General features: G+C 44.6%; 4 protein-coding genes across 9 annotated transcripts in view; all 4 read left to right on the top strand.

Annotated features, from left to right (window-relative positions):
• The window catches only part of ZNF628 (zinc finger protein 628), a 6,697-nt gene extending 1,124 nt beyond the window's left edge, over positions 1–5,573 (top strand). For 2 of the 3 annotated variants that reach the window (XM_066631026.1, XM_066631028.1), the window contains one exon: positions 1,132–5,573. In XM_066631026.1, coding sequence (XP_066487123.1) covers positions 1,150–4,737 — 3,588 coding nt within the window. In that variant the 5' untranslated portion in view covers positions 1,132–1,149 and the 3' untranslated portion in view covers positions 4,738–5,573. The remainder of the gene's footprint in view (positions 1–1,131) is intronic. The other variant, XM_066631029.1, reaches the window with a different exon arrangement.
• Positions 5,574–13,354: 7,781 nt separating this feature from the next.
• Positions 13,355–20,794, top strand: NAT14 (N-acetyltransferase 14 (putative)). 2 transcript variants are annotated; one of them, XM_066631038.1, is made up of 3 exons: positions 13,355–13,491; positions 15,529–15,633; positions 16,494–20,794. In XM_066631038.1, the coding sequence occupies exons 2-3, from the start codon at positions 15,553–15,555 to the stop codon at positions 17,034–17,036; spliced, it is 624 nt and encodes a 207-aa protein (XP_066487135.1). In that variant the 5' UTR covers positions 13,355–13,491; positions 15,529–15,552; the 3' UTR covers positions 17,037–20,794. The 2 variants fall into 2 exon arrangements, with proteins under 2 accessions (XP_066487135.1, XP_066487136.1); XM_066631039.1 differs by lacking the exon at positions 13,355–13,491 and adding an exon at positions 13,512–13,586.
• Positions 20,269–41,255, top strand: LOC136653179 (soluble scavenger receptor cysteine-rich domain-containing protein SSC5D-like). The gene is made up of 10 exons (XM_066630088.1): positions 20,269–20,326; positions 26,345–26,659; positions 27,178–27,288; positions 27,974–28,288; positions 28,849–29,052; positions 29,791–30,105; positions 30,592–31,599; positions 32,172–32,327; positions 32,842–32,904; positions 40,985–41,255. The coding sequence occupies exons 1-10, from the start codon at positions 20,269–20,271 to the stop codon at positions 41,005–41,007; spliced, it is 2,568 nt and encodes an 855-aa protein (XP_066486185.1). The 3' UTR covers positions 41,008–41,255.
• A 26,642-nt stretch (positions 41,256–67,897) lies between these two features.
• LOC136654431 (uncharacterized serine/threonine-protein kinase SBK3-like) overlaps positions 67,898–71,042 on the top strand; it is a 17,189-nt gene continuing 14,044 nt past the window's right edge. The window contains exon 1 of one of the 3 annotated variants that reach the window (XM_066631449.1): positions 67,898–68,200. In XM_066631449.1, the coding sequence (XP_066487546.1) occupies positions 68,077–68,200 (124 nt within the window). In that variant the 5' untranslated portion in view covers positions 67,898–68,076. Of the gene's footprint in view, positions 68,201–69,672; positions 69,820–71,042 lie in introns of those variants that run through there. The other 2 variants (XM_066631450.1, XM_066631451.1) reach the window with 2 other exon arrangements.

The following is a 71,042-nucleotide window of genomic DNA, read 5'->3' as shown; positions in this document are numbered from 1 at the left end:
GAGTGAGCATCAGTCCGTTTATAGTGGGTGGCCTCAAAGTATTGACTGACAGCCCACATCTCAGCAGTCCCACTCACTTCTCCTGCTCCGTGAAGTGCTGCCCTTGCCCTCTCTGTGTGTTCTAAAGTGAGAATAAGAAAAGAAAAACCTAAACTGGCAAAAGTGATTCTGGGTGAAGTTTGGTTTGTTTATTGGAATCTGTTGCAAAGCCCGAGTGGAAGTGTGCTATTCTTGTTCCCCTGCCCGGCTTCTGAATAATTTTTGGTGGTGCTTCCCACCCCCTGCCTGGCTGCCCATTCCACACTGCCAGTAAAGGCTCTGGATTTGAAAGACAAGGAGCTTCCCAAGGTAGAAGGCTTGCACACTGGAGGCAGCTTTGTAAAAAAATACACAAACATTTCAACTTGGTAGCAGCAGAGAGGACTAGGTTTGGAGGGTCCAGTCAAGATGGTTTTGCTCACCTTCCTTCCCACTCATAGCACTGGCCATTGCAGGAGCACGGCATCCCCAGTCATCATACTTGTCTACAGCAGTGATTTTCAACCTTTTTTTTATCATATGGCACACTGACAAGGCACTGAAATGGTCAAGGCACACCCTCAGGTTTTTGACAATTGACAAGGCACACCATGCTGCCAGTGAGGAGCTCACATTCCATTGACCCTATTAATAAATGACCTTCCCCCAAATTCCTATGGCACATCTGTGGACCACTCGTGGCACACCAGTGTGCTACGGCATGGTGGTTGAAAATGGCTGGTCTACAGAGACAGTTCAGACATTCAGCTGCAAGTCTTCAAATAACCATTTGCCATTTATGTACATATAAGAATCAACAATTTATCACCTAAGTGCCTGAACCCTGATTTTTACCACCATATTTTCATATGTGGAGGCATCTGTGTGAAGTGGCCCTATGTTTGTTTGTTTGTTTGTTTTTTAAAACTTTCTGAATTTGTAGTGTGAGCCCTGGTTTTATCCATGTGAAAATGGGGGCTTGAAGACACTGAGCAGATTTTACCACCTGCAGAAACAAATGAGTGATGCCTCAAACCCTGCCTACTGGAGAAGCTATGTGAAGTCAAGGGCAGTGATGGTTATGATCAGTGTGCTGTCTTTCTCTGTCTCCAGTAGGTGAGGTCTGTTGCAATGGTGGGAGCCCAGCAGCTAGAGATGCAAGCGGCAGCAGTGCCAGCAGTGGCGCCGGCAGGCGGAGGCCCTGGTGGCAGCAGCAGTGATCACCAGTATGAGTGCCTGGAGTGTGGAAAAGTGTTCAAGTGGTCATCACGGCTCATCCACCACCAGCGGACTCACACAGGCGAGCGCCCTTATAAGTGCTCAGAGTGCCCAAAGGCCTTCAAGGGGTCATCAGCCTTGCTGTACCACCAGCGTGGACACACAGGAGAGCGACCTTACAAGTGTGGTGAATGTGGCAAGGCATTCAAACGGTCATCTCTTCTTCAGATCCACCAGAGTGTGCACACTGGACTGCGTGCTTTCAAATGCGCTCAGTGTGGCCTGGCCTTTAAGTGGTCCTCACATTACCAGTACCACTTACGTCAGCACACTGGTGAACGCCCCTATCCCTGCCCGGCATGTGATAAGGCCTTCAAGAACTCCTCCAGCCTGCGGCGGCACCGACACACACATACGGGTGAGCGTCCTTATGTCTGCCCCATCTGTGGCAAAGCCTTCACGCAATCCACTAACCTCCGGCAGCATCAGCGGGTGCACACTGGTGAGAGGCCGTACCGGTGCCAAGATTGTGGCAAGGCCTTCACTCACTCTTCTAACCTGGCACTACACAGCCGATCAGCACATGCTGCCCGCCCTGCCCACACATGTGTGATTTGTGGCAAGGCTTTTGCATCTGATGCTTACTTGCAGAGGCATCTAGAGACGCATGCTGATGCTGTGCCTCCAGCCCAGCTCTTTCTAGAAGAACCAACCACCACTGTGGAGATGCTCTTTCGGTGCAGCATCTGCCATCTCACATTCCCCTCACAGGAGCAGCTTTTGAGCCACCAGGAAACACATTTGGCCCCACCAGAGCCACCCCCCCTGCCGCCACCACTCCCACCCGTGCAGGAAGAGGTAGCCCCTGCAACATCCCCAACACCCTTGCTAGTTTGCTCAGTGTGCGGGAAGACATTCAAGAGCCTGGCAGGTTTGGCACGACATCAGCAGAGCCAGCACCCTTCAGACCGCACATACACCTGTGCAGTGTGTGAGCGCTCTTTCCCGGCACTGGCCAGTCTGTTGGGCCACCAGCGGTCACACCCCCCAGCTGAGCAGCGGCTGGAAGAGGCTGAGGTGACATGTCCAGCGCAGGCCGAGCCAATTCCTGCAGCCAACGTGACTCCCCCTCCACCCCCTGAACGCCCCTATGTGTGTGGGGAGTGTGGGAAGGCCTTCAAAGGCTCATCTGGGCTACGCTATCACCTCCGTGACCACACAGGTGAGCGTCCCTATGCTTGTGGGGAGTGTGGGAAGGCCTTCAAGCGCTCATCCCTGCTGCGCATCCACCAGCGGGTTCACACAGGGCTGCGTGCCTTCACCTGCCCCACCTGTGGTCTGGCATTCAAGTGGGCCTCTCATTACCAGTACCACCTACGCCAGCACACTGGTGAACGCCCCTATGCTTGCCAGGACTGTGGGAAAGCCTTTAAGAACACCTCATGCCTCAGGCGGCACCAACAGCTGCACACCGGCGAGCGTCCTTTTGCCTGCCAGACATGCGGCAAGGCCTTCACCCAGACGTCCAACCTTCGGCAGCACCAGCGAGTACACACTGGTGAAAGACCCTATCGTTGTCGAGACTGTGGCAAGGCCTTCACCCACTCTTCCAACCTGGCACTGCACCGACGTACCCATTCACGGGAGCGCCCCTTTCAATGTCCAGTTTGCACAAAGGCGTTTGTCATGGCCTCTTACCTGCAGCGCCACTTGCGTACCCACAACAGCAGCGAGGCCTCCAGTCGTTCAGCCACTGCCTCACCTGCTGCCACCCAGGAGGTGCAAATCATGCCCAACCTACAGGCTACTCTGAATGTGGAGTTAAGTGGCAGCCCAGCCCCAGCTGTTTCTTCCAACTCCCAGACTTTCTTGCTAGTACAGACAGCACAGGGCTTACAACTCATCCCCAGTGTGCAGCAGCTGCAACAACCTCCACCACCCCAAAATTCACCCCCCAAACTCATCCTGCTGCCCAGTCCCCAGGTGGTGCCCACTACACCCACTGCTCCATCCAGCTTTACCCTGGTGCCAAATACCCCCACTGTTCCAGGCAAACCTGTCCCGCTCCGTCAAGGGAAGGGTAAGAAGTCCAGACCACTGTTGCCTCCAGTGCTGCCACCAGTGTCTGGCAGCCAGAATATCATTTTGATGCCCAGTACCACTGGGCCAAGCATGCAGCCTCTGTCTAATGTGCAAGTGCAGAGGTCACCAGGATTGCAAACTGGTGGACAGAATGTTATTGTTCTCCAGAGCATGCCAGAACAGCAAGCCGGTACAGTCCAGATCCAAGCAGTGCCACCGGCAGGCACTATCCAGATTCAAACCCTGCCCCAGTCCCAGCAGCTCCAGAGCCTGCCTTCTGTCCAGCAAGGTGGCACTTTGCAAATCCAGGCCCTGCCTGCTTCCCAACAGACTGGTACTATCCAGATCCAGGCCCTCCCACCAGCTCAACAGACTGGCATTGTGCAGATCCAGAGTTTGCCTCTCCCCCAGAGCACTGTCCAGATCCAAAGTTTGCCTGCCTCTCAGCCAGCAGGCACTGTGCAGATCCAGAACCTGTCAAACTGCCCTTCAACTGGCACTATGCAGTTCCAAGCTCTACAGGCACCCCAGAAGGTGAACACTGTGCAATTCCAAGCTGTGCCATCCTCCCAGCAGCTGGGGACCCTGCAGCTCCAGACCCTCCAGCCTTCCCAGCAAGTGGGCCCCCTTCAGATCCAGACCTTGCCATCCCCCCAACAGGCCAGCCCCCTGCAGATTCAGAATCAGTCTGGTGCTGGTGTTGAAATCCAGGGGCTGTCACCTTCTCAGCAGCTGGATGGCACCATTCAGATCCAGAGCCTGGTGTCGTCCCAGGAGGGGCAGCAACTCCAGCCTTCTGAGGAGATGGCCAGCGTGCAGCTTCAGACTTTGGGCCAAACCCAGGAGATGAGTGACATGGGATCTGCACTGTCCAGCTCTCATGAGCTCTCTGGTGTGGATCTTCAACAGGGCCCCAGCTCAGAGGAGGAAAGCCAGAACCTGATTGTGGTGCAGGATTCTCCAGGGGAGGAGCTGCTGGGGCCTGGAGCTGAAGTAGAGAACCTGGAGGGTGTGCAGGACATGCACTTTGAGACTCTGCAGACTGATGAGGGTGTTCAGAATGTGTTGGTGTTGAGGAGCGCAGGAGGTGAGCAGACCCGTCTGTGTGTGCAAGAGGTAGAGAATATCCAGACTGTCCAAGAGCTGCCTGGCCTGCAACTGCAGGGTCCTGATGGCAGTTCTGGGACTGGGCAGAATCTCCTGATAATCCGCAGTGCCCAGGGAGAACAGACTCTCCAAGTGCTGGAGAGTGTGCCAACACTGCAGGTAAGCAGCCCAGACAGTACTCAGTCTGCTGGTGACAGTGACAGCACCCCCCAAATGGTGCAGCTTCTGCAAAGCCCAGTGGCTTCCCAAGGCCTGTCCTCCATCCAGATTGTACAGACAGTGCCCAACATGCAGCTTGTTCACACCTTCTGAAGTCAGCTCTTTCCACTACTGAGTGGGATGGTCAGCTGAGGGCTCTCGCAAGTGAATGATGGGGTGTGCCTTGCCATGTGGTTGATGTCATGGCAGATGGGCCACTTGCCACCTGGGCAACATCAAGACTCTTAAATGGGATTGCCAGTTCTCCATGTGGGCTCAGCTTGGGTTCCTTACAACAAAGCCTGCCCTGGTGCAACAGCAAAGACCCTGGCTGAACCCTTTACCTGCTGATCCAAAGCACTCTCCCTGCTCACATGTAGGCTGCTGCTGCTGCTGCCCCTGCAGCCACAGTGATTCTTCTGTCTCCTCCCCCATCCCAGCACCTGTATGCCCTTGCACAAGAAAAGATGCCAGTCCTTTGTTCTGTCTCAGATTCACTCCTGTTTTCCTACCATGTTTCTGGCAAGAACAAAAAGTATGTTCTGCTTGTTGGTTAAAAGGCTGTTACATCCTGGACTCCTGGATTTTCACCCCACATCAGGCAAGAAGGGTGATTAGTGGATAGAGATCAAGTATCTGACTTCCCTTATTTCCCTTCTGTGATGTGGTGTTGGAACAGGGTTCTGTGAAAGCAGCATAAGCTCCTTCTGCATAGTGGAAAATTAGGAAAGTTCAGGTGTTAGGGTCTTCCTGTGGATCTTAATGCCTTGGCGAGGGGATGTTGATGGTGACAGCTTAATGAATTGCCACAGACTGTCTCAGCCATGAAGTCATTTCTGGTCAAACCTCATATTCTGTTTCCCATTCATACCCCACCCTCACCACCTTTTTTCCAGCGTGTACCCCCATTCCTGGTGCTAACAAATGCAAGAGGGTCACAGACTCTTCTAGCTGAGAAAGAAAATAAAAGATTCCTTTCAAGCAACTTTGCCTTTTTTCTTCCTGTCCTGTTCTTCTTTGTATTCTGCAAGGGATTGGAGTCCCTATTGCCATATTACAAGGGGTGCCATCTATTCTCTAGAAACTTGGTCCAGGGCCGAGGCCTGTAAGACACCCAAGAACTTTAATTCTGTGAAGTGTTTTAGGGCCCAAACCTATCCAACTTTAAAGAGCTGATGAAGCCATGCCAATGGGGCATGCACAGCAAAAACAGATATGGGATTGCAGCCTTGGAGAGGCTTCATTTCTGATCTCAGAAGCTAAGCAGGGTCAGGCCTGGTTAGTACTTGGATGGGAGACCGCCTGGGAATACCTGGTGCTGTAGGCTTATACCATAGTCTTTTGAGACTGAAGGTTGCCAACCACAGTGGTGGGGAGGCTGTCTTGGAGGCCTTCTCAAGATAAGGGAGCCTGAGCCTTTGTTCCCTTGGGGGTTGCATTATGGCTGCATCAGCACTGGAATGATGGATAGGATTGGGCTGTGAGTCTTGCTGAAGTTCTGGAAACATAAGGTGCCAGATTCACCAGAGGGTTACAAAGAGATTGGAAGACGCAAGAAAAAAAAATTCCACTTATAGGAAGTTGTGGCTCTGCATTTTTGGAAGCATCTAATATCACTGAAGTTTTTAATACATAATATATCTCTCTCTAGTACATGCATATATTGCCTTTCTGCTAGTGCAGTGGTTCTCAAACTTTTTAGCCAAGGACCCACTTTTTAAAATGATAATCTGTCAGGACCCACCAAGCACAAGAAATTTTTAACAATCCTAGGCTGCAATCCTATCCACACTTACTCAGGAGTAAGCCCCATTGACTGTCATACTTAAAAGCATATACATTATAGCCTGTTAAAAGCAGAAACCTCCCCAAATGCAGTCACATACCATGGTAGCATCAAGTCTAATAAACTAAAAATAAAATATTGAAATGAATGGGAACCCATCTGAAATTGGTTCACGACCCACCTATTGGGTCTGGACCCACAGATTGAGAAACAATGTGCTAGTGCATTCAAGGTAGTTTGCAATTTAAAATAACAGTGTATCATAGACATAATACAAAACGGAAAAGGGATGGGAAGAGGAAAATAAGCAAATTCACACCAATTCTTATGTAATGATGCATAATTGTTAAAAACAGAAGATGCAATGGTCTCCTTCTGGGAAGAGGAGGAGCCAAATAGCAGTTCCAGCCAAGCTGCTGTTGAGATGTCCTCAAGAGGTCCTTATTGGTACTCTTGTTTTAAGCTGAGAGGTGCAGGGACTCCAGCTTCCATAGAAACATAAGCCTAGCCTCCTCAATGCCAGCAAGGATAAGAAGGTCTCAACATGAATTCTGGAAAATGCACCTGAAATTCTCCAGTTCAACAGCATGACTCAAATAGAGTTGAGAACAGAAGACATAGGAAGAGGAGCCCAAGTTGTTGGAAACTGCTGAAGAGGCAGTTGGGGGAGAAAAGTTAATAAAGAGCTGCTGGCTATTTTTTCCTTATGGAGTGATTCACACTTCTTGATAGCTTTTCACACTTCTGTTCATCAGAGAATTTCCATATCTCTTTGCTGCAGAACAGCAGTGTTCTATCTAGGACACCTAGTCATCTGGTATTAGTAGACATAGGGCAGACTGGGGGGCCTAATTCTATCCAACTTTCCAGGGCTGATGCAGCTGCAATGCAGTCCCAAGGTAAGGAAATGAACTTTCCCTTATATTGAGGAGGCCTCTGTGACTGCCCCTCTGCAGGATGCAGGTTTGCCCAATTGGCAGTGCTGCACTGGCGCTGGAAAGTTGGATAGGATTGGCACTCAGTAGTCCTGGGTGCCAGGGGACTATGGTACTTTGTTGGTTAGTGAACTGAAAGAGCACCCTGGACACATAGTCTCCCCCTCCCCTTTTTTGGTACTGGCCTTGCTCATAAACCTTTAACTGCAGCCTGACAAACAGAAATGTGGTAGGTGATGTTTTTGGCATAAGTAGAGATATTGATGGAGATTTAACTGCTTATTTTCAGCATGTCAGGCTGTAGCAAGTGCACAGAAAGTGAAAAAGGTGGCAGCTCTGCACCTCAGATTGTGTTGTGGCTGCATACTGGAGGAGAAAGTAGTATTTCAGGTAATGTTGGTATTTTTGATAAACTTTTATAGAGTAGTAGGATGTGACTAAAATATACAACTGCATTGACACTAAATGAAAATTGAAGCTGATATGCTCTGTGTGCTCTCTGCTTTCTAGCCTAGTCCACCAAAAGCAAACCTAACTCATTTGCAACGCTTCCCAAAGAAGCTTAACAGCCCAATCCTATCCATGCCCACTCAGAAGTAAGCCTTATTATAGTCAATGAGATTCCAGCCTGAGCCTCCAGGGGAAAGAAGTTTGTATTGTATTGGCAACCTTCAGTCTCGAAAGACTATGGTATCGCGCTCTGAAAGGTGGTTCTGGCACAGCGTCTAGTGTGGCTGAAAAGGCCAATCCGGGAGTGACAATCCCTTCCACACCGGGAGCAAGTGCAGTCTGTCCCTGGTCTGTCTCCCTGGCTATGGGCCTTCCTTCTTTGCCTCTTAGCCTCAGACTGTTGGCAAAGTGTCTCTTCAAACTGGGAAAGGCCATGCTGCACAGCCTGCCTCCAAGCGGGCCGCTCAGAGGCCAGGGTTTCCCACTTGTTGAGGTCCATCCCCAAGGCCTTCAGATCCCTCTTGCAGATGTCCTTGTATCGCAGCTGTGGTCTACCTGTAGGGCGCTTTCCTTGCACGAGTTCTCCATAGAGGAGATCCTTTGGGATCCGGCCATCATCCATTCTCACGACATGACCAAGCCAACGCAGGCGTCTCTGTTTCAGCAGTGAATACATGCTAGGGATTCCAGCACGTTCCAGGACTGTGTTGTTTGGAACTTTGTCCTGCCAGGTGATGCCGAGGATGCGTCGGAGGCAGCGCATGTGGAAAGCGCTCAGTTTCCTCTCCTGTTGTGAGCGAAGAGTCCATGACTCGCTGCAGTACAGAAGTGTACTCAGGACGCAAGCTCTGTAGACCTGGATCTTGGTATGTTCCGTCAGCTTCTTGTTGGACCAGACTCTCTTTGTGAGTCTGGAAATCGTGGTAGCTGCTTTACCGATGCGCTTGTTTAGCTCGGTATCGAGAGAATGAGTGTCGGAGATCGTTGAGCCAAGGTACACAAAGTCATGGACAACCTCCAGTTCATGCTCAGAGATTGTAATGCAGGGAGGTGAGTCCACATCCTGAACCATGACCTGTGTTTTCTTCAGGCTGATTGTCAGTCCAAAATCTTGGCAGGCCTTGCTAAAACGATCCATGAGCTGCTGGAGATCTTTGGCAGAGTGGGTAGTGACAGCTACATCGTCGGCAAAGAGGAAGTCACGCAGACATTTCAGCTGGACTTTGGATTTTGCTCTCAGTCTGGGGAGGTTGAAGAGCTTTCCGTCTGATCTGGTCCGGAGATAGATGCCTTCTGTTGCAGTTCCAAAGGCCTGCTTCAGCAGGACAGCGAAGAAAATCCCAAACAAGGTTGGTGCAAGAACACAGCCCTGCTTCACTCCGCTTCGGATGTCAAAAGGGTCTGATGTGGAGCCATCGAAGACAACAGTGCCTTTCATGTCCTTGTGGAAAGATCTGATGATGCTGAGGAGCCTGGGTGGACATCCAATCTTGGGGAGAATCTTGAGTATCCTCATATAGACTGGGTCAATTTGTGTTCTGGTCACGATAAGGAGACCGGATCTCTTGACGTGCTAAATGACTGTGGCTTAGAGCAGCTAGTCACAGAGCCCACCAGAGGGCAGGTGACTCTGGATTTAATATTGTGCGGTACACAGGACCTGGTTAGAGATGTAAATGTTACTGAGCCATTGGGGAACAGTGATCATGCTGCAATCCGTTTTGACATGCACGTTGGGGGAAGAATACCAGGCAAATCTCTAACAAAAACCCTTGACACATCCTGAACCATCCTGAACCATCCTGAACCATGACCTGTGTTTTCTTCAGGCTGATTGTCAGTCCAAAATCTTATTGGCTATAATACCATAAACCATGTCTCCATAGGATGATATGGAAGATGTATGGGTCAAACATTGACCAAGAACTTCTTGAAAACCCTCCTTGTAAATTTAAACTTCACTCAGTTCTCTGGACACAACCCTAATATGATAGGCTCAAGCAGGAAAAAAAGGGCATGGAAATAACACCCACAGCAGTGACATTTGAATTGAAAACCTTTTCTGTTTATGGAACACTGTCAAAGTTATCATGGCAGAGACATGTGCAGTGTTTCTTAAAAAGGAATGCCACATCTATGGATGCCACATAGGGCCCAATCCTACCCAACTTTCCAGCGCTAATGCAGTCATGCCAACAGGGCATGTGCTGCATCCTGCGGTTGGGGGCAGTCACTGAGGCCTTCTCAAGGTAAGGGAGTGTTTGTTCCCATGTGTCTGGGTTACATCAGTGCTGGAAAGCTGGATAGGATTGGGCCCCCAGTCTGCCCTATGTCTACTAATACCAGATGTGTGAGAGCCGCCTATAGTTGCTGAGTGAGACTGAGTATGGTCAGAGATATTCTCATCTTTATTAATGACTTCACATGTTCCAGCGCTGAGTCCAAGCATTGGAAACGGATTTTGGGAGTCCACCCTGGTGTTCCCAGGCTCAAATCAAATCCTGCGGACATCCCTTTGATTTACATTCTTTCCAGAATCAGAGCCCAGTAATTGAGACTCCCTGCTTGCTTTTGTTCTTGCTTATTCCCTTTTCAGAACTGGGAATAGAAACAAAAAGGTCAGGCTGCTCCTTCTACCCTCATCCTGGCAGACAGACCTTTGTAGTCTTGATTGTTTCTAAGGTTGCCAACTCTTAAAATTATTTTTTTTTTTAAAATTATAAATGTGAAAAATCTGGTACCTGGCCAGGATGAGAAGGGCAGAGCAAGTGTGGGGATTGAGTTAGAGGATCAGGGTCAGGGATTTGGGCAGGTATGAGCATAGAATTCAGAGATTTGTGGTAGACTCAGGGACAGAACCCAGTTCAAAGGTAACATCCCAAAGAGAAAAGCAGTGCAGGAATGGGCAACTAGTCCTGCAACTTTTCTGGCTAGTGCCAGAATGTTTGTCCTCCGCCATACCACTTCACATGCTCCACCTATTTGAGTACCGCCAGATATAACTGGCAATGACATCATCACCAGTTACTTCTGGGTTGGGAGGCCAGAGGTGATGCAACAAACACCAGAAAGAGGCTCGGGGTGGATGAGAGGGCTTTTTTGAGGGCAGAAAAGCATGCCTTAGAGCTCTGCCCACCAAGCCAAGCCTCCTCCTGCTGTTTGTTGTGTCATGTTCCTGGCCTCACTGTCAAGCAGCAGGTGTCCAGGGGTCCTGCAAGTACCACTAGGCACTACCTCAAGTACCACCGGTTGAGAAATACTGGGCTAGTGCCTTGTACAATAGCATCAAGTATCAAATCAGGAAACATTTGGATTATTGTAATAACAGTGGGTGGTGAGTTCACCACTGATGCACTTTGTCGCTAGAAATTAACATTTTGATATATGGTCTGCTCTAGCCAAAAGTTTGGAGGCAAATATTTAATCCCATACACACTTTCCTGGAAGTAGATTCCACTTGTTGCCCAAATTGTTCAGCCGCAGCAGCAATTTAGTCTGGCCCTTGGCAGCACCCAGAGAGACAACACATACTCAGATACCAGGTAAGTTTCAGAATTTTTACTTAAGTTTCAAAAGCAGCCTTAAGCACAACAGATCAACAAGCAAAACATATTGATAAGCAGGTAGGTAAAGACACTGACAGTAAAAGTATGACACTTCTTTCCAGCAAAATCTTCCTTTCCAGACCTACTTTCCACCCCACAGGGGCCAGGCAGATGCTATTTCCCAGTGTTAAAGAGAAGCTATTACCAAGGCAAGCAACTCTCTCTTTTAGCTGGAACAAGAGAGAGTGGACCCCTGGAATTCAGAGCTCTCCCTCCAACTACACTCAAGAATGCCGATGCTCCAAGCTCCCTGAAGGCTGACAGCAGCCTCTATTTCAGGGGTGCTCACACTTTTTTGGCTCGAGAGCTACTTTGAAACCCAGCAAGGCCTGGAGATCTACCAGAGGTTTTTTTACAATGTTCGCGCCATCATAACATATAACATTTATGTGTACAATGTATGTTGGTGTACCTTGAGCCCCACTGAGTATAACAGGACTTACTCCTGAGTAGACATGCCTAGGATTAGGCTGTGAGGCTGCAATCCTAGCCACACTTACCTGGGAGTAAGCCCCATTGAGTACAATGGACCTTACTCCCGGCGTTTCCTCCCAGAGGCACCTGAAGGGGAGGGGGGGTCGGCACTCCGCGATCTACTCATTTTGTCTCGCGATCTACCGGTAGATCGCAATTCACCTATTGAGCACCCCTGCTCTATTTATAGTCTGCCTCTGAGCACAGTCCTCAACAGGTTTTGGAGGCAGAGGAGGACCTCAGAGTTACAGTCTTCACTCAGGTCCAACTCTCTCTCCCTCCTCCCATCTGGGAATGTAACATCTTGGGCCCTGGGTTGGCTCTGGGTAAAGAAACAGTTGTAGCTGGGCAGGATCCTTGCTGGGAACTTGGTTGAAAACTTGGATCTTTTACAACTTTTACAAAACTTGGATCTTTTACAACAATCTTTTAATGGGACTTCAGAGTAGACATGCAAAAGAGTGCATTGCTGGTGCTATGTGCAAGAGGCTTTGTGTTTTTAACAGCTCCATGAGCAACAAGTGGCAACAGTGAAGCTGGTCTCCCAGCCCTGCATCCCCAACTATATATCTCCCTGTTGGATACAGCTTTACCTGTTGCACTCCAGCCTGGAACTCACAGAAACCCTGCTCTGAAAACACACCCCCTACCCACTCCAAAAAAATAATCTGGAGGCCATACCAAATTCCCAGACCCCCTTTGCTATGCAATGACAAGCTAACACCCCGTCTCTCCCACGCAGAGGCAAAGCATAGAGAGAAAATGATTTGCAACACTTCGTAAGCTATTTTGTAGGGTGCTTTGTAAGCTACTTTGTAAGCTACTATAGGGCACTTTGTCAGTTGCTTTATAAGCTACTATAGGGCGCGTTGTACGTTACTATAGGGCACTTTGCAAGCTACTACAGGGTGCTTTGTAAGTTGCTGTGTAAGCTACTACAGGGCACTTTGTAAGTTGCTTTGCAAGCTACTATAGGGCACTTTGTAAGCTACTATAGGGCGCTTTGTAAGTTGCTGTGTAAGCTACTACAGGGCACTTTGTAAGTTGCTTTGTAAGCTACTATAGGGCACTTTGTAAGCTACTATAGGGCGCTTTGTAAGTTGCTGTGTAAGCTACTACAGGGCACTTTGTAAGTTGCTTTGTAAGCTACTATAGGGCACTTTGTAAGCTACTATAGGGCGCTTTGTAAGTTGCTGTGTAAGCTACTACAGGGCACTTTGTAAGTTGCTTTGTAAGCTACTATAGGGCACTTTGTAAGCTACATAGGGCGCTTTGTAAGTTGCTGTGTAAGCTACTGTATGCTCTGTAAGCTACTATACGGCGCTTTGCAAGACACTTTGTAAGCTACTCTAGGGCAGGCTCCAGGCAGCCCTAGAGGCCTCGTTTTGCTCCCTTAGTAACGGTTGCTAGGGGCTACGTAAGGAGAGAAGGGGTAGCGAGAGAACAACGCATGCGCACTTGGGAGTAAAGCCGGGCGGTTGCGAAGCTTGAAGGGGTTGACTAACGGGCCCTCCTGGGGCAAGGGGGGAGGGGCGGACGGGCGAGGCGCGTGGGAGGCATTGGGAGAGACCACTCTCCTCCTGCGCGGCGGGGCAGGCCGCTTGATTCCGAAGGCTGGGTGAGTCCAATCCTCGTGGAGGGGGAGTGGCTGCACTTGGGGCGTTTCTAGGCTTGCAGGGGTGAGGCTGCCAGTCAGGACCCTTCTGGCCTCTGGTCAGTGCTGCTCAGGCCGGGCTTGGCTGTGCTGGGAGGCTGTGTTTCCTCTTGGAGGGGCAGGCTGGGAGGCTCGGGAGTGTGACAGGGCTTCAGATGCAGCTTTGCTGCTGGTGGGAGGGAGCCTGGTTTTGACAGCTGTAAATGGAGCTGAGGATACAGGAAGGGGGGGGGGGCTTGGCACTAGTGACAGTGGCTATTCTGACAACCTATGCTTGCCCAGTGTACAGGTGTCCACATTTGATCCCTGTTGCGCGGGTTGTGAGTGGTTGCATACCTCACACGTGGTGGCGCTTCTTGAAGGACTCTGCTGGGGAGGCTGCCTCACCTGCCTCCCCACCTACCACATGTCCCTGGTGTACATGCAGTATTGGGCAAAAATGGTTTAATGCGTACAATAAATAATCATATTTTGTGCTGTTGGTCTTTCAAAAATAACCCTCTAAAGCAGTGTTTCTCAAACTGTGGGTCGGGACCCACTAGGTGGGTCGTGAGCCAATTCCAGGTGGGTCCCCATTCCGTTCAATGTTTTATTTTTAATATATTAGACTTGATGCTACCATGGTACCTGACTGCATTTGGGGAAATGTTACAGGTCTGTACTTTGTAGGCAACTATATAGGCTACTATGTATATGCTTTTAACAATGATAGTCAGTGGGACTTACAAGTGGGTACGTGTGGGTAGGATTGCAGCCTAGGATTGTTAAAAAATTTTCCTGCTTGATTATGTCACTTCCAGTCATGGCATTACTTCTGGTGGGTCCCGGAGATTCTCATTCTAAAAAGTGGGTCCCAGTGCTAAAAGTCTGAGAACCACTGCTCTAAAGCAAATGCCCCCTCTTGGATGCATGGCAAAATGGGTCCCAAGAAATGGCAGCTTACCCTAAACCAGGGTGACCAGATATCCTAATTGCAAAAGAGGACAAGGCACCCCACAATGTAGGTCATCCCAGAAAAATGTAGGACACAACAAAATAAAAGCTAAAAACGCTTGTATATTGAGTTCAAGCAGTTAATTTGAGCACTATATTACTTTTTATTAACTTTAAAACTATATTACATATACATTATTACATATCATGCACTTTTTCAAGTGGGTGCTCCTCTTAGCAAGACAAGAGTAACTCTCCCTCCTCACCCCAGCAAGTCTTTTCTGCTGGTTTTCCTTTGAATCTTTTTAGATTGCGATCCTTGTTTGAACAGGGAGACATTAGTTATTTGATTTTCTCTGTAAACCGCTTTGTGAACACTTCATTGACAAGCAGTATATAAATATTCTTAATATATATAATTAAAAGATGGTTATGCACTGCCTGCATGGGCCCACTCACAGGGAAAAGGACGTTAAAGTTTTTTTCCAGGACACGAGACTAAAAAGGAGGATGTGTCCTGGAAAAAGAGGACATCTGGTCACCCTGCCCAAAACTATCTAGTGAGCCCTGGGCTGATTAAGAACACACACACTATCTCTCTTTAATACGCACAGAGTAGATGTCCTCATTGCTTTTAGGGTTGCCAACTTTTTCTCCTTTCAAGGCTCCTGTGCATTTAGCAGCTGAACAACTGGCAAACACTTTAGAATATGAAAATGCAGGAATGGAAAAAAGATGAGACTGCTGGGCTTTTTATACCAGTGAGGTAGTTGTTAAAGGAGCCTTAATTTGAACATAAACATTCTCAGTTCTTGTTGCTGCTGCATATCTGTTTGCTTTGGTTGTGTTTGGTATTTTTCCAAAACACCCTTTCTCTTGAAAGAGGGGATTTGAAGTTAATGGTTTGACCCTCCCGCCCCCCCCCCCCCGGTTGTTCTGCCTTTGAAAAGGTTTTTCTCTAAGAGCTGCCCTGAAGAGAGAGACTGCACCCTGAACTCTTTCTTCCTCCATCTCAGCTTTTCATCAGGGACCAGTTAGCCAAATATCTAAACTTTTCCTTCATTCCAGGTGCTATTTTCACTACCTGCCAGCATGCCTACCCTGGAACCTGAGCAGCTGGCCATCAGAGAAATGAAGGAGGAGGAGGCACCCATTGTCTTAGAGCTTTTGAAGGTGAGAAAAACTCTGGGAGGAAAACAGCCCCAGCAACCTACAATCCTACTGCACTTTTCCAGAGCTTTGTGGGGACTGGATCACAGCTCCTTATGGACATTCCTCTCAGGCTGCATTGTTAACTTTTTAACTGGCATCTGTAATTGAGAAAAGGCTCAAGGCTTTTGAGTAGGTTTGTTGACGATGTGTAGACATTAGTGGGTGATAATATTGGCCTTCATTGTTGAAAAATGCCATCTGCTGATCTCTGCTGATTGAGTTAATGTTAAACATTCAAGGACAAGACAGATGTTTTTTTTCCTTTCCTGATCAGCTGGCAGCCCCTAGTTCTGGATAACTGTGGTGTACTTTGAAAACTTATTTGGAATTCCTCAATGAGAGAATCAGAGATAGGGAAAAAATGTCACTGAAAAACATAGGTGAACAGGAAACAGCCTGATACAGAGTTAGACCATTGATCCATCTAACTCATGTTGCCAACACTGACTGTGCACCACTGAGATGTGGAGAACAGGAGAACTAGTAATTCTCTAAGGTGCCACAAAACCATTTTGTGTCTGTCACTCCAAGTTAAAATGGCTGTCCCTCTGGAGGTGTTCCCCCTTTCCCAGTCATGGCCCTGCCATCTAAATGATGGCTTTTGGATTGGTACCTCAGGTTCAGGACTGTTTGTCTCTAATCAATTCTTTTCCCTTTTGGAAACTACTGTGTATTCCTTGAAAGTTTTTGGAAAGACAGACCTGTGTTGGGATATACTTTAGACAGAGCATGATAGAGCACTTCAGAGTGTGATCATACATCAGGTTGCTCCTTGCTCTGTGCTCCTGTCCTCCTGTGACTTTCTGTTTCTTTCCCACCAGGATGGATTCAAGGATACAGAGAATCGTTTGATACTGTATGTGCTTACACGTCCCATGGCGTTGTTGCTGATGGCCATAGTGAGCAGTGGCCTGCGGTTCTTCCTGAACTCCTTTGTGGTGGCCCTTGTGCTACCAGTGCTTCTCACCGTTGTGGCTCTGAAGCTTCTGCTGTGGCGTTCACCAGACCTGAGGCACCTGCATGCCTATTACAGCACAGACCAGCGTGGGCTGTGGGTGGCTGTGTACGACGAGGATGATGTCTGTGGCTGTGTGGCTTTAGAGCCCCTTGGTGGGGACCCCCACACAGCTGAGCTGAAACGCCTGGCTGTTAACCGCTGGTATCGGCGCTCTGGTGTAGGTCGCTCTCTCCTCCGCTTTCTAGAGTCACAGGCTCGTGCTCAGGGCTTCAAGTTTCTAGTGGCCCAGGTCTCTGTGGTCACCAAAGCAGCTATTGGGCTCTTTGAGAGCAGTGGCTATGATGTCAGCAGTGGGCGCCAATGGCTAGGCTATACTGTTCAGCAGGAGTTCAGCAAGGAATTGTAGCACCTCTGTCTGCTGGTTAGCCATCATGCTGCTAGCCAGGGACTTAGGCAGGAAGAGCATGTGGCCTTGGGAAATTTAGCCCCTGAATGGGGAAAGCACAAGTCTCCAGAAACAGGCTGGGGTATGCAAGCTGTCTCAAGGCACCAAATATGGGACTCCTTTCAGTAGCATGGTTTTCTCTGCCTGGAAAAAAATGAAGATGCTGCAACGATAAATGAAAACCCTTGGTTGTTTGACCCTTCTTTTTCTCACTCTGGCATGTCAGCATACCCTTTTGCTTATATGATGATGCTCCATGTTTGGGATGGAGAAAGCAAGAGCTCTTTGGCAAGACCTGCCTCCATGCCAATGTGCTCCCAAAATTCCACCCTCCATACTTGAAGCATTTGTCCGCAGCGATAAACGCTGTACCCAAGGAGAAGTTTCCCTGTGATCTGAAAATGTCTGTTTTATTTAGGAATTCCAAGCAAACCCATCCTGCATTAGTTGCTCTGCATTTGAGGAACAGGAGCAAGCACCACCCCTTTCCCATGTCCTGCTTTTTCTGGACTCAACACATCTAAATTTTTCACTGAACAGCCTCAAATCCTGTGACTGGAAGATTAATTTGGGAAGATTGCCCAGCATACTTTATCCTCTACTAGCCATGCAAAAATGGAAAAACTGTTTGGAACACTCCCTTGCAAGTCCCTCTGGATGCATACACCATTTGTGAGATTTCAGTTGGATCTGTCCACATGTTATTTTCATAGCCTTAGGAAAAAACTGAAAGCCAGGATTCTCAGAAAGTTGAATTCTGGAGATGTGCAATACCCATTGTTGGGTTCTGGGGCTTTTTTGTTTTGCTTTTTTTGGTTTTTGGTATGATGAAACCCTCTTTGTCTCCTGCTGGAGCCACACATTGAGGTTCTGTCAGTTAATTTATTTGATGTACATCTACCCCATGGTTGATGGTTTCATGGGGGATTTTGCTGTGCATGTTTGTGGTCCTGGATAGACTGGGATAAAAGATAACAGCACTAAAGCACTCTGGTTTCACATTTGTTTTCTTGAGCTACACAAAAAACACATGTCTGTGCTAATCAAGGCACATGGTTATTCAGAGTGTTATTGTGTGAAAGAGAAGCTGAAAGCGCATTCCAACCAGCATAGGTTTTATAGTTGCTTTGTTAAAGAAGAAAGTAATTTAAGCTTCAGATGTGAAAATGCCCTTAATAGCTTAATCCTTACCAACATTCCAGGACTGATGTAGCAGTTCCAATAGTATGCATGCTGCATTCTGTGGTGGTGGTGGGGGCAGTCAAGGTAAGGGAACATTGCATTGTGTCTGCATCAGTGCTGGAAAGTTGGTGAGGATTGTGCTGCTAGTTTGAAGTGAGTTAATTCAAATGGCGCTTTAGGTTCCAGTTGGAGCATAGGGATATATATACCAGATCCATAAGGAGCAGGGTGCATGAGTCCTATACTCAGGATTGTTTATATTGTGTGCCAAAAACCATGCCAAGAAACCTGGATGCTGCTCTCAAAACTTAATTCTGTTCCTTAGCTGAGTACACACAGATGTACAGAACTTATTTTACATAAACTTTGTTCATAAAGCATGCTTCCTTAGTATACTTGAGTTCTTGCAAAATTTGAGCTCAAGTTTAGTAAAGAGAAGATGAGTCCTACAGCATTTTTTAAATTGGCATCCTATTTTGTTGTATAGCCCAGCTCATCCTAATGGCTTTTCAAAGATAGACCTGTGTCTGAAATCCTGCAAGTTGGGGCAAAGAGACTCTGTAGAAAAGCAGCATGCATGGAAAGGGTTAAGATCATGCATATACATACACATAATTTATGTGTTCCAAACTGCTCCCTCTCAATGCTGTCTCCCTTTGCACTGTTCTTCATCTTTTAATCTGCATATCCCTGCTCCCATTTCCAATATTGCATAACTTTGGGAACCTGCTTTGGTGTACTGTTAGTCCACAACTTGAGGACAGCCTTTTACAGAAAGCTGTGTCTATGCTTTTGGGTCAGCACACCCTGTCCAGCCTTGTGCTTTCACGCCTGTATGACAGTGCTGTTCCAACTTATGTTAGTTCCGACTTCTGGACTAACATCCAGAACAGAACCAGGGCGTAAGTCAGGGACTACCTGTTATTGATTCCATGAGTGAGCTCTGGCACCAAAAAGGGATTCCAGGAAAGGATCCTTAGCTTTCTTTATCACTGAAACTCTAGGCATGTTTACTTGGAAGTAATTTCCACTGTGTTCAGCAGGGCTTACTCCTTGGAAAGTATGCATAGGATTACTGCCTAATACTTGCCTGCAGGGTCTTTTGATGCAGTCTGACTAAATGGAATGGAACTTTTTGTGTTTCTCATGGGTGTAAATAAAGACAAAGGTGGTTGTTGCTCTTGGCCAAGTTATTATGGGAATGATAGTTGGATGGAAGACCTGGCAAAACAATAGCTTCCTAAGGAGGAAATAGGAATTGGGCTCAGATGGAGAATTGGTCCCAAGGTGTAAGCAGCAGCACAACTTGGTCTTTGCTTTCAGAAGAAAGGGGTGTGAGGAGTGGTGCCTCTTTGCTTTTAAAAAGGAGGATGTAGACTTTGGTTCAAAATTATCTCCCTTAGGAAAGATGAATCCTTGGATGAAGAAACAAACATTCACATCCTAATAGGGGTGGAGGGGGGGGAGGCTGCTTTTTCAAAGGGAGATTTATTTGGCGTATGGCATATAATACATGGACGTGTATAACAATTATACTAGATCAGTGGTTTTCATACTTTTAGCACTGAGACCCACTGTTTAGAATGAGAATCTGTCAGGGCCCGCAGGAAGTAATGTCATGACCGGAAGTGACACCATCAAGCAGGAAAATTAACAATCCTGGGCTGCAATCCTACCCACACTTTCCCAAGAGTAAGTCCCATTTACTATCATTGCTACTACATACAGGGTAGCCTGTTTAAAGCAAAGATCTGTAACATTTCCTCAATATAGTCACATGCCATGGTAGCATAAAGTCTATTAAAAATAAAATATTGAAATGAATGGGGACCCACCTGAAATTGGCTCACGAGCCACCTAGTGGGTCCAAACCCACAGTCTGAGAAACACTGAACTAGATCAAATATCAATGTCCAGTTCGTCCAGCCATTCAAGGATAAAGTTACCTTCATTGAAAATGTCAGACCATGGGCCATGTCAGACCATGGTCCAAAGGGAGAGAAAATGCGTGATGGCAGAGGACTTCCAAATGGTGGCCTCCAAACTTCCAAACTGTGGGCCTCCAAAAGGTAGGTATATGTATTTGTGGTAGTTCCTCCAAAAGCTAGTAGGAAGGGAGTTAATAGTCAGGAGCTTAGTTGTTGAAGGGGTTGTACTGTGTTAACAGTAACACAGTAACTGTGTTAACTTACTATGTAAACAGTAAGTTGGGAGAGCAGTTCCATTAAGGGGTATGTGTAGTGCAAGTATGAGTTTATAGGGGTCATGAGTGCAGAGGTCTTAAAGCACTGGAAGAGAATGATGACTTAATTGCATGGGGGAAAATATGAAGATGAGCTTAATTGCATTTTTAACTGTTTTAATGATTTGGTCAGCTTAATTCTATCTGTGTAAAATGCCTTGAGGATTGAAAGGAAGGTAGAAATACAATGGATGTATGAATGGGATGGAAATTAGCCATTCTCCTCTCATCTGTGATACATGCTGATGTTTGAAGAGTCATCAAGGACAGCCCATAATAAAACACATTACAGTAATCTAACCTCATGTGTTTTTGAAAAAATATAAGTGCTGGAACAAAACCTTATCTGGAAAAATAACACTCTTTAGCCCAGAAACATTCCAGTGATTTCTAAAGTGTATAACTCAGACACTTGGCAGCTGGGGAGGAAGGCACTCTACACATTCTCAGAAGCACTGATATGAAGCACATTGGCTATAGATGAGGTTGTTTAAAAATATGTTGCAAATGGCTAAAATGCATGTCTCTAAAATGTAGTACTGTAACAAAGATCCTAGCAACAGTGCAATTTTCTGTATTTTATTGGTCATGATGTCATACATTTTATATAAAAAAGACCAACTACTGCTCTAAATTAGATGTTATAAAAATGTTTAGATGCATAGCACTGGTTGTTATGGTTACTAGTTATGCCAAAAACCATGGAACTGACCCTGAAAGAGAAAAAAAGACCGCTTTTCCAGGTGTTTGGGCAAAGGAGCAGCCCCTTTCTTTGACAGGTTCTGGCTTATATTCCCAGGGGCCCCATTACATTGTCTCCCAAACTCTGGTCAGGCCTGCTCTCTCTTCTTGCTTTCCCAAATGCAGGCAGACCAGCTGTTTCTTAGTTCCCAGGCTGTCCTGGCCAAGATGGAGGGTGTGACTCACATTTCCTGTGACTTGCTTTCCCTGCGGAAGATTTTGGCTCCTGCTTCTTTCTGCTGCTGCTGCTGCTACCAGGCCAGCATCAGTCTACATTTTATCTCCACATGAGTGTGAAAATAGGCAAATGAACCTGAGGCTATTGTGAAACACAATATGAATTACAAGTATCTTGATTTGAGGGACACTGCATTATTTACATTTTTTAACTCTCCCATTTCTATTCCAATGCAGAGCAGCTTCTCTGGGGTTTATCCTATACTAATTCCACAGGTCAAAAATTATTCTGTATCTTTGATACATAATAAAAATATAACCTATAATACAATTGTGTAAGAGGTATTGCTGCAGTTGTCCTGGAACTATTGAAGTTAGGACACTGGCCTCTACCACTGCCACAGGCACAAGGGCTGCTGACTAGAGTTTTATTTTTTCATATCTTAGTGCAAACTGCCTTTAGGATTATTTGATCCAAAGACAGGGAATAAATAAAAAAAGTTCCCATTTTATAGATGGTAAACTGAGGCAGAGAAAAAGAGACTGAAAAGCCCTCCCCCTGCTGTTGGGATGAAAGAGTTAAACTCATCTCATGCACAACTGCATTGGTCTGAATGAATTCGCTGCCCCCTCCAGCAGCATTTCAGGATAGTGGAACTTTTTTTGAGTTTGTCTCACATATCTGGCTCTCTCACATATTTAGGGTCAGGCCCTAAATATGCCATTTCACAGGGCTTTTATGCACCTAAGGAAACAAATTGTTATTTGCCAGTCACAATTTTAGAGGGACAGCAAGCTACAGACTCAACTTTGGATGCAAGGTCAGATGGTGAAGGCTGGAGAGTTGAAAGGGAATCGGGGGTTGTAGCCGCAAAAAGGGGCTGTGGAAAGTTGGAGGGGCAAAGAGGCAGGAGACACAGGCAGGGAGCTGTCAAGGAGGGGAGAAGAAGAGGAAAGAGGAGACAGGCAGGAGACATTAGGAAAGATGTAGATCATCATCACCACTATCACCACCACCACCACTTATCTGGCAGGGTTTTTGCACCTTCAATAGGGGTGTGGAGAGGCAAGCACCCATCCCAACACATAGCTTGCCCCCTTCTGCTCCCATTGTTAGACTCCGGTGATAATTGGGAGACACATTTTCAACATACTCAAGAGTGCATGCATTTATTATTATTATCAATCAATAAACATAAAAAGTGTATGTAGGTACAGTGCAATGCCATTGAGCCCACTTCCATTCATGTTTAGCATGGAAGCATTAATGTGAAATACCAATATTTTTGATGTCAGAAAGTTTGTTCTCTTACAGAAATGCACTTTACCCTTTCTGTGCCCCAAATTAATTTTTTCCCCAGTGCTGCTCCTATGGCATAGCAGGCAGTAATTCAACCAGTGTAGTTTGGAGCCATGCTGAAAGTGTCACTTGCAGCTGGTCAAGACACAAGGGCCATGGCTCACCCTGAAAATGTGGTAAAAGGTGCGCAACACATGAGGTAGGGGCTGAGGGAAGTGTGGGAGAGATGGTGAGAGGCCCTGAAAACAATATCTCTTTTACTGCAGGAAATTTTAAAACCATATCACCTTAAAAGAATCTCCTAAACCAGGTTCTTGAAGTCTCTCTGGGAGTCTTCATTAACCTCACCTTTTAAAAGATGGTAGTGCTGCATAAATGTGATCAATGTGACTCCTTTGGAAATCCTCACAGAACTGTCACAAATGGGATCCTTCCAGCCCGAGCCTGGTGGGAACTCCTCCTATTGGCCTCCCCTAAACAGGCTCTCTCCTTCCTAGACTGCAGATTGGAGGCCATACAACCCAGAGCAAGCAGGGGTGTTCCCTCTTTCTTTTCGGCTTGGCTGACTCACTGCCTGGGTCCTCTGCCTTCAATAAAAGTTTGCAGAGCTTCCTTTGCAGCTGAGCAGGACACAGACCCTGCGGCTAACACCATGCAGTGCCTCCTGTTCTTTCTGGGTAAGTGTTGCCCTCTGCATAGCCTGTGCTCTTGCCTGGATACCTGGTTTTCTCTGTGGGCAGCCAATCTGCCAGGTGGGAGACTCAGAGACTTCACCACAGGATTGGACCGGACACCAAGATCTGGATTAAAAAGGGGTGTGGTGGTTGGGACCAGGATGCCTGAGTTTGAACCTCAGGTCTGGGCAAAGAATGGCATCTAGCTGCCAGGCAGTTGGCAATCAGCTCATATGTTGGCACAGTTCTTTCAAAGTTTTGCAGATGACAATTGGGACATTTTTGTATACTTAACATCTCTGTTTTCACATTAAGGACTGGACTTTGTCCAGTCCTCATTCAAAGCCATGCAATCTAATAGCCATCACCACATCTTGTGGCAACGAATTCCAGACTATTTATGTGGTGTGTGAAGAAGTACCTCCCTTTGCCTATTATAAACCTCCCACCAATCAGTTTCATGTGTATATGTGAAGTAGGGATGATCTGCTCAGCTACAGAGAAAGTGATCTGTACATCACTCTTACTGACATTGAATTGCATTTGATGTGGGCTTGCCCATTCACCCAATCTAGGGAGAACCTTTTGGAGCTCTTCACAATCTTTGGTTTTCATACTTTGGTGTCCTCTGCAGACACAGCTATCTTGTTTATCGCTAGCTCCATATACTGCATGAACAAGTTAAAATGTACTGGTTCCAAAACAGATCCCCAAGGGATACCACCCTCACTTCCCCCCATTGTGAAAATTGTCCATTTATTCCTTTGCTTCCGCTTTTAGCCATGAATCTCTCACTTAGTGACCTTGGACCAGTCACCTATTCTCAGTCTAGCCTATCTCACAGAGTTGTTTTGAGAAGGTGATGAACCATGTGCACCACTCAGAGTTTGCTTGAAAAATGGAGAGGGTGATTTAGTTAAAGTTGCATTAGAAAAACATAATTGGGCTGCAGGATGTTCCTGCAAGCAGCATCAGGCAATTTGAGGCCTATCAACCTCTCTTCTGTTTACAGTGAGTATGAACAGTCATTGACAATGTACTGACAATGTTTCCTTGCACTGAATGTTTTTTTCAGCCATTGACCCCCACCTGCTTACATCTGGCAAAGAGCCCATTCTTGTGAACCACACCATCTGCTCAGAAGGACTGGAGCTTTAAACTAATGCCTCTGGCTTTGCCACTTATTCCATTTCTTGTCAATCCAATATTTTTTGGCCCACCCGTTCCCAAATATATTTTAAAGGGTGGGAAAAACATGGTTTGTTTAGTAATCTGTTTGTGAATAAGTGCTCTCTCTCTCTCTCTCTCTCTCTCTCTCTCTCTCTCTCTCTCTCTCTCTCTAACAGGGCTTCAAATACAGGTTAAACTTGGGCCATTAGATGTATGTTGGTTTTAGCTGTTACAAATAGCCAATTTTACATCTTTACCAGCCATCAGAGAACAAGATTGGTGTCTGCTTATTTCTCTTTGAATTCTTAATAGTTCTGCCTCCACACTGCCGTGTATTGCTTGTCCTGACATATGACTCAGCATAATAAAAGCCATATGGAGGAAGGATACTGTCAAATGGAATGCTATGAGGTTAATTTAAAAAAAAATCACCCTTTAAATCATCTTCAGCATTAATTAAGGGGAATGCCCTTATATTACTCTACAGACCTGAGCCCTCACAAGTTGAGCTATGTTCATAAAGAATGCTCCTCTTTGTGTTGGAGAAAGTGTTCAGAAATGGGCACTATTACCACCTGTGGTATATAAAGATTAGGTATGGTATTCAGAAGTATTTTCAGAAATTTCCACTCTTATCAATGTTTCTATACATCCTGATCCATTGTTAGCTTTATTATTAATATGTTATATATGACCATAAATACATAAAAAGCACATGACCCTTTGCATAAAGACTTGATTATTGTTTTGACAGCTGCTCACCTAGAAATAGCATTGCACTGAAAAAAATAAAAAAAATAAAATCTCCTTGTCATTAAATCCTTGATACAGCAGAGGCAGCAGATCGCCTTGACCGAAGAGCTTACTTCTGAGCTGAGAAGCCACTAAAAGTCAAACCAAGCCAGATTTGTTCTATATAACATTTGGTTTTCTTTCTTATCATTTGTGAACAAAAATGCTAATATTAATATGTCTGGCTGTGGTTGGTGAAAGCAAAAGATGGAGTCAGGAGGTTTTCATGCAGATTATCATGTTTTTATTTGTAACAAGTTGAAGGAATAATTGCTTAATAATTGCTTAAAAAGACAACATCTGTTTATTGTTTAATCCTTCTATTTAGAAGTCTTATGAAGTAAGACATCTACTCAAGCCCCTCTGTCAGGGCTTGACATCACGTTAAGTGTCCTTGAGAATGCAACTCCAAAAGTCTATGCAAACTGGGGTGGCCTTCAGCTTGTCCTCGCTCTCATTTGTAACCACTTGTTTTGTTTTGCAGCTGTCCTCCTGCGACTCTGTGCTACAGGTAAAACTGCAGAGAATCTCTGTCTCTTTCATATTTCCTGCCCTCAATGAGCTTCTCCCTGGGATACTGTCTTGCAGAGTGAGGTGGACCCCAGAATGGCATAGCCTAGTGCCTGCAATTGTGCACGTTCCCATAATGCTCCAGGATATATCCATTAATCTCCAAAGTGGTCTGACCAGATGCAGTAACGAGCTGCACAAACCTGATTTTCCATTAGTGTGCAGATAAGAGAAGCTTGTTTTTAAAGGCAGCTGCTTGGATCCAGCAAATTCTAACTCTGGGGAAACATTGTCTTAAAAGCCAATAATATTGTTCAGCAAATTGGAATGAAGGTAAAAGCTGACCAGAGTGAAGGTTGAATTAAGGGAATAGATTTCAAAGTGGGAAGGTGGGTGTCAAAACTGAGGATCAAAGTGGGAGAGAGAAAGAGAGTGTAGACAGGTCTCCACTTGAAGCAATGACCTCTACTTCTCCTGGCAGGCCCTTTCCCAGTACGTCTGACTGGTGGCCCAAACCTCTGCATAGGACGGGTGGAAGTCTTCCACCAAGGCGAATGGGGGACGGTGTGTGATGATGACTGGGACATGCGGGATGTGGCTGTGGTGTGCCGAGAACTGGATTGCGGGGATGCCCTTTCAGCACCTCCTGGGGCCTGGTTTGGTGAAGGAACTGGTCCCATCTGGTTGAATGAGGTGCATTGCATGGGCACCGAGTGGCACCTGCACTCCTGTCACCACCTGGGCTTTCGAAGGCACGTCTGCACCCATGAAGAGGATGCCAGCGCCATATGCTCAGGTGGGACTCCTGATGGGAGGTAGGGCCTCGCTTCTATGCTGGTTATTTTGTATTTATTTATTTTGTGCAATCAAGGTACACAGCCCTTTACACAGAGTGAAAAGATGGGTCCTAGATCTTAGGATCTAGATATTGGTACCATAGATGAAGGCAAGGGTGAGCAGGGTAAGCACATGTAGTTCATTCACTTTCACATAGAATATTTAAATTTAGTTACAGTGAATGGGGACTGTAGTGCCAAAAGCTTCAAAGAATGAGAAGAAAAGCAAACATCTTACATGAAGGTTCCATTAGGGGATCATTCCTAGAATGTAAACATGTGAAGAGTGCATTTCCCCCCAATGATGTTTAGTCACATTCATTCACCTTTGTTAATCTGGGATTAGAAATTGGTGGTTCCACTTAAAAAGTTGTGTACTCTGTCCCTGAAGAAAAAGGGAGCTGGGGGTTCTGCAGTTCTCTGAGATCTTCTGGACCAACATGCCTGCCTGAATTTTTCCCTATTTCTCCCTTACCAGCTCAGCGCTTCCCTCCCTTTACTGCATTTCCCCCTCACACAAGTGGTAGGAGGTCCACCAATGTGGCGTCAGAAACAGCAGCGATGCCAGTGTCTCCCACACCTGCTGAAGGTGAGTGCCTAGCAATCAATCCTACCTAAACTGCCCTGCTGGCAGAACACACACACACACTGCTGGTAGAAGCGCCAGAATCCAGGTGGAAGTGCCTGGATCTGGGGTGCAATGTCATTGCACTCACTGATGTTGCCAGTGAGCACAACCAGGCTACTAGCACAATCTCTGGTGGCCATGCATGTAGGCCGTTGGCAAGTTCTCCGTCTGCCAGCGCCATCAGTAGTGAGAGTGGGTGATGGGAGGGATGAGGGAGGAAAGGGGAGGGGTGGGGTGTTTCTGAGTAGGAAGGGAGGCAGGGAGGGAGGGTGGGGTTGGTGGCAATCTCCTACAGCCATATCTTATTCCCCTTTTTCTCCCTTGCTCTCCTTAGTGCTGTGCTAGCAAAATAGCTGGCCCAGAACCAAGGAGAGCCATAGGGGAAGTGGAGCCTTTCTCCAAGGTAAGGGAATGAAGGGAACGAAACTTCCCTTACCTTGAGAGGATCACCAAGACTGCCCTCCCATCATAGTATGTAGCATGTGCCTCTTTGGCATGTCTGCATTGGCAGGGGGAATTTGGTTAGAATTGGAGCCTAGCTATATTGTTCAGCAGTTCATTTGGATGGCGGCTTGGGCTAAGGACATGCAGTTAGATTTGCCTGGCTGCCATCTAGCCTTCTTTCTTCTCCTCTTTCATCATCCAGGGAGCACTGCTCTGCGTCTTGTGGGTGGCAGAAGCCGCTGTTCCGGCCGCTTGGAGGTGTTTCACGAAGGACAGTGGGGATCAGTGTGTGATGACATGTGGGATCTTGTGGATGTTGCTGTGGTCTGCAGGGAGCTGGGCTGTGGGGAGGCCCTGGCAGCACCAGGCAGTGCCTTCTTTGGTGAGGGGAACAATGCCATCTGGTTAGATGATGTACGGTGCCAGGGCAAAGAGACAATGTTGGCGGAGTGCCTTGCCAGCCCCTGGGGCACACACAACTGCCGACACACTGAGGATGCTGGGGCTGTGTGTTCAGGTGAGATTTGTATGGCAGGGTTTATATATTTATGCAGCTACATACATGGGCAAAAAGCATACTACAGACCTAAATAATTTGTCACTAATTTTCCCCAGGGCATTCTGGGAAACCTAATTCTGCAAGAGGGCTAGGCATTTTACCACCTCAACTACAATTCTTTGGGGAAAGCCAAGGCAGTTAAAATAATATAACACCAGTGTGCTTGTGGTATTGAGATGCCCTCTGTAGACTAAGCTTATAGTAAAGCTCTGTCATAATCGTAATTATTATTGTAGTAAAACTACTTCTGTTGTGACTTCTTTGTGTTGCACTGAAGTTTCCGTGGCAAGTGCTGTCTCTGAATCAAATAATATTAATGATTGTTTTGTTGCTCTGAGATTCCTGTTTGGTATTATTGCTGCTGAATCAAAGCTATTGTTTCATTTTTACTGTCCTAATACAAATGATTGTTGTTTTTTTAAATATATTTTTGCCTCTCTTTGGGGCCTTCTTAGGGCTGTAAACGCAGAATAGATATCAACTCTGAATAAATCAATAAATACAGCTTCTCCCTACAGGTGAGATGCCCCCAGCCATGGTGGAAGAGCACCTGGCCATGCTCACAAGGACCATTGCACCCCAGAGACCCCAGTCTACAGCTCCTGTTAGAACTCCACGCCCCACTCAGTTTTCAAGGCTCTGGGCAGAACTTGCAACTCATGAAACATCAAGGCACAAAGAGGAGAGTCCAACAGAAGATCTTTCAGAAGAGGAGCTTGGTGGTGAGTAGCAGGGAGAAGTAGGTGGGTACCTCCCTCATTTAACCCCCAAAGAATTGCTCAGGCATGGTTTAAAGCCTTAAGTGACTTGGGACCAGAATACCTGAAATACATTCTATCTTATACGAATCCTGAGATCTTCTGAGGAAGCCCTCTTGTGCATCCCTTGACTGTTGGAGGTGCTGGGTTGGAAGGGGGTCAGCAGAGGGCCTTTGTAGTGGTGGTCCCCTCCTTGTGGGACTCTCTCCTGCACAAGCTTGCTGTTACTTTGTATGGGGAGAAACTCGGATAAGACAGGAGAATTATGCAAGAAAGGAAGTGGTGGCAGAGATGTGAAACAGAAAGCAGAAACTCTGGCAAGAGACAGAAGACCTAGACAGCAAAATGAGCGATATCACTGGTGCGGGACCGAGTTGACCCATAGTGGCTGCTGGGGCTTACCCTGGGGCAATGGGACAAATGTCTCCTACCCTGCCGAAACTCCAGCAACCAAAACTCCTCTGCAGGGTGCAACAGAAGCCACACTGGCACTGCTGCATTGCTGCACCGGGAGTTAGGTAGGAGACGGCTATTGATGTTTTATTGTTTTTTATCATGCTTTTGTATTTTTATGCTGTTCGTTGTTTTGGGTCCTTTGGTAAACAGATTGAGAGGAGACGTCCAAAGCACTGGAGGCCAGGCACATGATGTGGGGTCCTTTATCCTTTAACCATGTTCCCTCCCATCCTCTGTACATTTCAGGCCAGTGGCAGGTGCGATTGGTAGGAGGCCCTGGATTTTGTGCTGGACGGGTGGAAGTTCTGTATAAGGGCCACTGGGGCACAGTATGTGATGACGGCTGGGATCTGGTGGATGCTGCTGTGGTGTGTCGTGAGTTGGGCTGTGGGGCCCCTCTTCTCAGCACCGGCAACGCACGATATGGGCCAGGATCTGGACCTATCTGGTTGGATGATGTCAACTGCACTGGGACAGAGTCCACGCTACGAAGTTGCCGCTCCCAGCCCTGGGGACAGCATAACTGCAACCACCATGAGGATGCTTCTGTCATCTGCACAGGTGGGGAATTATTCAATCCCTGTCCCTCATATTCAGTGAGCACTGCTTCCAAGGAGTGTGTGGGTGACATTCAGTACAAAAAAGGTGGGTGGAGTAAGCAGTGTTTTCGGCAGGAAGCACGCTAAACTTGTGGGATGGTTCTAGGACTGTGAAACCCAAATTTATTTTGAGGATTTGGCTTAGCAGTTTATTCTGAATAAACCTACACTACAAGCTTACACTGGTTTTATACCAGTTAGCTGTCATGGTTTCCCTCAGAAGAATCCTGGGAATTATATTTTGTGAAGTGCTGAGAATTCTCTGACTGAGATTCCTAGCCCTTCTCACAGAATGTAATTTTCATTTTATGTGTGTAATTATTACATGTTCAGGGTTCTCTCCCTCACCCTTTTATCCCTACAGCAGCCTAGTCTGACATTAGCCACTCTGGCACATCTGTTAACTCATCTTTTGTCTGCAATGTAGGCATGCCTTTTGTGTTTTTAGGCAGATGGAAGCCTCTGTCACTGCCAAAGGCGGCCAGTGATTCAAATGTAGCTGAACTGACCCCTGAGCCCACCATACAGGATCCAGGGCCTACAGATGGGCCAAGGCTGCAAAGCACGTTCGATGTGACTGAAGCCACCATGGTCCCTCAGGAGTTTCCAGCCCCATGGGAGACGGAGTTGCCCAATACAGGGTACCCTGCTGAGTCATTCCTAACCACACATAATGTGGAGCTTGAACTGGAGCAGGAGACTCAGTCAGTGCATCCCTGGGGAACAGTTGAAACAACCTCTACTCCAGAGATCCCACAGCATGTTGAGGAGATCCCCTCAACCAGCCCTCCCAAGACAAGGTCAGTGACACACCTAAGAGAAGAGGTGTCCATCTACCCCTCAGTCAAGTCACATCTACCCCACACAGTGCAGGAACTGGAATCTGAAAGAGAAAGTGAGACAAAAAACCCCCAGGACATGAATGAAATAATTCTTAATTCAGATGTTCTGCAGCATGTTCAGGAGACTATGCTAACCAGCCCTCCCGAAACAACTTCATCCACACACGGATGGGAAAAAGTGACTACCTTTTCCTCCACTGAGTCTCAGCCACCCTCAACCATGTTGGATCTGGAATCCGAGAGAGAAACAGAGCCAAGAAACCCCTCAAGTACAGAATTTCCTACAGTAACACAAGGCCTAAAACCAACAACAGAGAAGGTGCCTCCCATCCACTGGAACAACATGTCCGGGGGACCTCCAGTCACACAGAACAAAGAGCCAACCAAGTCCTCTGCTGAAACCCAGACAACCTCTGCCACATGGGTTCCAGAACCTGCAAGAGAAACAGAGGCACATGATCATGTTGGAACGGAACTGTTCTCCGATAGCTTGGAGGCCACAAGGGAGATGCAACTGCCAACAATAACTCCAAATGTACAACCTCTGAAGGATATGGAAGGTGCTAGTTTTGATGTCGCAGATGACACAGATTCCCACACTGTGCGGCCTACAGGTGAGAAACAGCCTCAGTATTGGCTCTAGCATGGGTCTTGGGCAAGGCACCCTTGGGTAGCATTACCATCAGAGGGAAAGCACAGGAATCAGAGTGGAGGAGGGAGCCTTTTCCATTACAGTAGAAGTCCTAGAAGGAGCAAGAAGGCGGTGGGCAAGACGAGAATGGACAGCTGGGTAGCAGCTACTCTGGATCTTCTTCTTTTGCCACCAGTTCTGCCAGTGGAACAACTTGGGAAAATGGGCTGGTGGAGGAAGAGGAACAGCACTAGCTGCCAGTCTAGATGAATGGCCACTTTATGCCATGCATAATATGCCTCCGGATTTTGTGCAATGGGTAAAGATTCGATGGCAAACGAATGTAGAAAGGTTTCCCTGAAGATACTCATTTTGAAACCACTATCTTAGAGAAAGGGAAGGCAGTCCAGTGATGGCACAGCAGTCTCCTTTCCCCCAGAAATCCCCAGCTACCCTCCTAAGGCAACAGCTCAGCCCTGCTTTTTTTCCAGATTCTGTGTCTTTCTCCTGCTGCTGTTTCCCATCCCTGCTAACCACCTTCTCCTACCACACCAGAATCCACTTTTGCTCCCAGTACCTTGACGTCATGGAATGGAACAGATGTTCGTGGTATGACTGCTCTGCCCCCCAAGACAGTGTTGCCCACAGTTTCTGTGGCGGAGCCATTAACAAGTGGCTTGCAGAGCTCAGGAGATACAGAGAAAGGAGAAAGTAAGTTCCAGTGATAAAACTTCCCTGAAGGCCACAAAAAGGGCAATGGGTATGCCTTATCTTGAAGGCCTTTCACTTAATGCAGTGCATCACACAAAACCCCTTCCCTCCAGTGACTGTCCTAGACACAGGAGGGCCTCTGTCAGGAAAGGAACTGGTTGCGCTAGTAGATGTCTTTTGGCATCTGTGCTGCAAAGAGCCTCAAAACAAGATCCCATTACCTCATAGAATGCAGTGAAGGCTGACGCCCATCAACCATGATTGAAAACTTCCTCCCTGGCCTAAGTTAGTTTTCACTGAAGAACTTTCCCTTTTATTTATTTCCCCTACCCTGGTCTTTGACCATAACCTGTGCCAACCTCCATGATGTTTCTGTAATGCAGCTGGCTTTATGGCAGGGGCACATGAATGCGCAGTAGTCCACACTGCATGCCATTTGTCTGCACAGACTTATTTCCTACTGGCTACTACTAGAGGCATAATGCCATCTCACCATCTGTTTTCTGTTTCTTAGACTATACAGGTACTGTCTCTACACCAGGCTTGACTGAGACACCAGGCTTGACTGAGGTACCAGGTGAGAGTATGCCATCTGCTGAACCTGTCACTCAGGGTGCTAAACTCAGTAAATCATCCCCAGACTGCTTTGTTAGGCAGGAGCCAAGGAAAGAGGATCAAAGCTGCTGCTGTTCACCAGCTGCACTAGGAAATGTGGTCCATGCAATGGAAGATCTGCATAAGGAATTGGGATCTCTTTCCTCTGCCATCAAGCATCAGGGCTCCCAAATGGAAGCTGTGGCCCACAGTCTGTCTCAGCTAGCAGCTTCTGTGAATCATCTGGTGGGGGTGCTGCCTGGCCTGCTACAGCCTGTCCCAACCCAGCCCTCCTCAATTGCCTTCAGGCAGGATGAGAGCCAGCTACTAAACCAACTGCCCTTGAAATGAAAATGGCACCTTATATAAGGCAATGGTGCTTCTTTTCAGACCAAAGTGACTTGGAAAGGACCAAAAGGCGATCTAATAAAGCCTCTGCTAAGATCAACCCATGTGGTTCAATAAAGCATTCTGTAAGCAGAGGTCACAAGTGTTGTGGAAGGGACTGTAGAAGGCCCAGGAATGAAGGTCATTTTGTTTGCTTTGGACTACACAGACACACGCTAAATAGAAATGGTGCTGAGAAGGGTATCACTGGGAATTCTTGAAGTTCCACAGGTAAGAGCCATCACCTGGTTTACAAAGACCACCACCAGGCAAGCCAGGCTGCTCCTTTTTTCTTGTTGGTCAAACAAACTTTGCATGGAGTGTTCTACATTGTACCACTTTTAGTAAATTCATGAACATTATTTAAGAGGTCAGTGTATCTGGTACGTGTTAAGAAAGCTAGAAATCAAAAGCGATGTTTTTTTAAAAAAAATAGAATACAATGTTGCAATTCACACATCAGAAAAGACTAGATTGTCAGCTGGTGTTGGATTGTGCTAAGAGAACGTTTTGGACAAATGGTAGATAATTACTTGCACACGCATTGATTGTATGAGTGGCTGATCTGTTGAAATTATCTTTTGAAATATACTGGACTTCAACAGAAATGTTTGTGGATCTTTACTTTGAATCTAGCTAATCTCTCCGTTTCCTGTGTAGGTTGGTCATTGTATCTTTTGATGCAATAAACTGCGGGCGCAGTCCTAACTCCTTATGTCAGTACTTTCCAGCACTGACTTAAGGGCAATGCAGCTCTGAGGTAAGGGATCAAACATTCCCTTACTTTGTGGAGGCCTCCGTGAGTGACACCCAACTGCAGGATACAGCACACAGCCCATTGGCACTGGAAAGCACTGACATAAGGGGTTAGGATTGCGCCCTGCCTGTACTTTGTGCAAGCCAACTCTATTCCTGAGTAAAAAAGAGGAAAGTATCAATTGCTAGGATGACTGAAAGGCAAGAGCTAAGTACTGAGTGTATTCCCATTGGTAACACAACCACTTTCTGAATCCATCCATCATGTACCTGCATAGAATAGGTCCAAATGGCCTAGTCAAGTCATTTTGCTATCTGTCTAGGTCTATTTCTTGCCAGGGTTGCTGCTTTCTGTTTCACATCTCCTCCACCTCTCCCTTTCTTGCATAATTCTCCTGCCTTGTCTGAGCTTCTTCCCGCTACAGAAACAGCTGATAAGCAGAACCTCTGAGAGGAATTTTATCAGGGAGTACAAAGTCTCTTTTGGGCCCCTTCCCAAAGGGGAAGGAGGCAATGGGAACAGGCAGAATGGGAGACAAAATAAGGCAGGGGGAGGGCGCTGACAGCCAAAAGAGCCTTTGAAGCCCAGGTCTACCAGGCTTCTTGATGCAGAGCCCAGGTCTACCCAACCATGCGGCATTGGCAGCTAGATAAAGTAACATGGAAAACCAAACACTCTCCTTAGTCTCTCTAAAATCTTTGAAGTATAGCAAATCATTGCAGTAAATTAGCATAATTGTAGTTAGAGTCACACTAGAATGAACAGTGACCTGTGTGCACCAAAATAAACTTCTGCAGCAGCTGTAGCCTCGCAGCTGTGTCCCTGAGCTCTTATACAGTCCTTCATGGTTATTGGACCCACAGGCAAAGAGCAACTGTAGCAGGCCAGTTTCCTCCCAGATGTGATACGGTGTTAAGGAGGGTCATGGATGCATTCCTGGGCCCAGTGTACCTGGCTTGCAGTAAGTAGCAGTTGCCTCTGCATGCCCACAGTTGTGCTCAGGCAGCGAGTTCAGGTGAGATAGGAAATATTTTGTTTCCCATTCAATACCCCACCCTCACCACCTTTTTTCCCCTAGTGTACCCCCATTACTGGTGCGAACTAACGCAAGAGGGTCATAGACTCTTCCAACCAAGAAAGAAAATAAAAGACTCCTTTCAAACAACTTTGCCTTTTTTTTCTTCCTGTCCCATTCTTCTTTGTGTTCTGCAAGGGATTGGGGTCCCTATCTCCATATTACAAGGGGTATCATCTGTTCTGGTGTAATGGGTGAGGTTTTCTTGATTGGGAGTGGGGTGAGGTTTTATTGGATTAATAGCATGTGAGAGTGTATGTGAATCTTAGCAAAATCATGGTGGGGGTACAGGAACTCTAGTACTTTGTCCTCACTGCAGTTCTTTTTTTCCCCTTCTTCTTCATTTTCCTTTTTTTTCACTTTAAGGCAACAAAAATTAGCAAACACAGACACAGAAAACCTTGAACATACAATACCACAAATAGCAAGTCTAAAACATAGAACAAAAATACAAAAAGAAAAACAAAAAATAGAAATAAAAATAAAAACAGATATTGAAAGTTATGTAGCAATTGCAGAGTTCTAAATCTAAATTACTTCTTCTAGAAAAATCATACAACATATTAAGTAATATATCTTAAACTATATACTGGTTATTTCTAAAATACTTTCTCAAATTATTCTAAAAAACAACTTTTTTCTTTTCCTCTCTGTGTCAATTATTTAAATATTGATTCTTTATTTTATTTTCAATGGAAGATTTTCTCTCTGTATCAATTATCTACTCACCAGATCCATAATTCATTAGACCAATTTTCCCCTTTGCATGCAGGAAATCCATTAATGGTATCCAATTGTCCACAAAAGTCTTTTCTGACTTCTCTTTAAGAAAAATTGTAAGTTTATCCATTTCAGTTAATTCCAATATCTTTACCCACCATTCTTCAACTGAAGCTATCTCTGGAACCTTCAGATACTTAGCATACAATATTCTTGCCACAGTTATATATAAAAATATAGTTTCAAAATCTTTCTGAATTCAATTGTCGAGTATTCCCAACAGAAAAGCTTCTGGTTTCATTTACCTTGAGAATCTATGGCATTTGCTGGTGTATCAAAGTCCAATATTTTTTTACTTTGGTACATGTCCACCACATATGATAATATGATCCTTCTTGTTGTTTATACTTCCAGCATCTATTTGGTACATTTCCATGCATTTTTGCTAATTTATCTGGTGTCATATACCATCTATACAGCATTTTGTAAAAATTCTCTTTAAGATTTACATTTAATGTAAATTTCAATCATTTGGTCCAAAAACTTTCCCATTGCTCAATTAATATCTCACAACCAACTTTTCTAGCCCTTTGTTTCATAAATTCCTTAACCTGTTCCTCTTCTGTCTCATATTTTAACAATAACTTACACATTTTAGTACGATCTTCAAAGCCATATACTTTCTTATCCATTTTGAATCTCTCCAAAAGCTGTATATACTGAAACCACTGGCAACTAAATCCTTCCTCTAATAACTCCTCATTTGTCCTCATTCTATATTCCACTTGTGTAAAAATTAAATTTCTATATAATAAACAAGTTTCTATCAACCAAAGAAAGCTTCTTGTGAAGAAACCCATAATTATATTTATGTATAAAACCTATTTTTATATTTGTTCCATACTCTAAACAGTGCATGTCTAACAGAATGACTTAAATTCCATTTCATTGAAAGCATTGAGACACCATGACCACAACAAATAGTATGGAGGAGGAATTTAACAACTGGTTCCTGGTCATTTACCTGGGAGTTGGGCACCTAACTCAGAACCTATTTCTTATTCTTTTTGAGATGTTGCCCCTGCTGTGAGGACCAAACTAGATACAGTGCAATAGTTCTGTGAATGAAAGTAGTGATATATTTTTCTTTTTCAAAAAGCAGTGGAGAGAGGTCCAATTTGGATCAAGGAAGGATAGTCTAAAAACCTTTCCAACTGTACGTTGCAGTACAGTTGGAAAGGTTTTTAGACTATCCTTCCTTGATCCTAATTCCCTCCCTGTCCCCAAGCTTCTATTAGCCACTGAAGGGAAAATCTACAGATACAGTTTTGTGCCTGCAAATTTCCCCTTCCATGGCTAGTAATAGTTGCATGGAGCGATTAAAGTCAGGAAATTAGACATTGTTAAGGTACAGTACATCCACACCCAGCCTCAATCCAAAATTAGGCTTCCCCCATGGCTGTTGTTAAAAAAAAGAAAGTCACCTGAAGTTCCAATTCCAGAACTCCCAAATCATATCTAGTTTGGCCTTGATGTTTATAATACTTGGGCCTAAAACCAACAGAAAGGAAAACTTTCTGAGGAGGTTAAAGAGAAGCTGTCTGGCTAGAAATGAAGGGAAAACAAATGCATAAGTCATCCTGCAGCAGTCATGAAACTAAATTCTGAATTGGCCACCAGATGGCATCACAATGTCATGGACACAACCTCAGCCGCTAGAGCTAAACCAATTCCTCCCATAGGTGAAAATCCTCTTCCCACAGTCTTTTCTTTGATCAGCTAAAACTACCCCTAATGGGATTATTATAAGCAGTGTAAGCAGTCACTGAATCATCCCATTAGAATTATGCTTTTAACACAGAAGCAGCCATGTTCTCTACTAATGTCTAAATTCCTGACCAACATAACTCTGCAATAAGAAAACATGTAATTGATATCAACAACATTATTAAATTAACTTTCAAGGTAATCATGTATGCAGTGCAATTTATTAACACGAGTAGAGTTTTGGAATAACACCAATGGAATAAATATAACATTATTATTATGCACAGCTCACCAGGTCATCTTGGCTGGATTTGGCCTGTTGAATATTATTATTTTTCTTAAGAATAAAGGAATACTCTGAGTCAGACTTTATCAGACTTTTCTGATCCTGGGTTTTACAGCCAGAGCTCTGTGTTGCAATATAGATTGTATGTTCTCTTGGTGAGGGACCTATTATTTTTTGATCCTTTTGTTACTTTGTAAAGTATTATGTACCTTGGAGGAACTACAAAATTAATAAAATAATAACTTCCATTCCAACTGAGCAACAGTTTAGATCAGTGGTTCCCAAACTTTTTAGCACTGGGACCCAGTGCTCTTAAAATGATGCTCTGTCAGGACCCACCTAGCTCTATGAGACTAAAAAAACAGTTTACCAGCTGCCCAAGCCTCTGTTTTTATCCTTTTTACTAGGATGGAAGGGGGATCATCTTCTGGAGCTTTTGTTGAGCTCCATATACATTTGGATCAGGACCATTCTGGTGGCCTTGAGTTCCCCTTCACCTGGCCTTTGAGCAGAGGCACAGTTCCTACTCATGGGTAAATGCGCACATGTAGCTCAGTTTTGCTTTCCACAGGGCTCAGTACATTTTCCTTGTCAGCTGGGGGGGGGGTGACTTCCATTCTCAAGAGTTTGTTGTGGCCTGTATTCATTGAATTGGGACCATTCTGATGATGCTGCATTCCCCTTAGTCTGCCCTTCAAAGTGGACCAAGGGACTACTCTTGAGTAAACATACATATGCTGCTCCTTTCAGTTTCCACAGGACTCAACACATTTTCTTTGTCAGCTATAAACTGGTCAGTTTCAGGACCCACCAAAAATTGGGGCACAATCCACTGGTGGGTCTCAACCCACAGTCTGGGAACCACTCATCTAGGTACTAAAAAGAAAGAATTAGCAGAATTCATGGCAGACAGATCTGGCTACACTGGACTTCTAATCTCTCTGTTCAGAACCAGTATAATTCTGATTACTAAATGCTACTGGAGACAAACAAGAGGGGACAACTACCTTCATCATGTTTTGCTTGGGAGCTTCTTGGAATTCATCTTGCTATCAGCTGTGTCTCTTTTCCAATCTTCTATCCACATGGCTGTTTCCCATCAAGTTTCAAGAACAGGTCACGTATCTGTATTCTCTATAGAGATGGATGTTGGACAGAAATGGCGAAGATTTTTTCCCCTCTATTCTGCTTAGAGAATGAAAGGAAACACCTGGACATATTTAAAGTACATGAGCCTGCAGTCAGTTGAGAGGTAGCAATCCTCATCCAGGATGAAGTTTTCTCTTCAACACTGGACAAACCACCAGCTGCAACTCTCCAGGGCAACAGGCTATGGATAGCAGAATGACTTCACAATGTAGGAACTAGTGTTACTGACATCACAATGCCATATGCAGCATAGGTGACATGACAGTATCCTGATGTCCCAAAGCAAACTGACACTTTGCTGCAGGGTCAGTTTGCTTTTTGAGACATAAATCAGGCTGAATTTATACAGAAAGGGGAAAGAATTTAGAGGGGAAAGGGATATTTTGAGCAACAGAAAGATCAGGGGAAGCAATCAGATTAATAAATCAAAAGAGTTTGAGATGATTCATCATAAAATATTAGAGTTTCAAGCTCAAGTCAGAGACTAAGGGAAGAACAAGGGGGTCCAAGGAACACCACTCAAGTGTGCCTGTTGCGATGACAAAGACGACGAAAACTGGAGGATACAGTATGGAGGCTCGGAGGTATGTTATACATGTTAAAAATGTTCAGTTAAAGAAAGAGTTAAATGGTGTCTGGACCAGAGGGAGAACTGTAGAAATGAGGCACAGCATGAGAATAGCAACAGCATGAAAGGTTTAAGAGCAGCCAGAGAACTAAGTTGCAGTTAAGACAATTGGCTATGAGCATCTAGAACCTTCAAAGGCTTGGCAGCTGGGAGTGAGAGAGATAGCTGACAGTTGGCTGAAAGACACTAAGGAGAACACTTGAGAATGAGTGGGTAATTACCTGGCAGGTGGCACCTTATATGGTTGAGGAGCGAGTCTAGGCAAGGGTTGTGGGATTGTCATCTGCTGAGCTGAATCACTGACCAAAGAGGTGCTACCCCTCATCAGAATACTTTTGAGCAGGGAGAGTCAGCACTCTTCAGTGTAGGCTGAGGCTTCACGTCAGGGTAGTCTCCCAGGCAGTGCCAGTTTCTATGGGGAGATAATGGTCATCTGATATCTGGGTGGATCAGATTGGTAATTTTTTGTGTTACACGTTACACTGTGAGCTGTATTTTGAGAAATTCATTAAACTTGCTCTTTTCCCTCATGAAGCTAATTGTTTTCTTCCCTGTGACCTCTGCCCAAATGTCTTGACCCCGGTGGGTGAGTCTTTTGCAACAGGTGGATTCAAAGAAAGCAAGAATAAAAGTATTTGAAATGCTATGAGGAGGCATGGGATACAGCTATACTCCAGGGTCCATGCTGCTTCACCTGAGCCAGCCTACTCTGGTATGAGGCTTGTTGGGCCAGGCTCCCTTCAGCAGAGCCAGCCAAATTGCTGGGGCCACAACTGATGCCCAACTGGTACTCAAGCAGAAGAAGCACCAACTGAGCCCCATTGAATTCAAGTGGGCGCTGGAGGAGGAAGACAAAAAGGGGGCAAGTAGCAGGCCTGGTGGGAAGAAGGTGGTGTTGGAGGTCTGGGATCACAAGCCTCTCTCGTGTGGTGCTCTGTTGAGGGGGGCCCAGCTACAGTTCTCAGGCAGAAATTGGCTCTATCCATCTGGAGAGGGTGTCTGGGGAGCTGGAGATGGCCTGTGGGTTAACACAACTGCAGAGGGGGGCAACTGGTTCTGCCCACCAGGGCATGGTCCCCCCACTGGAGAATAAACACCAGGCTTTGCCGCCATTCCATGCACAGGAAGCAGAGGAGAAAGAAAGAGATGTACACTTGACAAGGCAGAATTGTCCAAGGCACAGAGCATGTGGAAAGGCTGGGCAGAAGCATCCTCAGGCAACCCTTGTGAACAATCATTAAAGCAGACAACAGAGCACAAACATAACTGAGTAAGTGTCTTCCATTCTCTTCAGGAGGGCCACGGTCAGAGGGATGAACCATCATAACCCATCCAACGTCAACTCCTCACTTGGGACGAGATGGAATCTCTGGGGACTGCTACAGATTCTTAGGAGTTTCCTAGCTGTTGTTAACACCAAAGTCAAGTTGAGAGGGTTCTGACGATAGTGGGCTCTAAAAACAATAGGGTTTGAATTCTATCTACTATAAATAGATCTCAAAGTTTTGAACATCAGTTTCTATATCCAAATGATTACTGAGAGCAAGAGGTAACTTCTATAACGCTAGCATAGAAAGGTGAGCTATATGTAAAGCTGAATATTGATGGTAATGTTATATAATTTTATGATTATATATCTATAATATCTACTACTGCATGAAAAATAAATTTCCTCTTCTTGTAACATTAGTTATGTTTCATTTTCAGTTTATATTCTGAGTGTTCTAAATTCATAATGTGTACAGAACTTCCCTTGGCAAAACTTCTTTTAACACTTTCAAAATCTGTGACTACTTTTACTTCCCTTTATTGTTGAGCTCCCTTGAAATAAACAGTCAACAGTCAACAAAACCTTTATTAGGCATAAACTTGAAATAAACAAATCTTGCCCAGGACCAAGTCTGGTGATGGAATCAAAGAGCCGAGCACATCGGTAGGGATGATTTTGGGAGTATTGTTCAGCGAAGTACAAAACCCCAAAGATCTACCTTGTCCAGCATGCCGTTTCCCAGTGGTAATCTAGCTGCCTCTAGGAAGTTCACAAGCAGAGCATGAAGGCAATGCCTTCCCTTCCACTGTTGCTAACTGGTATTTAGGTGGTAGTTGTTCTACATATGAGAGTCATCATCCACTTACAGACCTGTTGTCATCCATGAATTTGTGTAATTCCTCATTAAAGTCACCTGAACTAGTGACCATCACAAATGTGATGTGGATTTAATTTATGGCAGTGGATCCCACAAATTATTATGCATGCATGAAGAAGTACTTTTCTTTTTTGTTTTCTGGAAACCTTCTGGAAACGAGTGGATGTAGTCATCTCCTGGGACAAACCGTTGAAAGCTGTCCTCCACACTAGAGATGTTAGAAGTTACCATAAACCTAAGCTCAATCACATACTGTAGTGATCTTTCCATGACAATAGTTATCACAAATGCTTCCACCCACATGCCACTCTCATTGTAAGAAATATCAGGTCTAAGTTATGTCCTGCTTATGAGTGGAACCAGATGTCACTTGAAACAGGCCCGTGGTTGCTGTAGAGGTTGGGAAGTCCTGAGCTGCTCCCAAGAGAGGGACCTCAGCATGAAAAGGGACCTCAGAATAGGTGAAAAACAGTAATTTTCAATTGAATTCTGTAGGTGGTAATTCTTGAGTGCAACAAATTTCTGTATACTTAAAGGTTTCTGCATTCATGCCATAATGAAAGAGTATTGAAAAATACCACAGGCTTTATGAGTGATCAACCTGGTCCTGATACAACTAGAACAGAGATTATTTTACATCATATGTGAGCATATTTGAGAGTTGGAAGCAAAGCTAGTTATACTTGGTAGGACAAGAAACCTTTCAGAAAATGGTAATGATCCAGCAAAGATATTAAAGTGCCCCAAGGCAATAAGCCACGGGGAACTCAGTGCAGCCCCTGAGACCACCCCCTGTGAACTGGTGTTCAGGAAAGGAGACCAGTGTGCAGAGCCCCAGTCTTGTCTTGGAGGCTCATTATCAAACACTCAGAACTCTGAGATTGCTGGAGAGGACATCTTGATAGGGAGATGCAATCATAATAGTTCACTGCAACTCCTCTTCCCAGATCAGACCTGCTGCAAAACCCAGAAACCCAGAGGACACAACTGGGAGAGATTAATTCCTCCTATCTCATCCAACTCAGACTCCATGATCAATGCCAGGTCTGCCTGCTCATCCAGGATAAGATCCTGGATGGCTGTGGTCTTACCACTCAGAGACCTGACATTTCGCAACATTACCTTCAAACCCAAGAATGCATTGCCAGTACAATCCAGGCTGGAAGGGATAGGTGTTATGGGTCTAACCTCCCTTTCCCCTCTTTTGTTGCCAAATAACCTGCTGCTATATGTCCTCTCTCTCTCCATATCTGTGGGGTTCCTTTTCAGGCCCCATCTGCCTGACCTGAAAGAAGAGAGAGGGGCTCTACGTCATTAATTAAAACGAATTTTTTAAAACCATCCTGAAGTGGTGGTGCCACATTTTTTCTTTCCAATTGGACTTAGATTTTCTGTCTGGGTTGGGGACACAAAAGGAGAGGTGCAGTGGGGGTGATACGCGGGCTCTGAATACATCTCATTGACCCCCACACTGAGGACTCAGCAAGCTGCATTATATTTAGCACAGTGATTAGAGAATGAGAGGCGTGTCAGGTGCAGCTGCTGCTCAGGGGTGGGAGGGAGAGGAGAGGTGCTAATTCACTCCGTCATGGATTGGGAGTGGCAGCTCAGGTGCCACCAGAGACCCTGAAAAGGGCAGAGCTGCTGACCTTACACCTGACCCCATTATGTAATGGCTCATTAGCAACTAATCCCACCACCTGTCCCAGCCTTGAGGGAACCAGGGGCGCATGTTGTGGCACAAAGATCCATGGGTTTGCACACTGCAAGGACATGGGCGGTATGGCTGTTTTGGTGTCAGTAAGGACAGCTGCAGGAGGTCTCTGTAGTGTCTTGCGTCTCTGCTCAGTTTAGAAGGCTTCTGCTTCATCTTTTCTCCCCATCACTACCAGTGGGAGCAAAAGGGAAAATAGAGATGTCAATAGGGCTTCTGGGTGGAGAATTTTAAGAGCAAATGAAAGAAGCCCCAAATTGATCCTGGCTACCTTTACTCTGGCTACGCATTAACTTCAAGCTTCTGTTCCTTGCTTTTCAAAGTGCCCACACGGCTGCCCTGTTAACATACCTTTTCTTGCTTAACATTTGAAACTGCTTTTTTTTTTTTTTTTAAATCCAGTCACTCATCCATCTTAGGGCATAATCCTAAACAACTTTCCTGCATTGGCATAGATGTGCCAGTGGGGCATGTGCTGCATTCTGCAGTTGGGGGGGGGGGGTAGTCACGGAGACCTCCTCAAGGTAAGGCAACATTTGTTCCCTTACCTTGAATTTCCCTTATGTCAGTGCTGGAAAGTTGGTTAGGATTGCAGCCTTAGTCTGTATTTTTCGCACTGTCTGATAGCACCTCTCTGGGGGTCAGACGTGTCTTTCCTAGCCCTATTTGGAGATGCCGGGGACTGAACCTGGAACCTTTGGCAAGTGATGCATGTGCCTGGCCAGTGAGTTACTTTCCCATCCTCACTGAACGATGATCTTCCTCTGTGCGCCATTTCCCCACCTCCAATCATCCTCTGTTAATCTCCTTTGCTGTCTTCTTTTGTCTTTGTGGCTTCCCCCCCCTTTTTTTTTAAAACTCTTCATACTCGGAATAGTTTCCTTTGTGAAATTCTTTCTCATGAAACCCACCAGTTTCATCTTTCCCCTCCACTACCACAGGACAGTCCTTGTTCCATTTCTACTATTCATTTTTCCATTCCTAACTTCTACATCCCTGTTTTGTCTATCCATTTTAGGCAGTCCATCCAGATTACAGGGATGAGCACTGGTACCTGTTGTCATAGCTCAGGCCTGGAATATGTGAAGATACTGGGATATGGTGTCTCTTTCTGAGCATATGAAAAGACCAAAGCAACAGCTACCAGTCTGTGTCTGGAATTAGAAGAAAGGCATTCGAGTGTAATGTTATTATTTGCTAGATTTAGAAATCTAGACAATGCTAGATTTACATGACTATTTTAGATTGTAAGCTCTTTAGGACAGAGACCTTTGTAACATGATAGGATACTACATATACAGATGCTGGTCTATTTGTCTTCTTTGGCTTAAGAACATAAGAACAGCCCCACTGGATCAGGCCATAGGCCCATCTAGTCCAGCTTCCTGTATCTCACAGCGGCCCACCAAATGCCCCAGGGAGCACACCAGATAACAAGAGACCTCATCCTGGCATCTTTGTCTTCTTCATCTTCTTAACAACTCAGTCAAGCTTGAGCCCTAGCACTTCTCATTTTAGATAGTAAGTCCTGTTATGAAGTGTATTGGGTAGTTACTTAGCAACCATTAAGTGTTTCCTGCTCCTGATTAAAAAAAATAACCTATTTGCAGCCAATAATATGTCAACAGCGATGTTATTCCCAAAGAAGATACTGTCAGCACAAGCAGTCCTTCACACAATCCTTCTTATAGACTTTTAAGTGCAAACTGTGCTAGCCTTAATAAGGACCGACATCAGAGGTCATGCACGATTAGCCTATGTGAATTGGACGCATAGCAGCAATAGTTACGCACAGTGAAATACCATGCCAATCAAATAGGTACAGCTGGAGGGTATGAATGCCCTGTTCCCTTGCCCTCCCCAAGGCTAGCCCCCGAACAACAGCTGTTTAGGCCTACTGGTGTGTTGTGGAACGCTCTTCTGTCATCAGGCCTTCACTCGGCATGGCTACACCGGGGGCTATTTACAGCCCAACATGTCTATTTATACTTCCTACCCATCCACACCTGCTGCTCTGCACTGTCCCTTGGCCGTTTCAAACCTTCTCACAACTCTTGGAGATGTCACTGGGAAGAATGCTGCTATCTCCTCCGCAATAGGACAGGGATGCCAATGCTCGCTTCAGAAGAACATAGCGGGGGCATCAGCAGTACCAACATTGGCAACAATGGCCTTACAAGGTAACAGTTGTCTAGATGAAGAGCCTAGAGAGCTGGCAACACAATACTCGTAGTTGGCCAGTTGCCATTACCAAATTAGAAGTGATGAACAATTGACATCAGGAGTTCCTGTGGAATGGATAAGAGCTGTGGACTTCTCCAGGGAACAGTGTCATCTGTCTCATTTTGCCATGCTCTGTTAATTAGGCGTTTAAATTTTTTTTTAATTCTAGAAAGCCAGCCATGTTTGTGAAAGCAGATACATGCACACACAAAGAGTCTTATGGCATTGTGGCAGAACTTACATGAACTACAGCCACTTCATCAGATGCATAAAATATAATCCTCACAGCCCAATCCTAACCAGTGCTGATGCAATGTAGCCACCCTGCATCCTGCACTGGAGTCAAGCAGACTGGAGGTCTAAGGGGTCATTACCCAACCTGCACAACGGGTACTCTTGGACCCACACTTGCTAATTAGTCAGAACAAGTCTGAGTTCAGCCATGTCAGGATTTCAGGCCCAGGATGGGGGATAGGATATGGTGTGTGCAACTGCCACCAATCCTGTCCCCCCCCCCGGGACCCAATCCTCCCGACAGTCCCCTACCCTTCTCCCATCCCTGTGCTGATCAGAGCAGCTCTTATCTGTTCTGGTGCATGTTCCTTCTTGCACTTGTGCCAGTGGGACAGCATAGGCCTTTCTTTCAGTACCCCCATCTTTCACATGGTTGCAACCTGCTTTATGTTTGTGGCAGTGCATGCTGGCACAGCTGGCACTGCAGTGATGGAAGGATAGGATTGTGCTATTAGTCCCGTATGTATACACGTGTATAGAAGGGGGGAAAAATAGCAGGAAATAGTGGGTCCAAAAGGTCATAAAATTCAAGAGCCATATGAGGTTGTCAATGCACAAAAGCTGTGAATAAAGGCACATTTCACCCTACAGATAATGAGGAGAGGGATTGAAAACTGCCAAATCATAAGGGCCTTACAAGAATCTGTGCTATGGCCACAGGTGCAATACTGTGTATGGCTCTGGTCAGACCACATCATAAATGACATAATGGAACTGGGAAAAGGCTCGAAAAGCATGACAAAAATGAGCAGAGAGCTGGAGCACTCTGTATTTGAGGAAAGGCTACAATATTTGGGGCTTTTTAGTTTAGGAAAAAAGAGGAGGTGAACAAAACATGGCAGAGGTTTACAAAGTTGTGCATGATATGGAGGAAGTGGCTATTTTATTCCTGTCTCATAAAATTCAGGATCATCCAATGAAATTGATCGGTAGGTGGTTCAGAGCAAGTATGGAAAAGTGTGTCTTCACACAATGCCTAAAGAACGCATAACGTTTGCTGCAATGGGATGTGGTGATGGCCACTAGCTTAGGTGGCTTCAAAAGGAGATTTGACAAGTGCGTGGAGGAGGAGAGGTCTACCTCTACCAATTGGCCATGAAGGTTTTGTGGGATCTGCATGGGCAGAGGCAGTGGACCTCTGTATACCAGTTACAGAGGTGGGGAGGATGATGACAGCAGGAGAGGGCTATTGCTTTTGTGCCTTGCTGATGGACATTCCATGGGTATCTGGTTGGCCACTGTGGGAAACAGAATGCTGGACTTGGTGGACCTTTGGTCAGATCTTGCAGCACTCTGCTTATGTTGTTACTATTTTTGTCTGTTACTACTGTCCTTGCTCAGCCCTGGCACTGGAAGCAAGTTCTGGGGAATGCAACCTTTTGAACTCTGCCCTCAGCATGCCAGTAGGCATATGGAATGCTTTGTCTCCCATGCCCCTTCCTGTCACAGAGGGATCTTCCTCCAATCTGTCTTCCACCCATCAATCTCCTCATAGCAAGTCAACAAATTAACTAGGCAGGCAGAGGCAGGCAGCAGCTTGGAAGTCTTTGCGGGTAAATGGTTGCATACCTGACCTTTCCCTCTGCCAAGCCCAGGTGCTGCTAATGTGGTGTCAAGTATTAATTACTCTCCCAGTGAGGCCGGGAGGGTCAGGCTATCTCCCTTCAGCTGGTTCCTTCCAGAGAGAAGGGGAAGCTCAGCAAAAAGGACAGAAGAGATTCCTTCTGGAGGGCAGGTTACGCAGTTCAATTTATCGGCACAAGGCTTGAAACAGGCAGCTCAAGCATAAAATGGATAAGCTAGGGAAAACTAGTACTGCACGGTATTGGGTAGCAGGAGCAATCACCGGGACCAAATGGGTGCCCCATATGTTTGTGTCCTTTGTCAAGACTCAAGAGCATTCCCAACATGTTAAGAGTGTAACTGAATACAGGGATCAGTCCTGGTTTCTGTTTATACTGTTGTGGTTTGCCCGTGATGCGTGATTGATATTTAAAAAAAAAATGGTTGGCAACCTTCAGTCTCGAAAGACTATGGTATAAGCCTACAGCACCTGATATTCCCAGGTGGTCTCCCAGCCAAGTACTAACCAGGCCTGACCCTGCTTAGCTTCTAAGATCAGACAAGATCAGGCATGTGCAGATTGATATTAATGAAAATGCTTTCTGAAGCATGAGTAGAATGCATTTCTTGAGCAGTCACATTCTTTATTGACTACATTTATATCCCACTATTTCTCCGAAAAGCTCAGAAATGTCACATGGTCATCCTCCCATTTTATCTTTGCAACAACTCTGTCAGGTAGGGTAGGTGGAGATAGCAATTGGCCAAGGTCACCCAGTGAGTATCATGTTTGAGGAGATTTGAATCCACTTCCTCTCACTTGTAGTCCAACATAATAACCACTACACAATGTGGTCTGTTTATAACTTTGATGACCATAACCATAACCACCAGTCCCTACAAATCCTGGGGGTTTAGGTCAGAGGACAAATTCAGTGGGGAACATGCATTGTGCCTGAGATTCTGTTGATCATGTTCAATCCTATCCCAGATCATTTGGAAGGTTTTATTTGTTTATTTGCAACACTTTTATACCACTTCTCTATATGAAAACATCATTTGAGGCAATATACAGATTTAGAAAGGGAGTACCTAATATTTAATATCAGATTAACTAATAAAAGTAGCAAGAATATATATGCACAGCAATATAACAAACTCACACAGTCATCAGCCTAAATAAAACCAAGAAGCCAAGCATGTCTTCAGTAACTCACAGTGTTGCAAGGCCAAACAGCCACTCAAACAAGCAACTCAGAATGACTCAGTACACAAGGATGAAGGTTCACAGGCTTTTATTGAATTGTATACAGTTGGCCCACGGGACTCATGTCCAAAGCATGGACATCGTTCGACCGGTGGGTTTTAACCTTTATACTACACAATCCTGTCTGAAAATCCAGACTTCTCATTTGCTGAAGGTTTGACATCATAAATGGGGCTCAATTTTAATAGGACATAGATAAAATACCATTTACATACAAGATGGAAAATAGGTGGGCAACAAGTGACCAAAACCATTGATTAGCTCTTATTTACATACAGGTGGGGTTTCATCTTAAAACTTTGCCAAAATTACACAGTTTCCAAAAGTTTCCAAAACCAGTAGGGTTCACTGTAACATCATTTTATCCAGCACTGACCGTCACTCACATTTACTAGTCTAATTAGGGACCTCTTTGAGAAAATAAGTTTTCATACTATCCCTATTAAAGAGAACACACAAACACTTAAGTGTGTGAAGACCTTAATTTGCCAGAACTTCTAACCCATTTATTATTCAAACTCTTCCTAATTAGGATGGCCTTACTAATGCCACTCATCTTTAGAACTTCTGCATCCTTTCTTTGGATTTAGTATATTCCCTGTGGGCCCTCTGCATACCTGTGTGAACCAAAGTCTATCCAACTTCCTTTTAACAACTTTAACATATAATTATTGAGGGCTCTGACCCTTCCTTTTGTGACTAGCTAGCACCTGTTAACGTGTAATAAGGCTTCAGCTAGTTTCCTGTGACCTTTCTACTTTCCAACACAAAACAACCCAAACAGTACTCTGCATATGTGATTTCTTTTAACAAATTCTTGTTTCATTTACCTTCAAACACATTATATGTATTAATATTATATAACAATAGCAACAACTATGACAAAAACAAAGGCACTGCTAATGTTTTATGCAGAGTGCAAAGACAGATCTCTGCCCTAAAGGGCTTACAATTCAGGCGAGCTGTTTTGAAGCAGCTCTCCACCTGCTCCCCCTCTGTTCCATCTCAGTTACATTCAAACAAATACTCTTTCTAAGGATGGTCCCGTTTATCTGTCTAGCTGTTCTGAACTCCCCTCTGCAGGTGTCTTTCCAAAAAGATGCCAACTGATAAGAATGTTTGCTAAACTAAAGCTTTCCTAAAATCAAGCATTTTCTTTGTTTAAGACTTAATTTTGATTACTACCATATATATATGTTATAATAAAGTATATATATTAGTATTGGCAACCTTCAGTCTCGAAAGACTCTGGTATCGCGCTCTGAAAGGTGGTTCTGGCACAGCGTCTAGTGTGGCTGAAAAGGCCAATCCGGGAGTGACAATCCCTTCCACACCGGGAGCAAGTGCAGTCTGTCCCTGGTCTGTTTCCCTGGCTATGGGCCTTCCTTCTTTGCCTCTTAGCCTCAGACTGTTGGCAAAGTGTCTCTTCAAACTGGGAAAGGCCATGCTGCACAGCCTGCCTCCAAGCGGGCCGCTCAGAGGCCAGGGTTTCCCACTTGTTGAGGTCCATCCCTAAGGCCTTCAGATCCCTCTTGCAGATGTCCTTGTATCGCAGCTGTGGTCTACCTGTAGGGCGCTTTCCTTGCACGAGTTCTCCATAGAGGAGATCCTTTGGGATCCGGCCATCATCCATTCTCACGACATGACCAAGCCAACGCAGGCGTCTCTGTTTCAGCAGTGAATACATGCTAGGGATTCCAGCACGTTCCAGGATTGTGTTGTTTGGAACTTTGTCCTGCCAGGTGATGCCGAGGATGCGTCGGAGGCAGCGCATGTGGAAAGCGCTCAGTTTCCTCTCCTGTTGTGAGCGAAGAGTCCATGACTCGCTGCAGTACAGAAGTGTACTCAGGACGCAAGCTCTGTAGACCTGGATCTTGGTATGTTCCGTCAGCTTCTTGTTGGACCAGACTCTCTTTGTGAGTCTGGAAAACGTGGTAGCTGCTTTACCGATGCGCTTGTTTAGCTCGGTATCGAGAGAAAGAGTGTCGGAGATCGTTGAGCCAAGGTACACAAAGTCATAGACAACCTCCAGTTCATGCTCAGAGATTGTAATGCAGGGAGGTGAGTCCACATCCTGAACCATGACCTGTGTTTTCTTCAGGCTGATTGTCAGTCCAAAATCTTGGCAGGCCTTGCTAAAACGATCCATGAGCTGCTGGAGATCTTTGGCAGAGTGGGTAGTGACAGCTGCATCGTCAGCAAAGAGGAAGTCACGCAGACATTTCAGCTGGACTTTGGATTTTGCTCTCAGTCTGGAGAGGTTGAAGAGCTTTCCGTCTGATCTGGTCCGGAGATAGATGCCTTCTGTTGCAGTTCCAAAGGCCTGCTTCAGCAGGACAGCGAAGAAAATCCCAAACAAGGTTGGTGCAAGAACACAGCCCTGCTTCACTCCGCTTCGGATGTCAAAAGGGTCTGATGTGGAGCCATCGAAGACAACAGTGCCCTTCATGTCCTTGTGAAAAGATCTGATGATGCTGAGGAGCCTGGGTGGACATCCAATCTTGGGGAGAATCTTGAAGAGGCCGTCTCTGCTGACCAGGTCGAAAGCCTTTGTGAGATCTATGAAGGCTATAAAGAGTGGCTGTCGTTGTTCCCTGCATTTCTCCTGCAGTTGTCTAAGGGAGAATACCATATCAGTGGTGGACCTGTTGGCTCGGAATCCACACTGCGATTCTGGATAGACGCTCTCTGCAAGTACCTGGAGCCTCTTTAGTACAACTCGGGCAAACAGCTTTCCTACAACGCTAAGGAGAGAGATGCCTCGGTAGTTGTTGCAGTCACCCCTGTCACCTTTGTTCTTGTACAGCGTGATGATGTTTGCATCCCTCATGTCTTGAGGTACTCCACCTTCTCTCCAGCAGAGACAGAGGATTTCATGCAGCTCAGTGACGATGATCTCTTTGCAGCATTTTAGGACTTCAGCGGAGATGCTGTCTTTTCCAGGTGCCTTGCCAAAGGCAAGGGAGTCCAGGGCCACGTGAAGTTCCTCTAGGGTTGGTTCACTGTCAAGCTCCTCCAGCACAGGCAGGCACTCAATGTTGTTCAGTGCTTCTTCGGTGACTACATTTTCTCTGGAATATAGCTCAGAGTAGTGCTGCACCCAGCGTTCCATCTGCTGTGCCCGATCCTGGATGACCTCGCCTGTGGCAGACTTCAGAGGGGCAATTTTCCTCTGTGTTGGACCTAGGGCCTGCTTGATACCATCATACATCCCCTTGATGTTGCCCGTGTCAGCTGCTATCTGTATCTCGGAACAGAGCTGGAGCCAGTAGTCGTTAGCACATCTCCTGGCAGTCTGTTGGACTTTGCTGCGAGCAGTTCGGAGGACCTGCAGGTTGCACTCACTGGGACAGGCCTTGTATGCTACTTGAGCTCTCCTCTTTTCCTCAATGACTGGTGTCAACTCCTCAGAGTGGGCTTCAAACCAGTCTGCCGCCTTGTTGGTCTTCTTGCCGAATATGGACAAGGCGGTGTTGTAAACGGTATTCTTGAAATGTTCCCATCTGTTGGATGCGTTTGCGTCGGCCGGGCCTGGAAGAGATTCCTCAAGCGCTTGTGCAAATTCCTCCACTTTTCTCTGATCCCAGGTCTTGCTGGTATCAATGCGAGGTCTTCCTTCCTTTTTTGTGTGATACAGTCGCTTTGTTTGCAGTTTCACTCTGCTGCACACCAGGGAGTGGTCAGTGTCGCAGGCAGCACCATGATAACTGCGTGTGATCTTGATGCTGGGAAGGCTGGAGCGTCTGGTGAGGATCAGGTCGAGCTGGTGCCAGTGCTTTGATCTTGGATGTCTCCAAGAGACTCTATGTTGGGGCTTTGTGTTGAAGAACGTGTTGCTGACACAGAGACCGTGATGACAGCAAAACTCTAGCAGGCGTTGGCCATTTTCGTTCATCCTCCCAGTGCCAAACTGACCTAAGCAAGTGGGCCATGAACTGTTATCAGCACCAACTCTAGCATTGAAATCGCCGAGGATGAACAATGGCTCTTTTACAGGGATTTTCTTGACAGTGGTGGCCAGGTCATCATAGAATTTGTCTTTGGCTTCTGCTGGAGACGACAGAGTCGGTGCATAAGCACTGATGAGAGTGACAGGTCCTGCTGATGACTGGAGCTGCAGGGACAAAATTCTTTCACTTCCCACAGTAGGTGGGATGATGGATTTCAGCAGGGTATTTCTGACTGCAAAGCCAACGCCATGTTCCCTGGTTTCGTTTGGTGGTTTTCCCTGCCAGAAAAATGAGAAATTTCTCTCCTTGACGGATCCGGAATCTGGCAGCCTAGTCTCTTGAAGGGCGACGATGTCCATCTGCAGTCTGCTCAGCTCCATGTCGATGACAGCTGTTTTGCGTGCGTCGTCTATTTCTTGCAGGTCATCAGAGAAGCCAGGTGTCATTGTCCTAACATTCCAGGTACCCAGCTTTAGGGCAGTAGTTTTCTGTTTTCTGTTGCATGGTGCAGAGTTGTCGATCCGCTTGTCGGTTTTCACCCTAAACCCCACGCACCCCATGAGGTTAACGGACCGTGGCGAGGCAACACCTTACTGGCTGGGGACTGCCCAACTTAAGGCGGGCGGTAGCTGCCCAATGAGATGCAATGATCTCTCCCACCGTCGGAAGCAGCCCCTGGCGTCATGCTCTACGCCAATCGAGCAAAGACTTATAACCGGTAAACTGCTGCTTCCCGTGTTGTGCCGACGCCGTATGGCGAAGTTGGAGTGTCCTCTCCAGTGCGCGAAGCCTGGGTAAAGAAGGTATGGAGGATAGGCTGTTACCCATGCAGCAAATCCCCCCTCTCCACGTCGCTGGAATGGTCCAATGGAAAGGCAGAAGCCAATACGGTTGGTTACAGCGGCGTCGCAGGAGTTGCCAGAACGTGACTGTGTTCAGCCATGAACTGCCTCAGGGACTCCGGCTCCTGATTTTGCCTTGAGGTTGACTCCTGAAGCCTTTTCCACAACTGGATATAGCCACAAGGCAGTGGAGGTTTGAGGTCAGAGTTTCCTTCTCTTAGATGAGCTGCCTTCCTAGGCTGACGAGTCCCATCTACCCGGTAAAATATATATATATATATATATGCATACATATATATATATATATAACCATACATATATGTATGTATGTATGTATGTATGTATGTATGTATGTATGTATGTATGTATGTATGTATATGTATATATGGTATATGGTATATGGTATATGGTATATGGTATATATATATATATGGTATAATAAATGGTATAATAAATGGTATAAATATATATATGATATAATAAATACCAAATAATAAATATGGTATGGTTTAAATATAAGTCTTTAAAAGCAAAGACTAAATATTTATATTTGTTTTCCTCCTTTTGAAAACTTAGAAGAATAAACAAGTTGGCACCTGGCATGTTGCCCTTCCAGAAGCAGCCTGCTATCTTTTGTGGCCTTGGTTACTTTTTCTAATCTCTGTGTAGCTTCTATGAAACTAGCAAACTTCTAAAAATACTTTTTTCTTTCTTTCTTTTTTCAAACTGCTTGTGAGACCAACTATGATTGTTTAAATGGCTTTTCTGTGCTTTAATAAAATATACCCTTTGCTATAGCAGTGTGGTTTTTCAAACTGTTTAAGCATTTGTTTCTAAAAATCAAGCAGCTCTCTCTTCCATTGTGCATATGCTATAATATTAAACTAATTCTCAGTACTCTGCTTATACTCTATTGGGCTATCCACGTCTAGGGTCAAGGGTCACTTTGCCTTAACAGAAATGGCCCCTGGCAGGCATTAACATGGCACTTTCTCTACAAAAGAGGTTTTTCCTTGCTGCAATCTCTACAGGGTTAAAAATTTTTGTTCATTTCACATTAAAAAATAAAGCCATGTGGACATTATAACATTAGAACTGCAAGTTGACAACCGATACTTGCCAAAGAGGTAAATGGATCTGTTTTCCCTAAAATCCCCAACTCCTCTTCCTACTTAACCATGCTACACAATGAATGCTGTGGATTAGGATGGGTATCTTAACATGTGTTGCATGGAAAAGTTAAGGGGAATCTGTCTTTCCAACACTCTGCCACTCTAAACTGCAATCTTTTTTAATACCAAAATCACCACCATCCATGTAACCCTGGCTAGTCTAGGGCTTTAATGAGGTTGCCTGTCTCTTTATGGCTAAAGCATCCATCTGGCTTGAAAGAATGCAGGTACTGTACTGCCATTTTGGACTTGTATAAGGCTGCACCTCTATGGTAACAAGAGTTTAGTGTTGGACTTGGATCAGGAACAAACCTGGTTCAAAACCCTGTTTCGTGTGAAGCTTACTTGGTGACTTTAACTCAGTCACTAATTCTCAGTCTATCCTACTTTATAAGGTTGGTGTCAGGAAAAAAAAAATGAAGGGGAGGAGCTATGTACACAGTACACAGATAGAAAAATGAACAAAATTAGATATAAGCCCTTTATGGGGGGAAATAACCTTGGCACTGGGGAGGGTGCCACAGTGGAATAAATTTTACAGGTAAATCCAGGGCTCACTTCCCACATTTGATACACATGAATTTGACTATGTTATCTCATTGCAGTAAGCTTGCCGAATGCATAAGCAAACAAAACATTTAGACCACTGGTTTTCAACCTGTGGTCTGGGGGCCACAGGTGGTCTGTGAGACCTGAGAAGTGGTTCGCAAGATCTCTGAAGAAAAAAAAAATCACCTTTGATCACTTCAAGCATCTCACCAAGTGAATGCCCCCCCCCCCCCCCAGACCACCAGAAAGAGTGGGGAACAGACTGTTTGTAGCTGTCAATGAAGTGTCAGCCGCGGCTGTGGGCAGCCATTCTCTGCCATCTCTGGTGTTCCATGGGGAGGGGAGCACTTGCTTCAGAGATGCTTCCCCACGGACCACCAGAGAAAGCAGAGAACAGACTGCCTGCAGCCACAGTTGGCAACCAAAGCAGCAGCTCAGAAATCATCTCTATAAATTCTAAATATAATAAATCTCTAATAAATATTCTCTAATTATTTCAAATTTAATTGTATTTTTTGTGTGCAGTGGGTAGTGAGGTTCACAATAATTCCCATTTTTGCCTCAGTGGTCCATGAGTTCCTAAAGGTTGGGAACCACTGATTTAGACTGTTTCATATTTCCATTCATTAGGACGGAAGTCTACGGCCCAAATTCTAACCAACTTTCCAGCACTGGCATCGCAATGCCACTGGGACATGTGCTATATCCTTTAGTTGGGTGGCACTCACGGAGGCTTCCTCAAAGTAAGGGAATGTTTGTTCTCTTACCTCAGAGTTGCATTGCTGTTATGTTGGTGATGGTAATCTGTGGGTTAGGATTGCGTCCTACATGATTTAATTCTGCAATGGTTTTTCACATTTTTATAATTGATTTTAAAAGTACAACACTTGGCATTCCTCTCCACTCTAGAGGGAAAGAGATCATACTGTGAATGAAATATGAGCTTCGTAAGAAAAGAGAACCATCACAAAATGGAAAAGGGATGCGATTTTGCTGAGAAGGAAAAAAAAGGTACTTTAAAGGGCATTAACAGAGGAGTGTATTTTTTAACTTCATGATGAAGCTTTTCCATAATAAGACACCGTGAGTCTGTTGGCTTTCAGGTATGTTTGGAAGATCTCTAAATTGTCCTTCCAAACAAACAGGAAGGACAATTCTTTCTTCCTGAAGAATTAATTAATTGATTCATTTATTCCATGCATATCTCACTCCTCCTCCAAGATGAATGAACAACTTTTCTCAGACCTGATAGGACAAAATCTTCCATTCTCCACACCTATGCAAGGGACAGGAGTCCTTTCCCTTTTTCCATCTGGTCACTCCAAATTAGTCACACTCCAGTCCACCTGTTTTATCGCCCCTCCTTGCCCCCTAGGGGCCCTTCTTGGATCTGTTAGTGTCTATAATTAGGGGTGCTTGACCATAGCAACCAGGAACCTCCTCTTTTTAACATTAGACAACTCAATTCAAGACAATAATACTTTCCTGGCAGTACACAAACTCTGTGTGCTGCCAAAGAGCTGTTGACAGCATGCAGCTTCCAGAAATAGACTCCAGAAAATTTCCACTCCTGAGATGCCCAGATGTGAACAGAAGTTCTGGGTTAATATTGGGAACCATTGGAAGAGCACTGTGTTGTGGGGTGCCCTGATGCAACGGAGGATGAAGCTTTTGTGACAGGCACAATTTATCATGCAGGTGAGAGAAAAATTGCATCGAATCTGTGCGGCATTGCCTCTTCTGTAAAAGAGTGAGAAACAAGAGAGTCATCTCCCCATTGCGTCTGGTCTCATGTGTAATTGGAGATGGTTGGGCAGGGTAAAGAGTGCCCAGGTCCATGCCAAGGAGCAAATTGCAGTAAAATAGTAAAAAGATGGAATGGGATCACACATTGGGAGATACTTAACAGTTCACCTGGGTCCTCTCATTACAGTCCAGGCATGAAGATGTGGGTGGGAATCTATGCGTGGCACCTCTGTCTCTTTGCCAGCCTAACCTAGCATGAAAGGGAAAAGTTACATAAATGTAACTGTCAGGATCTCAACATAGCACTGTTCTCAAGGCAGATTAACTGTTCCAACTGCAATGCTTCATCTCCTCCAGGAGGTGCTCTTCCTAAGGCACAAGCCTGGCATCCCTGGACAAGTCCATTTGACACTAATAGCATCCTATGCACAGGAGGAAGATCAAGCTTGTGTGTTATGGAACCATGGAGTGCTTTTGCATTTTACATATGGGATGCCACCAAGCTACTGAAATGACTGAATTCAGGTCAATCATCCTTGTATACAGGGTGACGGACAAACACCCAACTGCCTTCAGTAATGAAAGGAAATGGCTTTTGAGTGATGTAAAATCTCAGAACCAGTCTTTTATGAGTTTCCTGCTTACAGGGGCACTGAAAGTATGAGTTAGGGCCCAGTCCCATGGGCCTCAGTCCTGGTGATATACTCATACCGCTGGCACTGGGTGTCACAATATGCCATAAAGCATGTTTGTGGTGAACTTGGAGTAAGTTGCGCTGGTGGGGAGGTGTTTGCCACCCCATCAGTGCTGCAGAGGAAGGCCCGCTGCCACCAGTGGCCAGGTTAGTGCTGGGTGGCATGGAGGTGTGGGGAGGGTGATGGGGAAGCATTCTTGGGTGGAGGAGAGCGGGAGGGGAGGAGTAACTGACCTGGGAGGGAGGTGGGATGACATAAGCAGAGAATCGTGTGAAACACAGAAATTATCCACAGATGAATCATACAAGCAATCCAAGCAAAACAGTACAGGCCATAGCAACTCTCTATCATGGGCCAATTTTTTCTGAAGGAAGATTCTTTCTTGACATAAAACATGGCTACTAGTAGCCAGACCTTGAATGTGAAACAAGTTTTATTACCTTATGTTTTGTACTGCATATGAGAGACCTCAAACTAACTTTTAAATTGTTTCTTAAAATGGTTGTTTTTGAAGAGTTATAAAATATGATTTAATAATAATAACAACAACAACAACTTTATTTTTACCCAGCCTTTCTCCCCAAAGGGACTCAAGGCGGCTTACAACAGATTAAAAAACATAATTTAAAACAAATAAAAACATGTCATGAAAACAGCAGTCAGATAAAAAATAGGTAAAAAGAGCATAGAGCAGCAGCAAATCATAAAAGAATCAGGTCTGTAAAAAAATATTAAAAGATGTTAAAAAGGCCGAGAACTCAGAAGGCTTGTTTAAACAGAAGGGTCTTCAGGCCTCGCCGAAAGGTCTCAAGAGTGGGAGCCATTCTTAAGTCAAGGGGAAGGGAGTTCCATAGCGTTGGTGCCACTACTGAGAAGGCCCTATTTCTTGCCGCCGCCCCACGTACCTCCCTTGACGGCGGCACTTGTAAAAAGGCCTTCTCTGATGACCTAAGAGGACGAGCCGGATTGTACGGGAGTAGGCAATCTCTAAGATACCCTGGCCCAGAGCAGTATAGGGCTTTAAAGGTCAAAAACCAGCACCTTGAATTGGGCCCGGAAACAAATGGGCAGCCAATGCAGTCACTGGAGAAGCGGACTGACAGGGTCGAACCGCCTACCTCCAGTAACCACACGGGCCGCCGCATTCTGCACTAGTTGCAGTTTCCGAACCGTTTTCAAGGGCAGCCCCACATAGAGTGCCTTACAGTAATCTAACCTCGATGTCACCGAGGCATGGATCACCGTGGCCAGGTCTGCACAATCCAAGTACGGCCGCAGCTGGCGTACCAGCCGAAACTGAGTGAAGGCCCCCTAGCCACAGCCGCCACCTGGGATTCCAGGAGCAGCTGCGATTTCAGTGAAAACAGATGACTGCTATATCTGTTTTACAATGTTTGTTGCTGCAGCGTGGACAATCATCACAGAAAAGTTGAGATAGTTGTGCTGACGGTGACTTATATGTTGAAAACGTCACCTTATTTATTGAAATCTACATTTTTAGAGGTGTTCCTTTGGGGGAATTTTTATATAAAGTAGTATATGAATCTCTGTTTTTGCTCTTCTGAAAGATTGTTATGTAATACAAATTAATGAATATGTAAATTAATGAACCGCTTTGTGAACATTTTGTTGAAAAGCGGTATATAAATACTGTTTTATAATAATAATAATAAGTCATTGACATTTTATTGCTCTGGCTTGCAGGTTCCAATAGTTAAAGTCTCTGAGTAAATCCGACCCATATTCCTTGAGCATGAGAGCTAGTTTGATAAACATTGCAAAGTATGTTACATATTTAAAGAGCTATGTAAGAATCAATTAAAAATAGAAAGATCATCTGCTTTTAATGTATATTTATGTGTTGAATCAAAATATAAGTATCTAAATATGAAAATCAGTGCTACAGCTTGGAAGCTTTTCAACCACCAATATTTTTAAAAAGATCTTTTGAAAACTATATATCCAGTTGTTCCGGTGGTAATGACTGGATTTTTCCAATTTTGTCATTCTGTTTCAAAGCTTACTCCGAAGTGGGCTTTTGTTCCAGCTGTTCCAATGTTTAAGCAACCATGACAAGGAGTACCTACGCTCAATTCCAGATGCAAACGCCAAACAGTTGTGTACCAAGAAAGTCTTCCAACAGCTGTGGAATTTTAAAAAGCATAAAGAGAGCTTTTCATGGTTTTTTACTGGGCTGAAACGAAGCCAACGCAATAACTGATTAGCTCATAAAAATCTCTTCACTGGCAAATGGTGACACTTGAGTTGGATACCTTGCTCTCTTGATCTGTCATGCCAATGGTTAGCACAGGACATAAAATCAAATAGTGACAGAACGGAATGAAAACCATTGCAGAGAAATAAGATTGTCATCTCCTACAAACCCTGAGATTTCCTTGAATTTCTGTTGTGACAGGCCTATCGCCAATGCAAAGCACTGTTCACATAAAATGACTGTGACAGCCCCCCTTGTTCCACCTCCTCTGGGGGAGGACGAGGATGACATCATATCACATTGGAGGGAGCAAACGCAGCTGCCTTCGACAGCTTTTTTCCAGGGTTTTCTCTTGTACAGTCAGATTGTGAGTTCCTGAGGATGTCTTTGGACACCACTTTACCCATCTCACTTCACTTCCTCACGGTTTCCCCTTTCTTTCTCTTAAAGGGAATTCCTTCACCCCTCCATGCCCCTGATTGCCTTGGGAATCCTCTGTGCCTCCCTACACACATTCTGGAGTGTTTCTGGACCAGGCCCCAGGGTCAGGACAGCTTGAAGGTGGGTGAAGTAGCCCTTTGCTAGTGGGTAAGCCACAGTCTTATAGCTGTGGCCCAAAGATCACCTGCAGCCTGGCAGGATTTGTGAATGACTTCAGACCCATGACCTTCATTTCTGCCTCTTCCTTTTCCTCTCCTTGTTGGGCTTTCTTGTCCTCCACTTGCCCCAGATGGTACCCTCCTTGCTTTCAACATTTCTTACATTTGTTGCTTTCCTTGCCAGCCCTGTCTGTTCTTGCTGCCTCTTCCTCACCTTTTCTTCCTCCTCTCACTGCCCCATCTCTCTCTCCCCTTGCTCTGCCTCTCCATCTCCTTGCATCTTACAGGTATCTCACCCCTTTGTTGCACTTTCTCCTCATCTCTCCATTTCATTCACCCTCCACCTTTACCTCCACCGTCCCTCTTTCCTTCTCTTCCCCTTATCATTTCTGATGACCTCCCTTAAATCCCCTGCTCCAACTTGGCTTTACCCTGTCTCTCTTTGAAGGCTGGCTAGGGCCTCCTGCCCCACCTAAAGGTCTCTAATGTGTTGCCAAGAGGCCAAGGGAGGGACACATGCCATTTGCTGGCATGCTCTGCTGCAGTGGGATAATGCAGTCCTGTTGGTCCCCACAGTGTGTTAGGCTGCGATCCTATACATGCTGTCCTGGGAGTAAGTGCCATTGAACACAATGTGACATATCTGAGTAGACATGTCTAGGATTGCATTGTTAATATGGAATGCCTAATTTACTTGTACAGCCTGGATAATAAAAGTGGAGAAAGGGCAGTTTTGAAAACATTTTGAATGCTTCTCCTAAAAAATAACTTGTTTGAATAAAACTGAAATAATCAAACGGTGATCATGTGTATGCTCATTTAGAGCATGTTAGATTGTAAGCCTGTAGGCAGGATTTGCTTGCTTCTGAGTTTTAACTTTTGTACAGCACTTGATTCATTAGATGCCATCTTGATCTTAAAAATTTTCTCTCATAACAAACTTGGTGGCCCCATGCCAGCCAGCAAGGGTAGTGAAAGAAGGTCAACCACGGACAAAGTAGGAGCTTATGCACATTCAAGGGACTCCTTCCCTAGTTATACATATTTTTTTTTTTTTTCTGGAAGGAGGAAGGAAGAACAGAGGCAAACCAAGCTATGTAATTGCATTGTTAAAAATCAGGTAAATTATGGAACAGAAAATGACACAGTATAAAAATCTGAAGAGATGCATGCTCATTGAGTAAAATAAAAAACAAGAAAATGGCAATGTGACAGTGGTTATTGTGAGGGTTGCTGGAGCCCATGATATGACTTCATATGAAAAATACCCAACCTAGAATGTCAGAACAGCCATTCTGTGTCTGTGGTAGTAAAGTAGAACATTCAGTTATATTCTTTTTGTGAATGTGGGGAACATTGGGCACAATCCTGACCAGGTCTACTCAGAAGTAAGTCCTATTTTGTTCAATGGGGCTTACTTTTAGGAAAGTGTGGTTAGGATTGCAGCCATTGTATCATAAAATAACATATATCTTGAAAAATAGTCCATAGTGCCAGTTTAAGCACTGATTGATTAATGTTTAAAATAATTTTAAAAAGAGTTGTCTTCAATTTGCAGTAAAATATATTAAAGAGGGAGGAAAGGGGTGGGTAACCAAAAACAAAATTTTTCACAGAATCTCACTTTACTTGTAACAATACCAAAACTATTGTATTATTATATTCTCTGTATTTTTTTACAATGGATTAGCTCAAGAGAATGTTAGTGTTATCCTTGTCAAAAAATCACCTGCATAACAAAAAGCAGAAAAACAATATTGCTTAAATACCACTGAACATATTTTAACTAAACCATTAATTAATACAATAGCCCTGTGGAGATTTCTAAAATCCAGAGATACTCAAAGTTTAGCAGGGGTAGCTCTGTCAAGTCCACTGTCCTGTTCCCACCTTCTACATGTTGACTTTCCCTTCAGCACAGAACAAAAATGCAGGGTACAGATTGTATGGAGTGAAACTATGTGTGCATGTACTGTTTGTACACGCATAGGCTCTGTATAGAAAACCCAATCAACGTCAGAATGTCAGGAGTAGAGCAAAGTGGGCAAGACTGCACTATCCCTTCCAAGTATTGAATATCTCTGGATATTAGTCATTGGCACAAAGCTATTGAGGATTGACATTTTGTAAATTATGAATACAGACTAGAACCACATATTTTGAGAAAGTTCAAATGTGTTAACTTTTTAGAAAACAATTCCATGATATTTTTTTGCTGGTGTTTAACTCCTGTGAAGTTAAATATCTATAAAATAAATACACAAGTCATGTGGAAGTGTGGCTAGAGTGCAACGTAATACAACATAATTGTACTTATATACAATCATTTAAAATCAAGATAATTAATGATTTGCCAACAATATAATGTTGCTTGAATGAACACACTCTAGTGTACCAAAGTCTTTAATATCCTATGTATTGAAAGTAACTAGAATGGTGCTTGCAAACAATTTGAGAAATTCTATGCCCCTTGGTACTAAAGAATGGATGACTAAAAGTGGCAGAAAATGGTGCTAATGAAATAAAAACACATAACACCACTTTCTGCACTTCTCAACTCCAATATCTGTGAAAAAAAATCATTTTATTTGGTTTTTATTTATTATTTAATGGTCGTATGCATGGTTAATGACTGTGGCTGCATCTGCTGACAGTATACCACCTATATCATCTACCTACCAGTACACTTTTAAAGTGGTTATAATTTATAATTATAATGCAGATTTTGAATAAAAGCACATAACACCATTTTCTGCACTTCTAACATTTGGAAATCACCACAAATTAATTAGAATTAGAAATTAATCACCACAAAGATGTCTTAGGGCCCAATCCTATCCAACTGTCCAGCACTGATGCAGCTACAATGCAGTCCTGAGGTAAGCGAACAAATGTTCCCTTACCTTGAGGACGCCTCCATGACTGCCTCCCAACTTCAGAATGCAGCATGCACTCCATTGGCACGGCTATATCAGTGCTGGAAAGTTGGATAGGATTTGGCCCTTAATTTCCAATGCAGTATTGCTAACTGTTTTAGACCGCTGATGAAAATGTGAATGGAATAAATGATCAGCTACATTTACAGATGCCTACACTTGAACCTGGGCTCTTTAACCTTGTCATTAAAAACAAAACCACTATAACTTTAGCAGTAACAGCTCAATTCGTTTGTGCTCTGCATTACGAAAGGCAATGTCCCACAGGAAGTTATACTGAGTAACTGGCTTTGTGGTTTGCAGGCAGGCTTAAGGATTTCTAGGCTTCTAATTTTCAATGGAAACATTCTTTATTTTGCTTATAAAATGAAGCAGGAGCTTCATTGCCTTGTAAAGTAGGCCATGTCCCCCATAGCCGCACATGAACAGGAACTCAGGCAGTCATTGTAAACAGCTGAGGCAGCTGCAGGGGATGGGCTGACCTAACTTTTCCAAATGTTATGAGGCAGGTTTATGGGATGATCCTCTCCCACCACAAATATCCCCACAGTCCGCAGAGGATCACATCAGGGGGGTTGGCTTTTGTCCCTATCATTTTTGCAGAATTAACTCAGACACCACAGATTGAACTTTGTTTTCGTACTGTGCTAGGACCACTCCTGGCCAGCTCTGGACACAGTGGAGAACATTTGGCTCTATCGCGTGAACCTTGGACCCTGGTTCCAGTCTCACCAGTCTGAATCATGTTCTCGGTATCATGACTTCAGCTGTGAAGTAATGGTAAACAAGAGAGTGCTTGAAAGCATCTGCGAAGTGTATTTTCCTCATCACCAAATAATGACTCCAAAACCCCGTTTTACAGCTGACATGTTTGCTTCTCCTTTGTGAATGTTAATATCAAACATCTTAGATATTCTGTGAATCTTCAAATATTCGTCCAATGTGTTGTAAATGTTTGAAATCTGTGTTTGATACTATGTGATTTCAATAACTGATATCTGTAGTTGACAATAGGCAGCTGATACTTGATATTTCAACAGTATTTCATTATCCGGAGAAACTGCCAAATAACCCAGTGTTCCCTGGAAAACAATTTAAAAATCATTGGTATGCTATGTTTGATGCTGGGCATCTAGCTCTTTAATATTTCACATTGTATTGGTATTTTCATCTGAAAACAGATAAAATGAACATAGATAACATGCACTGGTAATTAGTGCTTGACAGTTCAGCACCAATGAGATGAGATGTCATATCATATCTCAACTCCGCTAAAATGCAAGGCAGAAAGATATGTCAGCAAAGCATTCAAAAGACTGAATTTTGAGGTAAAAATTTTCATTCAAAGTGTAAACGATGAAACTGAAAAATTCATATGACTCTCCGGCTGTTTTAAACCTGGCTTTTTTCAACCAGCTCCAAGAAAAGCAAAAAGTCTGACTGGAAGAAAAATGGGCTTAGGCGCATTAAAAAAATAGCCGGAGTGGAAAATCAATGCGTGTAGTAAGGGTTAAAGACCTGCTTTCCATCTCCCCCCAAATGCATGTTTGGGAACACATATTCGTCAACAAAAGCTGTATTCCCCTCTTTTGGGCATTGTAATTGTACCACTGTTGCAAAATTATATGGGACGAATCAGGGCCTGATTCTTCTGTTTATGACTTAAGTGATGCACTGGCATTCCTGGAGAGAGGGGACAAAATGCTGAGTTTTTCAGGCACAGGGACACCTGTGTAAAGTGCCCCATCCCCCTTGCTTTCAGAGCCTTTCCTGGTTGGGAAAGCAAAGGCTTTCGCAGCCACAGCTGACTCTAAAGGCAAGGGGGAGAGAACGCTTTACACAAGTGTCCCTGCGCCTGAAACAACATAGCGTTTTGCTCCCTCCCGGAACGCCAGTGGAGTGATAAATTCATTAAAAAATTATTTTCAGTACTTCACCAGGTGTTCCAGGGTATATTTCTTAGTAATGTGCTACCCTGTGGTGACAGTTCATATTCATATTTACCATGTCAGAGAAACCTGTCCTGAAGCGTTTGCCTTGCCTCCAACATGATAAATACTGTGTCACCATATGGAGAAGCATTCATTTCAGCTTGCCATGACCTATAGGAGAGGATGGCCAACTGGTGGCGGAGAATCTGAAGTGGTACACTCGTGCACTCCTGTGGACTGCAGAGGGGAATTTTTCACATACACAAAATGCCCTTCCCCATAGATGTCACTGAGAATTATTCTTTGTATTGTTTGTTTGGCTTGTTCATTTTGTTTTATTGGTATTATTTATTTATTTATTTATTTGATTTGTATTCCACCTTACTCTCCGAAGGGCACCCAATTATGAGCCTAAGCTCATAACTACACTGGACACTTCTGAGGAAAAATGTGGGATACAAATATTTTAGAATGACAAATAAATATAATGGAGACATGTGAACTACAGCTCTGTACAAATAGTTCCTAGTTGTCTTTGTGAAAGAAATGCTTGTGTAAGAAGAATTGAATCTCATTAGTTTTAACCTTCTATCTGTAATAGTACAGCCCTAGCACAAATTTCTGTCCTCAGGGAAAACTATTATTATTTACTACTGCTTTTCCATTAAAAAAATCTTCAGTGTCTCTAGACTTGAAAGGTGAACGTATACTGTGCTCCACAAGTTTACCCTCCCACAAAAGGCTTCACAGTAAAGTTAGCACCATCTAGCATAAAGGAATTCCAGTTATGGAGCTATAATGTTATTTGATATAATCTCTGGCTCAAAGTAACATGAATGCAAGAATAACGTTTATTTGACTCTATTATTAGAAATGGGGTTAATGTAGTATCTAAAAGCATCCTTAAGTACTAATCCCTGAACATTTATATAGTACCCTTCAACTATTTAAAGGTCTCCCCATGCATTATATCTCCACAGCAGTGTAAAGCATGCCATTGATTTCACATTACATATGGGTGAAAAGGTTGAGCTTGAGAGAATAGTGGCTTGACAAAGGCAACCTATGGTATATATACTGTATAGATGGAGCATTGTAAAAGGTGTCTCAGCAGATTTTTCTTCAAAACCTGGTTTACTCCCACATTCACAATGTAAATGACAGGATGCACTTATCGGCAAGTTGAATGGTGGTCCAGTCATTTGTTTTGAGTAAGACCCATCTTGGGTCTTCTCATGCTTGAAGGTGTTGCTTACCTTTTTCAGTTTTTTTGAAGTGCTGCATACATGTTATTAATCTGAGCATTCATCATCTAAAAAAACACAATACATTTAAAAAGTGTTGCAAAACAGCTTTGGGAATTGGGGGTGGATTTGTGATTTTATATGTACTAGCCAATCAGTGCTATGCACTGCCAACTTTTGCTGCAAACTCACAGAACTTGTGTCTCCTGCTAGGTTTTCCAGCTCGGACTCTTTTTCATTACACAAGCCAAACTCTTATTACCTGACTATTCTGGAAAGTATCTCCTGTTTCTTTATTGTGGGCAGAGTATCTCAGGAGTGATGCATATGTATAGGAAGAAAAGCCTATTGTGATGATGATGATGTTCCCAACTGAACATCATTCAGTTCCCAACTGAAAATTATATTGGGGAATTTGTGGCTTGGGAGGTAAGTTGTGGACAAGGGAAAGGTCCAACGTATCTTACCTTGCATGCTTATTTTCTTATAAACTGCCATTCACATCTAGTCTGTTCCTAAGGATTATTTCTCTACATGGTAAACATCTTCCAAATAGTTCTTGCATATTTCTGCATTGACCAGAACATTCAATATCTGATCTCTCTTGTTATCATTTGATGACTCACACCTGAATGCATGAACTACTCCTAGTAAAAGCATTACATAGAAGGCGATATCAAGTGTGATATGATGATTCTACCTGTGTATTTTGACCTGCAGTTGTCAGGCACTTCATGCGAATCATCATTTGATGCAGTAGTAACTGAATAATGAACATGTGTTTGTGAACTCCCTGTAAATTTAGCACTCTGTCCTGTTAATTAGAATTAATCTTGCTATCTGCATCCCCCCAAGTCTTGCTTTTTCTTTTTATTTCCATTTTTATCTTTCTGTCTCTCTTATCCACTGGCTATTTTTCATTTCTCCTTCTGGATTGCTAACCTTGTGCAGAGGACTTTGGTTTTGTGCAGTGTCTGACCATCCACTGCTCACAGGTAGAGGAACCCGTATTAGCCCTGGTGCTGTGCATTGTCGCCATCCATTCACTTCCCTCCCCTTGCTTCCCAGCCTATCTTTGGAAGCCTGCCCGGCTTGTGTCTGTGACACATGCTGCCTTCTTCTCACAGTGTGGGAGATTAGAACCAGTCAGGGCGGCCTCAGCGATCACAGGCACAACTAGCTCGCTGAGCACACAGAAAGCTCTTACTGTTTTGCAACTTTCTGCACACTCTGTGTGCACACACAGACACACACAGAGCTAGGGCCAGGACAGAAACAGGCAAGCGGGCACCAAGAACGATGTCACCTGGACAGACAGATACTATACCACAAAAGAGACAGACAGCAACAGGAGAATGGTCTGCTGTTGTATTTTCACAGTCTTCTGATATGGCACCAGTTCAGAAATGCCCCCAAGACCAAGGTAAGGTCTAGGAGAACACTTGCCTCAACCAACAGAGATAAGGGGTACATCTGCTGGTCCCCCACCATCTCTGTCTTTCTGCCTGCCTAAGCATGATGTTATGTTGCATTTAATTAGCTAAAATTTGTGTGCATTTGCAAATATTTTAGACTGAACTGCTCATTTGGCAGGAGGAGTTTTGTACATCTCAGCAGAGTGCATATTCTTAAGTTAATAATCACATGTCTGCATAATTTATTCTAGGCAAACTGGCTGCATAAGGACTTTTCTTTTTAAGTGCTTTTCATGTCTGAATGTTGTATTTCCTGTGCCTTTCTACTGAAAGGATCCCTGCTGTCTTCTGTGGTCTTTGTGTACTGCTTTCCTTGTTACCACTTACTCATCAGTGTAAGGAATAAATATTGTGCTGTTGGTTGGTTAGCAATTTTGTAGACTTGGATGAGTTCCAGAAAATATGCAAAAGTGATCATTCAAAACACAGGTTCTCACATTGTGTTCATGGTCGTGATAACCATAATCACATCTGGAGAAACTGTTGGGTTTCCTTGAAGTACTGGTTCAATCCTCTTTGCATCCTACATTTGTCAAACCATGAATTTCTTCAGAGTGATACCATAGTCTTTTGAGACTGAAGGTTGCCAACATGTACATAGACAAGGCACAGCTCAAGCAAGTCTGTTTATGTATCTGGAGGTAAGTCCACAAAGTTTCAGGCTGCAATCCTATACCCGATTACCTGTGTAGACATGCATAGGATCAAGCTATTGGAGAGCGTACTGCCGAGAAAGTGTGCTCAGGATCGCAGTTTTAGAAACAGTACTTCATTATATTTTTTTAAAAGGAAAACATAACTTTTATGAAGGCCAGATAACAGATGCCTACTAACATTAGACTAGATCTGTGAACATTTTCAGCTGTTTTTAAACGGTCAGTTCATCCTTTTTTGAAGTGCTAAATTCAAACCTTCTCTTAAAAAATATCAGCACCACACATGTGATAGTTGTTGATGAAAAGTGAAACATCTCAAAGCTCTAATTCCAACAACCAGTTCAGGTCAGCCCCACTGTAAACAAAACCTGTTGATTCGAAGGTTTGGGTCATGTGAAAACTTCCTAACAGTCAGCGGTAATACAGGAATACCTAATATGTCAAAAGAATCCTTCAGAATTTTGGAATATAGAAGACAAATTATTTCCTGTTAATATCTCATATTTTGAGTTTAGATTGAAACCCCCAAAAACATGTTATTTGAAGTGGTTTGAGGGCTCATTCAGCTCTTGTTACCTTTGCTTACCTCTACCTGAAATTTCTCTCTCTTCGTTGCCTTCCCCCATTGCCAATACAATAATTATAATTTATGTAGTACCATTGAGGTCCTGTCCCGATGTGTTCAGTGCACATCCGGATAGGGACCTCATCGGGATAGGGACCTTTTTGCTTGGGTCTTGTTGCTCTGTGCCAGCCAGTGTGAGCCTCATCTTGGCAGCATGCAAAGGGCCGTTGGGTGGGGGAAGAGGAGCCTCCGCATTCCGGCTCAACATCAGCGCCAAGGTAAGCCTTTTCAGCATGGGTCTGTGGCAGGCAGCACTCTGGCTCCATTACAGGTGGGACAATGGCAGGTAAGTCTAGTGTTGGGCAATAATATATCCTATCTTTCTTCCATCATGTAACTCAAGGTGGTCAACCATGCAGATAGTGATCACTGGCCATTTTATATAAGGGACTTGAGCATCCGTGGATTTTGATATCAATGAAGGGTCCTGGAACCAATTCCCCTGCATACAGAGGGACTCCTGCACCACAAATGCAAATGGATTTTGTAACATTATATCATGGCTTTTCCCAGAGAATCTAGGGAATTAATGTTGCTCAGGAAGCACTTCTCAGGAGGCAAATCTGGTCCTTTTCTTTATAATGCTCACTGTATTACATTTCATGGTAACATGCATGGCTCAATTAATGTAACTTTCATAACTTTTTGACATAAAGCATTCCTTTTTTACATAAACAAGCAAGCAAACAAATGTTTGAAAGCCTGCAGGGTCCTTTGTGATTACGTGTCTTTGTGGAGAAAACATTAACTCAGATTAATACATAACAATGTGCAAGTTGTTTTAGACAATACTTGAAGAACCAGTACCTCTTTGTGGGGTGAGGAGTGGGATGCCAAACTTCCATCTCCTCTTGCTGGTGCCTTTTTCCTCTTTTGCTAAACACAGGGGACATTTAATTTGAACCATCCTGTGAGGATCAAATTGCTCTTGCTTTCTTCTTCTTTGCCATATGTTTCTCTTATGGAAAGCTTCAGTGTGTTCAGTGAGAAGGACCCTCTGAAATCAGTGCCATTAAAAAACTATATCACTAGGTCATTATTAGGGGTGTTTGAAAATGGTTTTATTTTTTCACAGATTTTGTGATTTGAAAGGCTGAAAGCGGTGTTATGTGTCTTTATTCCAAGTTCTCATTGCAGTTCTCTTGGAATTGAAAGTTCTTATCAATTTTAAGGACTTTAAAAGTGTACTAGGTAGGTGATATAGTGTCAGCAGTTGCAGCCACAGTGTTATTTCCAACTGGAAAAGTAATCTATTTTAATTTCTGGAAAATATCTTAAACACCAAAATGCAGTGTTTTGTGTCCTAGTCAGCCCAAGCGCTGGGATTGGTATGTGCCAGCTGACTGCACCTGTCTGAGCCCACCTAACCAGGTCAGAGTGCAGGAAGGGAACATCCAACAGGAGAATTGCATTGGGCCAAGCTGAAGGATGCTTGTTTGTGTTTCAATTTGGCTCTGTAAGAGAAAGCATCTGTGCATGATCACCAGAATGCCCCAGCAAAGCCACTAA

The sequence above is a fragment of the Tiliqua scincoides genome, chromosome 5 (assembly GCF_035046505.1).
Source record: "Tiliqua scincoides isolate rTilSci1 chromosome 5, rTilSci1.hap2, whole genome shotgun sequence".
Lineage (NCBI taxonomy): Eukaryota > Metazoa > Chordata > Lepidosauria > Squamata > Scincidae > Tiliqua > Tiliqua scincoides.
Note: the sequence above shows the minus strand (reverse complement) of the source record. Positions and strands in the feature narration are given on the sequence as shown.

Excerpts from the sequence above, each read along its gene's own strand:
- NAT14 (XM_066631038.1), top strand. The coding sequence starts at position 15,553 with ATGCCTACCCTGGAACCTGAGCAGCTGGCCATCAGAGAAATGAAGGAG. Across the intron at positions 15,634-16,493 it reads TTGTCTTAGAGCTTTTGAAG|GATGGATTCAAGGATACAGA; the intron begins GTGAGAAAAACT and ends CTTTCCCACCAG.
- LOC136653179 (XM_066630088.1), top strand. The coding sequence starts at position 20,269 with ATGGCAGAGGACTTCCAAATGGTGGCCTCCAAACTTCCAAACTGTGGG. Across the intron at positions 31,600-32,171 it reads CCACACTGTGCGGCCTACAG|AATCCACTTTTGCTCCCAGT; the intron begins GTGAGAAACAGC and ends CTACCACACCAG. Across the intron at positions 32,328-32,841 it reads AGATACAGAGAAAGGAGAAA|ACTATACAGGTACTGTCTCT; the intron begins GTAAGTTCCAGT and ends TCTGTTTCTTAG.